Raw genomic sequence first — 72,089 nt, 5'->3', positions numbered from 1 at the left:
TATATGTAAGTGGTGTAAATGCCAAGAACCACATCCTCATAGCATTGGTTTTATAGGAGAAATCTTCCAAAAGTATATTTCGTTGTTTTAGTACTGGTTGAAGTTGCTTTGCTGTCATAGAGATCTGCCTCATACATTGATGTCTTAAGCAGCAGGCCAGTATCCGACTTGGGTGGATAATCTGTTTCTGCTGTGGATTTTCATTCTGTGAGCCTATTGAAATTCCAGTGAGTATTCAGAAGTTATTTTTTATAGGTTTAGTATGAATATTCCCCAGAATGCTTTCCCGTCATATTTCTCAACATTCTGTGGTACCCTAAGATCCTTACATAATTGGTATGAGTCCTGTCCTCCAATTCGATAGATGTTTATGTTGTCTTCAGAATTCCGGGCCCCATTCAGACTGAGTGTCTAAATGCTAATCAAAGCTTGTATGTCCATCTTCTGCCTTTGACAGTCATTTCAGGACAGAGGTGATACTCCTCTCAGAGACTGTACTGCAGGAATCACAGCTGAGTTCATTAATTGAATGTTGCCCAACTTTTTCAGTAGAGTATTCAGTGCCAAATCTGACACAGAGGATTCTTCTAGCATTCCTTCAGTGGTGGGTTTTGGTTTTTTGGTGAAGGCTTCAGAAAAAAAAGCAGTTGTTGTACATTGTTGGACTTGGCCCTTTTTGTAGGGTCATCCCTAAACTTTTTGCCCCCCTCCTGTATTTTTTCTGACCTGTTGCTGGTTGTTTTATGACTCCGGGCACTTTACCACTGCTGATCAGTGCTAAAGTGCATATGCTCTCTTTTGTAAATTGTTGTAATGGATTAGTGACTCCATGATTGGATTATTTGATTTACTTGTCAGACCCTATTACAGTGCACAAAGTGTGCCCAGGGCCTGTAAATAAAATGCTGCTGGTGGGCTTGCAGCACTTGTTGTGCCACCAACAGAAGCAGCATTGTAAAATATGGCTTAGAACCTGCCATTGCAGAGCCTGTGTGCGGTATGGGGTTGCCATGTCGACTTGGCAAGTGCACCCACTTGCCAATCACTAAACCTTCTCTTTTCTACATATTAGTCACTCCTAAGGTACAAGAAAATGTACCCTATGCACACACAAGGAATTACAATACATTTGTATATGAGTAAGATAACAAAGAAAAAAGCAACAAAATAACAGAAATTATTGGGATCTCCAGTATGGGAACAATCCGATGAAATTCTTTATTCAGTAAAACAGCCATGCGAATGCGAATCCTCAGGGCTTAACATGGCTGTGTCTAGCATGGAGGTCGCTCTGCTGGTGATACTTCCGACCCAGCAGGGCCCAAGACCTTCGTGGTAACAACCAGGGATGTGAAATCCACACCCTGTATCAAGGAGTAGGCGTTCCCATGGTAGAATCTCCGAAAACTGTAATTCAATGATGCGGAAAACCATATATATATATTTTCCGCGATTTCCCCAGATATGTCCTGAGGAACTACTGTTCCCAGGAGTTGCTTAGGCAATCAGTAGTGAGGGTAAAATCCTTGGAATTAGTCGCAAACGAACAGACAAAATGAATTTGCGTACTCCTGGGTCGCCATGTTGCTGGTGTGGACGGAAGTATCACCAGCGGAGCGACCTCCATGCTAGACACAGCCATGTTAAGCCCTGAGGATTCGCATAAGCGATGAAACACGTGTCGGCTGGCTGTTTTACTGAATAAAGAATTTCATCGGATTGTTCCCATACTGGAGATCCCAATAATTTCTGTTACTTTGTTGCTTTTTTCTTTGTATTCTTACTCATATACAAACGTATTGTAATTTCTTGTGTGTGCATAGGGTAAATGTTCTTGTTCATTTGGTTGGTGGTTTTGTCCAGTAAACTCAGAGTGGTTTCAAGGATTTGCCACTCACCCAGTTGCACCACTGACACATAGTACACTACTCTACCTATGCGCCCATATTTGGCTGAGCGCCCTTTGCTTATCTGACATCTAACAACCTTTTAGAACTAGCCACTCCTAAGGTACGCCTAAGGTACCCCCAAGAGCAGGGTGCATTGTATGTAAAAGGTAGGACATGCCCTGATGTGTGTGGCATGTCCTGATAGTGAATTACAGCCAATTTAGTTTTTCACTATTGCAAGGCTACCTATTGCCATAGGCCATAATTGGCAGTTTGATTATAACATTTTATAATCCTGACTGACCCAGGGAACCAGGTAGAAATTCGAGTTTAAAATGCCTGAACTCAAAATGTTAAAATAAATCTTTTAGTAGGGGTGATTTTTACATTCTGTGTTTGAAATTACCACTTTTATAAAGCAGGTATTTTCTTGCCTAACCATCCTGTTGTCTCTGCTTGGTTTGTGTATTCATGTCTGGTTTGTGAGTGACAGGGGGCTAGAGAGGGCCTTGGCTCCAGCAGTCTGTTGGGTCAGGGCTGGGCTGAATAGGGCCTGCATTGAATAGAGAATAGGGGTGGAGATTTTCTTTCACTGACCTGAGCCCTCATAGAATAGAGAGTAGGGGAGGATGTTTCCTTTCAGCTACCTGGGCCAGGTCTGCTCTCAAAATGCTGTCTTCACCTCCTGCCTGGAAGCTGCACCCAAGAGGACAAAGCTGGTTTTGACTAGGTACAGGCACTCTCTGCCTTCAGGAAAAAAAGGATTTTGCAGCAGTATTAATACTGGGGCCCAGACCCCAGAACTTTAGATCACTTCAGGGAATCAAGATGAACCCTTTTGCCAAGGAGAAGAACCGGATAAGCTGAAGGAAGATTACTGCCCCAGTGCTGTTGCTGTTTGGGGTTGGCCTGCAGCGGTTACTTTATTGCCAAGGAAAGGAGAAAAGGAACTTTGTGTGAACTTTTACTATCTTGAGGAAGATCTCCAAGGGCTTGTGACTGAGCTTGCCTCCTGTTCTGAAGTCTCAGGGACACAAAGACTGCACCACCAGCTCCCCCTGATTTCCCTTGCTGGGAGTTCTATCTGCAGTGACGTGCCTGCTGTTGTTTGGGCCCTCTGAGAGACTGTGTGTTGCTGGGAGCTGGGAGCGCGATGCAATGAGGAAACGCGTCGCCACTGCAGCAGTTACCGTCGCATCGCCAAAGAAGCATGCCGCCGCCACAGCTGTTCGCCGTCACATCGCAGACAAAATCAGCGGAGAAGTGTGCCGCCGCCACAGAGGTCGCCGTCGCTTCATCTGAGAAGCGTGTTGCAGGGCCTGTTGCAGCTCCAACGTTCATCGATTTCACCGCACGGCCGTCATGCATGCACGCATCGCATCCACATTGTTGCATCGTCTCCAAGACACCATTTTGTCACATCGCACCAGATCGTCGCATCGAGGCGCTATCTTGTCGCATCACAAACGTAACGCAGTAAGAAACCGACGCATCACCACCTCTCTGGTAAGGAACCAAAGCATCACCGCACCTGCGCTGCAGTAAGGAACTAACACATCACCTCCTCCAAGCAAGGAACCAACGCATCACCCTCCCTGCGACCCTTTTTTTTGTATTGCATGACGCATCCAAGGTACTTTGAGAGTAAAGTGTTGCATTTACCATCTACATTGAACTAAGCTTTTTCTACCATTAAAAAGTCATTTTTTTATTAGATTATTGTGGATTTTTGTCGTTTGGTCTTGTGTTAAGTCTAGTAAAGATTACTTATTTTTCTAAACTGGTGTGGTGTCCATTTGTAATGTTGTCACTGTATTACTGTATGTGTTGACAAATGCTTTACACACTGCCTCTGTGATAAGCCTGTCTGCTCGTGCCAAGCTACCAATGGGGTGAGCAGGGGTTATTTTAAAAGTGTAGCCCCTTACCCTGATTAGAAGCAAGGATCCCTATTTGGACAAAGGTGCAAACCATTGCCAAATAGAGACCCCCATTTCTAACATACATGTTTTAATTTTGCCATGTTCATCGGAGGGTTTATGACCTTCTTGTCTCTAGAATTTGAGTGAAAGCTTTCTAACACAATGATAGGTGCTGTTGTATCAAAGAGTAGAACTCATTAATATTGTCCCCTGCTTAACCGTTTTGTCCCTTTACAGGTATTATACTGTTGTAAAAACAATGTTCGAGCCATTGTCTATTCCACTGCTTCTCATCCCTGGGTCGGTCTGTTATGGTGTGTGCAATCACAGTGAGGGGGTTTTAATGCACAAAAATCATTTATTCTGATGGTCAATGCCCATTGGCACAACCATATTGATTGATGCACTCATTAATGTCACAAATGCATTTCCCCTCTGTTGCGTGTGGGAGCCGATGGTTGGCATCTTATGAGGCAGACAGGTAGAGAAATTGAGTTCTGCGCAGCAGATAATCATACATGCCAATCCTCCCGATTTAGGTGGGAGACTACTGATTTCAAGGCTTGTCTCCTGCCACCCGATTCCTGCCTGCAAAAGCCTGATTCCTTGGCAGGCTTCAGACACCGGGGACTAATCTTGTGTGACTTGGAGCTCCTGTAGACCCATGCAAAACATTGTTGCCATGCTCTCTCTGCCTTTCTCTGTGCTCCTGACCATCATTGAAAAAATGTATATTTAAATTTCTGATAACTGATCCTGCAGCAGCAAACTTGTATGTCCCATACATGCTAACAGACCCGACATAGGCCTCAATGGAAGACAATGAAAAAAGAACATTTTCCCGATTCATTTTTTTAAATCTTCCACCTTCCTCTTCCAAAATGTTGCCATGTATGGATAATTAAAGAGGGGGTACTCTTTGTACTTCACAGATGTTTTCTTCAGTGATGTTCTTCACATCTCACATCAATCCAAGATGGCCGCTGGTCTGATTAAAACATTTTCCTCTTTCTCTTTCTTTCCTCTTCACTTATTCCTCATCGAGACTTTCATTGGCAGCACCTTTCAGCCACGGTAATGGGATTACAGCAATGTCGGACTGGGCGTAGCGGGCATTGGGTTTTTTCCTGGGAAGCTAGAAGTGTGGGGGCTGATTTTGCAACAGTGGGGGCCGTTTTTCCTACTGGAGGCCGGTTTTACAGCGGTACTGCTATATCAGCCCCAGTAACAAAAGCAGCAGGGTGGGTAGCTCCATCAAAATTGCCAAGACTGCTTTGGGTTCCCAGTCCGGCCTTGGATTACAGTAGTTCAACTGGGGAGAAAGTCATCCAAGAGTCAAGTTGATTTCAATTTGTCTCTTTACTCCATTCTTATCGTTTTCAGTCTGGGCTGCCAACTATCCTGCCTCCTCAGCCTGTCCTCTGCCTCAGCTGGCCCAAGCCCCTTGGTTGGGAGGTTACTGGGTTAACTGATGTTCTGAGTAGTACAGTGCTGCCCCCAGGCCTCCTGTTGAATGTCTATGAGGCTGTGGTGCCATCAAGCACCGCCTCGTCCTCCTAGTGGAGAAATCTCCCTTCATTCCTTAAACACATCCAGTCCCTGGGTCCCTGGGTGCACTCTTTGGGACGTCAGCTTGTGGAGTCAGAGTGGGTACTACAATGTTTTGCCCCCTCTAGCATGCCATCTGTAGTTTGACACCTGCCAACATCTTCGGAGCTCCATCAGGATGGCACTATGCTCCTTGGAACAAAACCTCGGCTCTCTCGTTCATCCTTTTGAAGATTAAGTATTATTGATTTGGGTAAACAGTAGAAATCTGGTATTTGGAGCCAAAATGCCTCACGGGCTTAATGTCTACTATATAAGTACATGTCTGGTGCTATCATATTGTAAGTCACTGACTATATAGAGAAAGATCAAGTTTATTTTTAAGGTGATTGAACGATGAGGTGATTTGCACTATTGTTATACATTGTGGACACATTCCATTGTTGTTGTTTTCTAGAGAATTAAATGGCCTTGTAAACTATGGGCATGCCACCACCATTTCCCTAATCCATGTTTAACTCTTTGGTCTCTTGCTACTTCTCTGGAAAGGGATTCACTGGTTGCACATCTGTTGAGTGAACAAACGGTAGGGTGAACATACACATGCCAATACGCAGCTATTCATTTTTTCAGCAGTAACATACTTTGCGAAGTTTAATGCATCTCACTTAAAAAAAACAGCTGTCAGAATGCGCAGTAACCTGCGGATAGCGTCCTGCTTACATGTAATGAACTCCAGCAGAGACATAAATGAAAACACTGCCATAAATTTCTCCTTATTGGCTAATGACTCTACATTTTCTCAGGAAAATTGTTCAGAAGGAAATACAGCAGCTGTAATTCTTCTCTGTGACCTGCCTTTCAGACCGTCTGCTTGCGCTTCAGGAGGCAGTGTAATGTCACAGCTCAACTGTCATACGCTATTACAACAGAAGAGCAATGTCATTTTCTTATAATATATGAGAGGTGATGTCTCAACTAGAGTGTAGCAAGTGAATTAGACACATATTCATATTCCGTTATTGCAGGCAGTGGCAGCTCCTCTGCTATGGCGGAGGAGCATCGTCCTACTGCTTTTAAGCAGTGCCAAGTATAAATATAAAATGATAATAACTTGGGACCATATTATCAAGAAAGGACGATACATTATCACCACTTTTATTGGCAGGAAACTGCTGCTAAAGCGGCGATAATGGGCTTGATAATATGCCCTTTTGAATTCCTACAGAAGCCCAGATTAACGCGAGAACCTGAGCTTCTATGAGAATTCACAAGGGCATATTATCAAGCCCATTTTAGCCACTTTAGCGGCAGTTTCCTGCCGATAAAAGCGGCGATAATGTATCACCCTTTCTTGATAATATGGCCCTTAGAGTTATCAGTTTATGCTTCGTATCCTGTTGCTTTGCGGGTGGGCAGGGGCAGCGGTTTACTCACTGCTAAGTGCGCTATGACTATTTGGTCGGCCCTCTCGGGCTACCCAAACCAGTCATGCGCACTTTCCCCGTTCTCCATTCAGGCTAGAATGAATTATAGCCTGCTTGGAGAAGATGCCCACCCCTCCAGCCCCTGGCTGAGTGCTGTGTCACGGCGCTAAGACCAATCACAAATCTGCATTCAGTGTTGTGACTGGCATAGGAGAGGAAGTCTGGCTGCCTGCTTCCTGTTCCTGGAGTTGGAGGCAGGAGGGCAGGAGCAGAGACTATGACCCGGTGGCAAGGTACATTTTTTTTATTCCCCCCTTTTGTGACCCCTCCCACCCGCCCCCCACGACACCCCACCCCGCAACCCCCGTGCCGGCTCAGCCAACCTCGAGCCATGCCAGCCACCACTGATTGAAGGTTTGTCTGTATTATAGACAGCGGTTGAAGTGATGGTGGGGGGTCTGAGGGGCTCGACATGCCCAAACCTTTTAATTTTTTGAAAAGCAGTTCCCCTACCTTTTCTGAAAAGATAACTGTACCAGGATAGTTAATTCCGAGAGCTAAAATGCTTCATCGGGAGTGTAAGGCAGGGAGTCTCCTGTGCTGTGAAACAGAGGGAGAGGCAGACACAGTGGTAGCTCCTCTGCTAAGGGGGAGGGGTGCTGCCCCATTGCTTTTCGAGTAGTGGAAAAAGGAAAAATACAATTATAACTATGTTATTATCATTTTATTTTTCCATAATGCAGCAGGTTGTACAGTGCAGGCAGGGCTAGCCGGTCGTCACAGCCAGCAATGGGAGGAGTAGTGGGCACTTAAGTGCACACGATGGTTTGTCCAGACCTCTTGGGCCAGCCAAACTGTCATGCGCACTGTGCATGTTCTCCACCCAGGCTGCATTACATTTTGGGTGGAGAACATATCCAGGCCCCCAGGCTCGCTCTGAGCTCTGAACCATGATGCTCAAACCAATCACAACATTGCTGTAAGGCAGCGTTGTGAATGGTCAGGGGAGCCTGAGAGCCTGGGTGCTTCCAGGAGCCAGGATCCAAGAGAAAATGGAGGAGAGTCAGTGGCCGGTATTCTGTTGGTACGTTTCTTTTGTTGTTTGTTTTTTTCTAACTCCCCTCTGCTGTAACCACCCCTATACCCTAGCAGACACCACTGGGCAGACAGCTAAACAAGCCCTCTGTTGTGAAGTTAGCACACCAGTAGTTGGGAGTGGGCGGAGCTAGGGGGCCAGAGGAAGAGGAGAGGACACAGGAAGGGGTTAGTTAGAGTAGGGACAGGGCAGGAGTAAGAAGCATTAAATAAAGCTCCAAGTTACACATCAAGAAGTGTCTGTGTTTATTGTAGCAGGACGCTACACCCTCTTGCCTGAAAGAAATAGAAATGTGCACAGCTGGTCAATCTGCAAATGTAAATGGTAGTTACCTAAAGGTGAAAGACCGCATAAAGCTACAGAATATTATATTTCTTAGCCACGTCTTCGACCACGTCCCCACGCTCAATCACCCCACCCCATTGCGTGCAGCGTCATCCTTCCTATACTTTTTAATGCACTTCTACCACTGATTATAGATGAAAACACAAGTAAAGATAATGAGTGGAAATAGAGTTCTCCTTTAAAAAGGATAAAACAAATCTTTTTTTCAGACAGGACAGATGCCTCGCCATGCTGCTTGCTTCAAATTAAAGATTTTCTGCGTTTTTATAAAAATAGATGCCACACTAGCACAGTTTGTATTTTGCAATAGACTATATTGAATTAAATTAGTTTACAACACCTACCTACATTAAAGCGAGACTTCAATGAATACCCTTATTTTCTAGACACCTCACATATACTGTGCCTGCTATGCTTGTGACTGCTATCCATCTTGAAAGACTTTTTATAGGCCCGGGGCCGTCTGGAAATTACTCCGTATCTCTTTTGGCCGCTCGCAGTGGTGCACCTTTCAAAACCTCTCCTCTTTCGTCAAAATCATCAAATTTTCATAACAACAAAATATTGGAAAAAGTTAATCAACACTCCCCCCTATTTATGTTTGCATATAAATGTACAATACAATGGAGACAAACTGCTTCCAGGGTTTATCAAGAGTCAGCCACCTCGAGCAAGGCTTGACTGTGCTTTGATCACACACTTAAGCAGGTTGATAGATCTAAAGGTTGGTTGCAGCAGACGCCTCGTGACCTAGACCACTCCTCCCCACCGCAGCACGCTCCCGCAGGACCCGCAGTCACGCGACCATGGCGCGTCAACAAGATCCGCGCTGCCTCTCTGTCTGCTCCACAGATTGCCAGTTTAGCAGGTATTGATTTTGGTGTTGACATTCCCATCTGCAAGCGCCTGCAGGTCACCGAAGGGCAGGCGGTAATGAGTTGTCACAGGGACTACTTATCAGAATCCGGAAGTAAGGAAGGATGTGGTGTCTGCCACGGTCTTTGATGGTTTGACTGAACTGCTACTGAGTATCTCTGTCTAATGACAGCAGGCAGTGTTTAGGCAGCAGGAAGGTAGCTGTATTTGGTGTCTCTGAAAGGATGCTCACCCTGCATATGAGCAGCAAACGTAACTCACCTGCCATGATCAGGCCATCTTTATCCAGACCTGGTTTTCAGGTCACTGGATGCTGAGGTCTGTAGTTATACGTTACTATTAAAAATATAGTCGTACAAGTCACAGCATACAGAGTGCTGTTGGTTACAAAGGCAGGGCTGGCCGGAGGTGGCTTTTAAAACATGTTTTTTTTCTTAGTAGTGATGAACCTGGGAGAGACTGCTTTTGAAGTGCACACTGCAAGCATATTCTCCCCTGTGCACGTTTTTTTGATTTAGGGTGGGGTTTTGGAGCAAATTGTAAGTGACAAATGGCGAGTACTGGAACCCCAAGGTTCTTGAGAGCAGTGTAAACTCACAATGACTAGCAGTGGTCACTAACGTGAGTTCACGACCTTTCTGCGGAGACTGGTTCTGCTGATTTGCTAACACTAATTTGAAGCTTATTGGGCCAAGACCTTTAAGTCACACACTTTGCTATAATTCGATTGGCACTGTAAATAGTGCGATCATTCAGCTGTAGAACGCACAGCCAACCAGATGCTCAGAATGCAGCCCATAAATAACAACAAAAAGAAAGAACTCACTCAGCTAAACCTCTGTCTCAGTAAAGCGAGGAACAGGATGGTAGAGAGATGGGACGTCAGCGCTAGCCAATTCATGTGCAAATTGCATTAATGACTTTGGAGCCAGTCAATAATGTTAGATATTGGACCTTACCGGCCCATATACACCTCCCCTGCAACTCTCAGCAGTAAGGCTGATAACGACAGCAATGTTGACTAACAATGCTGTCAATAATGTTCCATCGATGAAGCATCAAAGGGTGGAGAGAAGAGGTCTACGCTCCTACTATTGACCTGGGTCAAATAGAGTTCAGTTCTTCTTCGTTGGTCGGCACAATTAGCCCCATGCTGGTCCAGGACTGAAGGAGCAGGTATGGTCACAATCTTTGTATTATGATTAAGGTTTGGCAAATGTAAGTGATCCTGAAGCAATTTAGGTGTATTTGGGCATAAAATGTGAATAAACTATTCATCGTCCACATTTCCCCCTTAGAATTCATTAATAAAGGAAATCGATTTTAAAATACAATTCCATTCTTCAAAGCGTACGTTTGTCTTAACAACAAATACTTTCTGAAACAAATTACATTTGCAAAGTTTAAAGTTTCTTGAAAAAATACGCATAAAATTTGCTACATAAACGAACTGCTTCGTAAAATGAAAAAGTCCACAAACCCGAATTCAACTGGAAAACTTCCCTTAATTGCTGCGCGTCAAACAACAACAAAAAATTGCAACGTGTTTTGAAATTTGCAGCTCTAAAAAAACAGATATCCACGTTATCCTAGTTCTGATGTCCTCAGTTCTGTGCCCTGGAATCAAAGATCCTTAATGTCCGTAATAGATTTGGAAGAAATCATTTCTGGACGTAAGACAATTTGTCAAAAATAATTACCAAAATGCACATATTTTTTAAAGTTGAGTATGCCTGGTGTTTTGTGTTAAGGGGTGGGCGTGCTATTTATATAATGCATCCGTAGATGAATGAGCCTTTACGGTACCACAGCTCTTCAGTAAGGCGTAGGCATGCTTTGGGCTTGAGGATGAGCTAGATTCCGGGAAACGAGAAGCAGAAAAGAGACACAATTAAGTACCTGGAGTGTATTTGAAAAGATGCGCCTCTGAATATCTGATGGTCTGCTAGGCAACAGCTATATAATGGAAGCTCTTTTTTTCCCAGTAGCAGGGCCTTCAATCTGCATCTCTCCACACACCGTATCTTCATCTTTCTACACACTCTACCCAGAAGCAGACAGCCCTTTAGGTAAAGTAGAAATCAGCCAGTTAGCTACAAGGACATTTCCCAGTTTCCTACAGACCATCAAACTCTGACTATTACAACTTCAGGAGCAGATGAACGAATATATTCTAAGCTCGCCCCAACATGAAAGTTTTTTCTGGTGGGCTGTGTTTAGGCAGCTCGGCTCACAAAAGCCCTAAAGAGACTTGTGAACAATTCAGGGGCTTTAGAACTGGATTTTAGACCTAGGGCCATATGTATGAACACATTTTCCCATAGACACAGAATGGGTAAAACCCTTTGATACATCTGACCCTATACATTCTGAGGATTCAGAGTTACCTGATTGCGCCAGGATGAGACAACAATAAGCCTGACTGCATTCATGGCCCCAGGGTAGGGGGTTTCAAAATTCTTGATAAATTCAGTTACATTTGTCAAGTAGAAATAAGCTGTGGAGGCAACACCTGATTACATTACCTGATATGGAAATTACACACCCTGTCTGCCCACGGCAGCTTCAGAGAAGGTGATTTTTCCACTACCTAAAGAATAGTTGGAGAGTTGGTCTCATACAGGGATCCTTATTTGCTCATGCTAGCGGCAGTGAGCGGATCTAATGGAGCAAGGTACTCGATTCAGCATGATCAGAATGCATGCAAATCATTTCCATGGAAATTTACTATCCATACATTTCCCCTAAACAGCAACAGAACAGTGGACCCGCCCGCTTCACACTTGGCTTGGACAGCCTGTGTAACAGTAAAAAATTAAATGGCAATAAAATCATTTAATTTCCATTTTATTTTTCACATTTGCTATGTGCCTCTTGCAGCGGGTGGGGGGCTAATCTTATTTACCCTAATGAAGAAACCGCCACTGATGGAGGCAAGACCCAAGGAGGCTGGGGAGGCAGAACAGGAGGAATGGTCAGTCAGACAAGAGGAAGGAGGCAGACCAAAAGGAGGACAGGCAGAGCAAGGTGGCTCACCACTTCCAAGTTAGCTTAAGTAGTCAGTTCAATGGAATAACTTATTTCGTAGTAGGGCTCACTTTGTTGAAAGGTTTGTTCACTGTTAGTGTCCCTTTTCACTTTACTTGCAATTCCCTGCCTTCTTTCTGGTTCCTTTCCCTTTTTACTTTGTTATCCAAGTTTCCTTTCATTACAATTTACTTGTGTATTCATCCAAGTCTGTTTGCTCCAGAGTCTGGCGACGGTTTTTATAACATTTCAGGAACGTGAAATGCTCTGTTATTGGAGTATGAGATAAGCGTGCATTTTTACAGAGTAATTCCAAACAAGCTTGAATATTTGTAACAATATCCTAATATATGTTTTCTGAAATTTTTGCTAAATAGTTGCACTTGGTAGAAGCCATGGTAAAGCTCTGAGGGGATTAATTGTGTACTAATATAAGGACACAACAGTGGGGCCAACTCCAGTGTGTGTGTCTATCCCTCTCTTTCCTCCCCAATGCCCTTCTTTCCTGAGACGAGTGCGACTATGGTAGGTATACCCTTCTGAGTGTACACTTCCCCTTCAGTCGAAGGGTATTGTTTTAGCATTGGTGATCTGTGCCCCATTCTAGCGTCACAACTGTCGCTGAAGCCTGTTCCATGCCATTAAGTGGTATGGATGGATTTCGCTCATTACTTCATACATTACCTCACGCATGATTATCTGCAAAGTGGGATACAATAGTTTATTACTAACTTAATCTATACATTTAACTTATGAAGCTTACCACTATGATGGGGGCACAGATACCGATATTGAGCCTTTGTCACCGCCTATCCCCAGCAAATAGGAAGCCTGTTGACTTTAACTCAAGGGGAAATATGACCATGTCTCTGCCCCGCGGCATAGGAAGGGGGTGTGGTGAGTACAGGCCGCCCCTGGTGTCATCACCGAGGGGAGTGATAAAATGGCAAAAATATGTAGGTATTGAAACTTTTGAGTTCAAAACGCAACGAAATGCAGCTGAACTCGGAGGGATGGGGGAAGGGGGGGGGGGAGGGGGTGAAGGCTGACAAGAAATGCTCCAAACCCGGTACCACCTGAACTTGTTACGCCACTGTCTCTGCCTACAGCCCCATCACATAAATTAGGAGGACTCAAAGTATACATTGACGTGAACATTAAAACTCCTTCTGAAGGCCACAAACATTTATTGTGGATGGCACCCCATAAGAAAAATGCCTACCAAAACTTGTTTCTGTTTCCTTTATCAACGAGTTATCAATGTAACAGAAGCGCTACGAAGTGCACACTGAAGTACCAAGGGTAATAGTAATGGGGGCTGAGGAGTTGCCTTGCACCATGGTTGAACTCCACATCTCTCATCGGTGATTGGCATCTATAAAAGCCGGAGGAGAACTTTATTATCTGTTATTTATCTGCTATATTCCCGCCCGTAATAACCCTCATCTGAGTCACAGCTGCGCACAGCTCCATGAATTATAGATGTCGGTGAAGCCGTGCTGCAGAGGGAGGAATGAGCGAATTCCCTCTCATTCTGTGGCAGACAGACTGGCGCCCACGAGTGAGGGTCTCGAACAGGCAATGGAGGGCGGCGGACGGGATGAAAGAAAGTGACTGTGAAAGGGACAGAGTGAAACATGAGGAGCGAGGAGAGTGTAGGCTAAAGGAGAGAGAAGCGGGGTGGAAAAGAGTGACGAAATGCGCATTGAAAGAGGGGAAGATAGAGGAGACAGATGGGGGCAGTAAAAGGACTATCAGGTACATGCATCAATCTCGGCATTTGCGATTCCTTAATTGCGATTTTTAAGGAATCGCAATTAAGGAATCGCAAATGCCTATGCATCAAGAAATCGCTAAATAAATTGTGATTCCTTAGAATTCCTTATTTGCGATTAGCATTTTGCGAATCGCAATTAAGGAATCCCTTCCCATTCATTCCTATGGGCCTAGAGGCCCATAAGAATGAATGGGAAGACAATCTCAATTTGCGATTCGCAATTAGCTAATCGCAAATTGAGATAGCGATTTCAAGGGTGCAGGGGTGTCCAAAGGACACCCTGTTGCACCCCTGAAATCAAACAATGCACATATGTTGTGTACACACATGCCCTAAGGGCATGTGTGTGCACAACATGAAAGTTAAAAATATGAACAAAATTGCATATTTCTAACTTTTCGCAAAATTACCATGAGGTCCAACCTCATGGTAATTTTTTCTCTCTAATTGCGAAATCGCAATTTTTTTAAGTTTCATGCACTGCTTTTACGGAATCGCAAAATTGCGATTCCTTAAAAGCAATCGCACTTTAAAAAAATCGCTAAAATAGCGATTTCTTCACTTTTAGGTTGATGCATCCCAAATAGTGATTTGGGAATCGCAAACGGCCGAATTTTGCGATTCGCATCATTTGCGATTCCTAAATCGCTTGATGCATGTGCCTGTCGAGAGAGGTTAGCAACGACTGATCGAGAAGGGAACTTGAGGCCTGTGAAGCGAGAAGCCGGGAGGGAAAGAGTTAAAGGGAAATGTAAGTGGCGATAAAAAGAAAGTGAGGGCGATGGAAGGTGACAGAGATGAGAGACAAAAGTGAAGAGGCGGTGAAAGGAAAGGAGGAAAGTGTGTAAACACAAGGGCAGAGAGAAGAGAGAAAGGGCAGTGCATGGAGAGTGAAAACGAGGGGCATGAGAGAGGGCATTGTGAGGAGTGAGCTCAAAGAGGGTAAGTAGAGTAACCGGTGAGAAGAGAGATACAGGAAATTGGAGAAAATACAGAAGGGACGGATGTAATTCTTTATAGCGAAGGAGATAGGCTTACCTGCCGCTCCGCTCCCACTGACGTTGCCGGCCGCCTTGCTGCTCCTCTCGTTGGGCCGGAATGGAATGGGCCTTCGAAGCACAGGCTCCCCACCCAATGTAGATGCTGCTCTCATGCTTTGAGAGCAGTGTCAGGATTGGTCTGAGTGTTGGTCTGAGCTGCCTCGTTTGCCAGTCAGACAGTGCATTGGAGCCTGTGGCTTTTCTCCTACACAGCTGGGTTGGAGAAACATAAGAGCACCTGTCTGTTTGAGCAGTCTAAGAAGCTACTCCTCCTTCCTGCCATGCCCGGCCCACCCTACCCAATTTTATTTGCACAGCTCAGACAGGATAAATAAAATGACAATAACATTGTGTTATTATCATTTTAATGATCATCTGCTGGCGCTGGGCTGTGGGGCGATGCTCCACCGCCATGAAAGCCCTCTTCATCCATTGGTGCGTTGTTGTGTCATTCAAATTTTTATTTCACCACCTACATCTTACTGCATGGGGCAACGAATAAGCCCACTTGAGTCATTGGCAATCTTTATTGTGAGTGACAACATTCTACTCTTTCTGAAGAAGCACACCCCCACAAAAAGAAGTTCCCTTCCATGCAGGGACTACTATGATAATGTGTGCTGTTGAGACAAATTTGTTTAGTCATTTTTTTTTTTTTTTTTTGGTGAGGGCCTGGCAACCCACCCAATAGTAAAGTTTTACAAAATGATAACAGAACAAAACTAGGACTGAAAATGCCGAATGGACCTACAGACACCAGGTCTATTGGCTTTGCCAATGCTTGTTTTACATAGTATTTAAGGTTCCTGAGTTGTTGCTAAACCAACATGTATTCACACATAGGACCCGAGAGATAGTCTTCTCAAACAGAGAGATCTATCATTAATGAAGAACCAGAATAAGACATACTTTGTCTTCACGCTTGCTTATATTTGGACTTCATTTATTTGAATTTGTGTTTTTGCGTGTATTTTGAAGCACTCAAGTCAATAGATATTTTGGGTTACCCACTGGTTTTGGTTGGAGGACAGTGATGTGGGCACTTCACCTGTTCTGCTGTTTTGAGTGAAGTTGTAATGCATTGGAAACATATGGTTTTTACCCATGGTCGGATTGGGACACAAAATAGACCCAGGCACCAAATTAAAACTGGCCCCACTAGGGAATCAGATACGTAAGATAACTAAAAAAAGTTTCCCACATTTGCAAATCAGGGTAGATTTGAACTTACAAAGACAAGCTGTATAGGTGTTTTGCAAGGTATGGTAGACTGCAAGGATGTGTGTCTACTGCAGGCAATATTTGTGGCACTATCATGGAAACCAACAATAAAAAGCAGGCCACTTGATCATAAAACAGGCCGACAAACAGGCAAATAGTGGCCAACACACAGATCTGTCAGAGCAGCCCTGTAGGCCGGTCCAACACTGGTTTTACAGTGTGCACTAAAATTGGGTGGGGTAAAACCTCATCCTGTTTCCACATACCTGTAATGCGTACAGGGGTATTTACTGGGGGCATTTTAATAGCAAGCAGTTATTCTGATAACTCTAGGCTTATGCCAAGGGGCTGGTGATATTTTTCTCTACAGGCAATGTGAGGAATTTCTGTGAAAATTCCATGTTATATGCAAGCTACACTTTTGCGGTTGTGTGCATGAAAATTACGAGTGAGTTATGCCCTCCTTGGGTACAGCTCTCATGTGAGATACCTGCTCAATATATTGAAGAGTCGCCTTCATGAACATTGGGCCTCATTTACAATATTTTGAAACACGGCAGCACAGCAAGCATAACTGCTGTGCTGCCATGCCTCAAAATAAAAGGGCAGGAATGTTCTGTATCTAGAAAATACGGTGCATTCCTGTTCTTCTTCCCTGCCACAAACAGCAGTTGTGCGGTGGTACAGACACCAAAAACAATCTTTAAAGGCATTTTCTGCAGCACGCATAGAAAGAGGAAAAAAAGGAGGAGAAATATAAGTATTTCTCCTTGTTGTGCCATTTCGATTCTTCTGACGCATTCCCGGGTTTACAAAATGTTGTAAATCTGGTAATGAGTCAAGTTTCATGGATATTGCGTGGGAACACACACAGCAACACCCACGGAAGGCCCCTTTTATGCGGAGCGGAATGCGTGAAACAGAAACATATTTACAAGGCCATGAACATTCATGCAATGGCCTTGTCCATTGTGCTATCAGTGCATCTTTAAAAGTGGCACAGCTGTGGTGCAATTATTTACTTATTTATTAAGGAGTTTTATATAGCACTATCCTGACCAGAGGGTATCGGAGCGCTTCACAGTTTTTGAGCTGTCTGACTCTATAACAACGGTACTGTCATGATCCAAGGAAAAGACTCCTGTCTCTCGCTCTTTGACCACCTCTTCCCCTCCCTTCTCCCCTCCTCTGCGACCGGGTTTTTCCCTGACTCTTCTTCTAGCTCCACCCATTACTCTCGTTCTCCTCCCCTGACCCCCCTACACTCCAATTGGCTGCACCCTCGAGAAGCACAGGTCGGCCCTCTTCCTTCCCCCTCCCCTGTGCCCTCCTCTCCTATTCCTCCCCCCTCACAGTATGCTCCCCCTTCATCACTTCTACCTTATCTCCAGCTAATACGCTCCTTGTCCAATCTGCACCCTCTTAGTACTCCAATCTCTTCTCCTCCCCCATATTCCTACCTGCCAACCCCCTTTTAGGCCACCTCTCCTCCAACCTTCTCCCCCAGTTAACTCTCCCTATGTTCCCCTTATTCCTCCTTCCCCCCTCTTCTCTAACCCCTCCTCCCCTCGATATTCACCCCGATTTCTCCACAAACCCATTGCTTCTCTCACCCCCCTCCCACTCCTTCAGCAATGCTGTGCTACCCCCATTCCCCCCTTGATAACCCTCTCCATTTCCCTCCCTCGGGCCCAGCAGAACCACTTCCTTTCTTCAACTTCCCTTTCTCCCAACCCCCCTCACTCTGCCATATGCCCGTTTCCTCACAGCCACCTCTTCTAGTTGACAGGACCTCTTCAACCACACCCCCTCTTTTCCTCCCAAACCTCCTACATTCCCATGACTCCACATAGTCCTCCCCTCTCCTTCTACCCTGCCGCCGTGATCCGCACCCATCTCCCCCTAAATATGTCCTTAGTTCCTTTCCTTCTTGCAACACCAACAAAGTCAACTCTCCCATCACCTCTGATTCACCAACTCCCACTCTCAACCTCCACCTTTCCCCACTTTTGAACCCTATACCCCAACTCTCCTCCTAGACCCCCTCCTCTCCCTGCCTTCCAGCACCAATTCCACCCCTCCTGTTTCCATCGAGCCACATGACATTCTGTGCTCTGCCTTACTCTCTCTGGAAAATAAGCTAGGCTCTCTTACCACCTCCATCTCTCAGCTTGTAGCTGCCATTTCACTTTTAAGCTCCAAGATTTCCACCTTTCCATACACCTATACTCCATTGGAAAACCCTCACCTTCCCACGAGATGCAGCTCGCCCCCTCACCCCACTATAGTCAAGCTCAACCTGTCATGTGTAAATGTCGTTAACTCACACAAGCCCTTGAACGCCACCCTTCTTCAACCTGCATCTCCTAGTAACTCTACTATCTACACTATTCTGACCATCTCCTCTGTCTGAACCAAGCATCCACCTAAACCCCCCTGAGCACCCCCGTACATGTACACTATCCCGATCACCCTTCAGAGCCCAAGTGCCCCCGTCACCAAAACAGTCTTGACAGTGCTGCGCTGTCTGCTCCACAACTGCAGATCTGAAGTAAAACACAAATTTGAAATCTCCGATACCATCACCCTTCACAATATTGACATGCTCTTCCTCACAGAGACTTGGTTCAACGATACCTCTCACTCTCTGTTTGATCTCCTATTACCCACAGGCTATTCTATATTTAGGAATGACAGAATTGATAATGTCGAGGGAGGTGTTGCAGTCATCTTTAGAAACTCCCTTCAACTTAAGGCTTCTCCTATCAGCTCCTTCCACACTTTTGAATGCCTTTCTCTTGAGCTTCAATTACACCACCGCTCACCCCTCAGATTCCATGTCATTTACCGCCCGCCTTGTAGTGGTCCTTCGTTTATGGAGGAACTCACAGATTTCATCAGTGACCAATTCTCGCAAAGTGACAATCAGACCTTCGTGGGTGACTTCAATCTCCACTGGGGCTCACAGCAAGATTCATGTAGACTGGTCTGACCACCTCCTCATCCCATTCTCTCTTCACCTATCTCACTCTATAACTCTTGGCCAACCTAAGAGGGCTACCTCCTGGTTCCGTGATGCTAAAAAGATTGATGTCGGTTCCCTCTGTGAATCAGCTTTGTTATCACTTCCAAGGCTAGACCCAAACCTTTATGTTGATGAACTCACCTCCCAGACCTCACAGTCCTTGCAGTCGAAATCAATAATGCTGCTCCTCTCCAAAGCAAAAAGATAAGCCCCACTCCCTCAGCTCCTTGGCTCAACAAATCCCTCTATGGAGAAAGGAAGCAGCTAAGATTCCTGGAGAAACAATGGAGGCAAGCGCCCTCCACCGATAATTTTGGCACGCTTTGTTCAGCATGATCCAAGTACCTCAAGCACATCCTCCTTGGGAAAGCGTCACACTTCAGAACCCTCCTTGACTCAGCCAAAAATAGACCCGAAAAACTATTCGATCTCATCAAGCCTCCTAACTGCTCTCCCCCAAACTCCAAGTTGGAGGATTCTACAAAGAAAGCAGCGGATTTCGCTATATTCTTTGACGAAAAAGTGAAATCCCTTGTGGATCAGGTCGCTCATCCTACCCCTCCAGAGGAGCGCAAATCCTTAGCCATTTGACAAAGCTTTGACCCCATCTCTGAAGATGCCCTTCTCAATTACATCCTCAAAACAAAGCCCACCAACCATTCTCTGGACCCCATCCCCAGTGCCATTGCCATTGACTTCTATACCCATTCTCTTTCCTATTGGACCAATCTGGTTAATCTCTCCCTCTGTCAAGGCTCCCTTCCTGTCTCCTTCAAAACTGGGCAGGTCACCCCTCTGCTTAAAAAACCCACTGCTGATGCGAAGGACCTCAACAACTTCAGCCCCATCACTAACCTACCCTTTCTTGCGAAGGGCACAGAAAGATCTGTAGCGAAACAACTCTCTCGTCATATCAAGGACAATGATCTTCTTGACAATTGTCAGTCCGGCTTCATCCAAAACTGCAGCACTGAAACAGCCCTACTGCAAGTGGTTGATGACGCGCTGAAGATACTCGATTCAGGAGGGGACCTGTCTTCTAATTGTCCTTGACCTTTCTGCAGCCTTTGACACTGTCCATCACAACACTCTCCTCAACACTCTGCAACAGAGAATGGGCATGGAGGGCACTGTGCTCAAATGGTTTGCTTCCTTCCTCTCTGATAGATCCCAAATGATCAAAATAGAGAACAGTCTTTCATCGCCTTTGGCAGTAGGTCAAGGTGTTCCTCAAGGCTCTATACTTGCACCCACATTGTTCAATCTCTATTTAGAACCACTGGGAAATCTCCTATGTAAATCCGGGATTCACTATCATCTCTATGCAGATGACACTCAAATCTACCTCAAGGTTGCCTCCACTCACGATCTCGCCATCCTAAGCTCTACTCTCGACTCCATTCAAAACTGGATGTCAACTCATCAACTCATCAACTGATTCTGAATCCCTCCAAAACTGAATTCCTCCTCCTCTCCTCCTCACTCTCTCCTCCCCCGGTTCAATCATGGATGGATCAGATGAATCTACTCAACAGTAAACCCATCAGCGCAAAAACCCTTGGTGTCATACTCGACAAAAAACTCAATCTAATCTCCCACATCAATTCCATTGCAAAGTCTGCTCGATACCAACTGCGCCTTCTTTGGGGAATTCATCGCTTTTTCCCGGAGCAAGACCTTAAAACCCTGGTGCAATCGTTGGTCCTCTCCAGACTGGACTACTGCAATTCTCTTCTTACTGGCCTCCCCAGATCACACCTGTCCCCCTTTAAATCTGTTCTCCATTCAGCAGCACAATTCATCTATGGGGTCAAAAGAAGCGACTACATCACACCAATGTTATCCTCCCTCCGCTGGCTTCCCATCGAGGCTAGAGCTATCTACAAGACTGCCTGTATCAACCACAAAGCCTTGCACTCCTGGTAAACAGCCATCACAACGCAACTATTACAACGCACTACCATTACAACAAAACATTTACAACGCAACATCCATTACAACGCATGCTATTACAACGCATGCCATAACATCCCAGATGCTATTACAACACATGCCATTCCAACGTAAGTATTGGTAAGTATTTTAATTAATCTATATTATTTTAATTAATTAAAATAATTATTTAAATGATTTATAATTTAAAAAAAATAATTTTAATATAAATTATTTTAATTTAGTAATTTTAACCCCTAATCTATCCAAACCTTACCCTACCATTACACTCCCCTGGAGTTAGAATAGTAATTTAAACCCCTACATTATCCAACACTTACCCTACTATTACACCCCCCTGGAGTTAGAATAGTAATTTTAACCCCTACACTATCCAACACTTACCCTACTATTACACCACCCTGGAGTTAGAATAGTAATGTTAAACCCTACACTATCCAACACTTACCCTACAATTACACCCCCCTGGAGTTAGAATAGTAATGTTAACCCCTACACTATCCACCACTTACACTACTATTATACCCCCCGGAGGTATAATAGTAATTTTAACCAATACACTATCCAATACTTACCCTACTATTACCCCCTCCCCCCCTGGAGTTAGAATAGTAATTTTAACCCCTACACTATTCAACACTTACCTTACTATTACACCCCCTAGGAGTTAGAATAGAAATAAAAAATATATTAAATACATGTAATAATTAAATTAAGTTATTAAAAAATTAAAAAAGAATAACATTAAATAATGATTTATATATTAAAAAAAAATATTAAAACTATTTTAAAAATAAATTAATATTAATAACATTATTTAATATATTAAATAAAAGTAATAATTAATTTAAATGGAATGTTTATTTTCCACACTGGCACAAGCCAACTTGAGGTTGACGATCGCGAACAAGGAAAAATCTTGCCGGGAGGTTAATTTTCCTCACTTGCGGTCGCCAACTTGACATTGACGATCGAGAGCAAGGAAAAAAACTCAGCTACGTGAAGGTGAGTTTTTGGGAACTCCGCAAGCTCTGTGTAATGCGGAGTGCGGGAAACTCCGCGAGCGGAGCGTAGTTCACCACCCAGGGTTACCTACAATGAGAGAATAAGATAGCTACAAAAAAAAGTCATACTGGAAGTAGCTAATGCTTATGCCGGATTAAATAAAACAAGCATCATGAAACATAAACACAGAAACTAAATAATTGACGTGTTGTAATCAATAGATTTCCAGTACTGAGGAGTAGATTAAGATAAAATGGTTTATTAAGTAGCTTCAATGAAGCCCCACCAGGAGCAGCCTCCCTTCTGATCAGCCCCTACTCCAAATGACACTAATAAACATCCAACATTCCACTGCGTCACCACACACCACCATTCCACACCACAGTCACACTGGCTGAGCAGCAGGTATAATAACATGCATTTCACTAACATTTTAGTTGAAATGTAATGTTACTTACCCATGGGCTGCACGTGCCCGGTGTTCTTCTGCAGTCTGTCTGTGGCTCTGCGAGTGAGTCTAAAAGCTAACTCTCCTAACCAACCCAGATGCTGCTTTCATGCTACCATTAACAAGGAAACAGCCTTTACAATGAGGATTTTACCACTTTGTGACTTTACCATGAATTATTTAGCACACAAGTTTTTACCACATGTATGTTTTTTCCAATGCATGCCTTTACACACATTTAAGGCAAGCTAGGGTGTGGGGGTCTCCCAACCAATACATTGTTTTTATATATGTAAACAATGTGTGGTAATGGCATAGTTTGTAAAAGCATAAGCATTTAAAAAATGTGGGGTAAAAAATGCATGGTTAAGGCATGCAGTGTATTTCCCTGCATTGTTCCCTCATACAACCCTATTAACCAGCATAAGAGAAATACCATGATTGGATTGAGACGGCTGGCTGGATGCTCCTTCAGGCCCTGGAGGCCTGTGCTTGCTCTCTATGCAGCTGTCTAACACATCTCGAGTTGGAGACCTTTAAAGTGCCCATGTCAGGCTGGCCATTGCAAGATTGCCGGGCAAACGGACATGTGCACTTTGGAGTGTCTGGCCACTTCTCCGTCATGCTGCCAATCAGCAACAGTGGACCCGCCTGCTTCACACTTGGCTTGGACAGCCTGTGTAACAGTAAAAAAATGAAATGGCAATAAAATCATTTAATTTAAATTTTTCACATGTGCTATGTGCGGCTCACAGAGGGTGGGGGTCTACGCTCATCCACCCTAATGAAGAAACCGCCACTGGAGGAAGCAGGAGTCAGACCCAAGGAGGCTGGGGAGGCAGAACAGTAGGAAGGGTCAGGCCAGAGGCAGACCAAAAGGAGAACAGGCAGAGCTGGGCGGGTCACCACTTCAAAGTTAGCTTAAGTAGTCAGTTCAATTGAATAACTTATTTTGTAGTAGGGCTCACTTTGTTGAAAGGTTTGCTCACTGTTAGTCTCCCTTTTCACTTTACTTGCAAATTCCTGCCTTCTTTCTGGTTCCTTTCCCTTTTTACTTTGTTATCCAAGTTTCCTTTCATTACAATTTACTTGTGTATTCATCCAAGTCTGTTTGCTCCAGAGTCTGGCGAGGGTTTTTATAACATTTCAGGACCGTGAAATGCCCTGTTATTGGAGTATGAGGTAAGCGTGCATTTTTACAGAGTAATTCCAAACAAGCTTGAATATTTGTAACAATATCCTATTATATGTTTTCTGAAATTTGTGCTTAATAGTTGCACTTGATAGAAGCCATGGTAAAGCTCTGAGGGGATTAAATGTGTACTAATATAAGGACACAACAGTGGGACCAACTCCGGTGTGTGTGTCTATCCCTCTCTTTCCTCCCCAATGCCCATCTTTCCTGAGACGAGTGCGACTATGGCAGTTACCCTTCTGTGTGTACACTTCCCCTTCAGTCAAAGGGTATTGTTTTTAGAATTGGTGATCTGTGCCCCATTCGAGCTTCACAAATGTCGGTTGAAGCCTGTTCCATGCCATTAAGTGGTATGGATGGAGTCATATAATACTATGACTCGAAGTCATAAAATCTCACCGAAGTCATACAATTACTATGACTCGCAGTCGTAAATCTCACCAATCCTGAATATGACATACTACATGGCCATACTCAACATTAAGCACAACGTGAGTCGATAACTCTATCCGCCCACATCCTACCAACAGTGTACTTCACTTTGCACAATACGCATGCGCAAGACAACCGCGCATGCGCAGAAACCACGCTAGTCTACGGCGCTGTAGTGACCGTATTTTTGGCTCTATTTCTGAGTGATGGTGACTTTAAGCTTGCTACCATCCTGGATCTTTATTCTTGGCTTGTGTTGGTCCTTTTCAGGCCTTTTTCCAGACCTAGAAGCATAAACTAGAGGATAGCTGCTTAATATGATGATAGATCCCTTATTATTGACTCTAATCCATCTATTGCCTATTGGCTTTGACATAATTATGTGTCCTTTCACCATCCTACCTATAGTAGAGGGTGGATCCTGTAGTCCTGACTTTATATTACATATTAGTATGGTTTGTGTAGGTACTCTGACAGAGCTAAGTGTTATTTCATCCTTCTCAGGCCTACAAGGCCCAGAACTAGAGAGACTCCATTTTGCTTTCTGTCCCTGCAGACTGAGATGCTTGCAGGGTAAAGGTGATATTTTAGTTATGAGGTGTTCTTCACGCTTTGCAAACTGGAGAGAACTGGCCAGAGCTGAATCTAATCAGGAAGTGTCTCTGGGCTCAAGTCTCTAGACGAAACAAGCAGCTGGTCACTGTGGGAGCGTCTAGAGCAAGGAGCCTGGTACATGGAATCGGTGGGAGGAGGCTGCTGGCTGGAACTTTCCATGAGGAGAGAGCATTCCATATTAGCGAAGTGCAGAAGAGGAGGAGTGTCAGTTTGTGAGTGAGTTAGTTGGAGCCAGGGAGAGAAGTCAGACAGTCGATGCTTGGAACAGAGAGAAGTCAGTCAGTCAGTTTGTCAGTGAGTTGGAACCAGAGAGAGAAGTCAGAAGCAGGTGTGAGCAGATGGTGTTTTGAACAGAGAGAAGTGAGATGATGTTTGGAACTGAAGGAAGCAGTCAGAAGCAGTTACTTATCAGAAGGAGTTGTGATCAGCTGGAGTCTGAAGTAAAGCCTTTTGGAAGAGACTGAAGTTATATCGTGGATTAGTCTGTGGGAGCAGCTAGAGTGAATTGGAGCTGAGATAATCAGACAGAGTGAAGAAGCTAGTGGAGCGAACGGTTATCAGAGCGGCAGAAACTATTAGACTGAAGCTGGAAGGTGGAGAGAGTTTGTGGGGGAGAGGAATCCAGTGCAGATTGATCAGCGCAGATGCGTGTCCAAGAGTGCAGGGGAGGATCTGAGACGAGCTAAGGCACAGACGAGAGAGGAACCCAGATGACAGCTAGAGCAAGACTTCATACTAATCAGGTGATACCTGTTCTGTAATATAGTTTGCTTTACATTTAAACATTAACCGTGTCCTTACTGTATTGCTAATTCTTTGTCTTTCAGCGGTGTGCACTATAATCCATTCCCTCTTTAGCTATTTATAGTCAATTACATGTGGATGTGTTATAGTAATAAAGCTTTACAGAGACCCCGCAGATCTGTGTATGTGTCTATTCCCATTTTCCTTTGCAGGCTATATGTTATAGTATAGTGTTATATTGTTATTGTTATTGTGATAAATAAAGTACCCCAGTTCTTAGTGAACCGGCATGTGCCTCTTGTTCTTGTATAATAAAGGTAACCTTTTCTTCTAGTCAGGTACTATGACATGAACAGATGCTACCCCTGATCAGGCAAATGGTAACTGAATAATGAGGGAGAGAGGAGCCCTTGAAATAGAGAATAAGTTGTACACAGTGTAATTTGGCCATTCTTGTACCACATAAAATATATGTGACATTCCCAGTAGGTAGAGAAACTTCCCAACAGAGAGAGAGCTGAAGGTATTCATAGGAAAGTGATCGTCGTTGTGTAAGGCGGCGTTAATGAGAGCACCAGGGGGGAAACTGGTGTGTAATGAGATCGCCTATAGGGAAAGTGGCGTTAATGAGAGCACTGATGGTGGTCAGTGTGTATACCCACAAGATTGTGGCTTGTGTATGTATGAAATATAGAGAGCACCAGGGGGGACACTGGTGTTTATACCCACAAGATTGTGGCTTGTCCAATGAGAGCACTGGTTGCGGTCAGTGTGTAATGGTAAGTAATCAGATCTGCCCCAGGGTAGATTAGTCTGGGCCCATGTGGTCGCGAGACTATGAGGTATGAGTGTGGTGTAGGGCATGTACGTCCTTAGTAATCAGTGAGTATTCCTAGTAATCTCTATAGATTTAGTGGTGTTTCTGATGATATGAGCTTGTATAGTTCTAATTCCCCATCCTCAGGTAGGTACCCAGGTGCCTGGATAGATGGGTCCTGAGAAGGGAGGTGGTTGCGTTTCGGCTGGGTTGGTGGTGTCTTGGTGAGCTGATCCTATCTGGTCTGAAAATCCGGTCGTTACAGGCGCATGCGCTGAAGCCCAACCATGACAGCGCGAACAGCGCGCGCGTACCCCTCCCTCTCTTTCCACCAAATGCAGGTGAAACCAATTAAGCAAACACTACAAATAGAGACTGGGCGGCCCTCCACTCTCACAACGGACGCCGCGGAAGGACGAATAGGTCCAAGGAGGAACTAGACTGCAATACTTGTGAGTAAAATAGAACCACTACAGCTACAAAAGGGGTAAGCCATTACTTTCTCTCCTTACAGGTTGGACATATTGTGACCAAGTTATTATCCCAACAGGGTCTCTTTCTCTGCCAGGCGACCCATGAAGCTTTTTACAAGACAAAACAGAGTGAGGACTTAGTACTATACTTACCTGTACCTCACCTTGTAAATACACTCTCTAGCCCACCACCACCACTAACGGTTTCATTAAATATCCTCACCAGCTTCGTGCCCATGGCATGAACCCACAATAGCCGATTATAGGTCGCACACCACCTTATAAGCCGGCAATTGTTATGGTATATCAAATACCAATCTAATATGACTCTACCATGTACGTCTTGTCTTTGTCCTATGTGTTATCTGTAGTCAAGCTTGAGGGAATCCCCCTCTAACAGTTATAGCGCCTTAGTGTGCGCTTCACTTAGCCAAAAGACAACACAACCACTTAAATTTAATTTTATTATTTAATCTGCACCTTTTCACATATTATAACGGTCCTGAGGAAAGCCAGCTTATAATCTACAAGGCACTGGCTGAAACATTTAGACCACACTAGACGCTGGAGGTCATAACTAGCACTCCAAACAACGTCTACCTGCCTTTTATCTGCTAACAGAGGCCCAGTTCATTAAAATAGTTCACCCTCGGGTACTGGGACCTACTGTATAGCTTTTAAACTTCACTCTCTCACCCTACTCACTGCACACTCAGCAACATACCAGCTCCGCAGTCACCTGGCGTTGAAGCACACCCGGGGCACATTCGGTGCCACTGTGGTGGGTCCGTGATGAAGCATGCCACCGACTAGGTCGGTGGGTGAGGGCTTTATAAGGAAAACAATGTTTTTCCTTATTTGACGTACTAATCTGAGTCTCCAACTTCCCTTAAACCTAGCTAGTCCTTATTGATATATATATATATAACCCAGGGGATATGGTCTAGCTTATCTAGTCCTCTCTCTCCCGTTGATCAAAGCATGGATGGATTTTGCTCATTACTTCATACATTACATCACACATGCTTATCTGCAAAGTAGGATACAATAGTTTGTTACTAACTTAATCAATACATTTAACTTGTGAAGCTTACCACTATGATGGGGGCACAGATACCGATATTGAGCCTTTGTCACCACCTATCACCAGCAAATAGGAAGCCTGTTGACTTTAACTCAAGGGGAAATATGACCTCCATGTCTCTGCCGAGCGGCATAGGAAGGGGGGTGTGGTGAGTGCAGGCCACCCCTGGTGTCCTCACCGAGGGGGGTGATAAAATGCCAAATATATGTAGGTATTGAAACGTTTTAGTTCAAAACGCAACGAAATGCAGCTGAACTCGGAGAGGTGGGGATGGGGGGATGACAAGAAATGTTCCACACCCGGTAGTACCACCTGAACTTGTTACGCCACTGTCCCTGCCCACGGAACCATCACACAATTTAGGAGGACTCAAAGTATACATTGACACGTGAACATTAAAAATCCTTCTGGAGGCCACAAACATTTATTGTGGATGGCACCCCAAACGAAAAATACCTACTAAAACTTGTTTCGCTTTATTTGTCAATGAGTTATCAATGGAACAGAAGCTCTACGAAGGGCACACTGGTGTACCAAGGGTAATAGTAACGGGGGCTGAGGAGTGCAGCCGGTTTTGTCCTGTGCAGTTGCCTGGAACAATGGTTGGACTCCACGTCTCTCATCGGTGATTGGCATCTAGAGGAGAACTTTATTATCTGTTACATTCCCGCCCGTAATAACCCTCATCTGAGTCACAGCTGCGCACAGCTCCATGAATTATAGATGTCGGTGAAGCCGTGCTGCAGACGTAGGAATGAGCGGATTCCCTCTCATTCTGTGGCAGACAGACTGGCGCCCACGAGTGAGGGTCTCGAACAGGCAATGGAGGGCGGCGGGATGAAATAAAGTGACTGTGAAAGGTACAGAGTGAAACATGAGGAGCGAGTAGAGTGTAAGCTAAAGCAGCGAGAAGCGGGGTGGAAAAGAGTGACGAAATTCGCATTGAAAGAGGGTAAGATAGAGCAGACAGAAGGGGGCAGTGAAAGGACATAGAGAGGTTAGCAACGACGGATCGAGAAGGGAACTTGAGGCCTGTGGAGCGAGAAGCCGGGAGGGAAAGAGTTAAAGGGAAATGTAAGGGGACAGAGAGACAAAAGTGAAGAGGCGGTGAAAGGAAAGGAAGAAAGTGTGTAAACACAAGGGCAGAGAGAAGAGAGAAAGGGCAGTGCATGGAGAGTGAAAACGAGGGGCACGAAAGAGGGCAGTGTGAGAAGTGAGCTCAAAGAGGGTAAGTAGAGTAACCGGTGAGAGAGATACAGGAAATTAGAGAAAATACAGAATGGACGGATGTAATGCTTTATAGCGAAGGAGATAGGCTTACCTGCCGATCAGCTCCCACTGAAGTGGCCGGCTGCATTGCTGCTCCTCTCGTTGGGCCGGAATGGAATGGGCCTTCACGGCACGGGCTCCCCACCCAATCTAGATGCTGCTCTCATATTTTGAGAGCAGCGTCAGGATTGGTCTGAGGGTTGGTCTGAGCTACCTCGTTTGCCAATCAGACAGTGCATTGGAGCCTGTGGATTTTCTCCTACACAGCTGGGTTGAAGAAACATAAGTGCACTTGTCTGTTCGAGCAGTCTAAGAAGCTACTCCTCCTTCCTGCCATGCCCGGCCCACCCCACCCAATTTTCTTTGCACGGCTCAGACAGGATAAATAAAATGACAATAACATTGTGTTATTATCATTTTATTGATCATCTGCTGGAGCTGGGCTGTGGGGCGATGCGCCACCGCCATGAAAGCCCTCTTCATTCATTGGTGCGTTGTTGTGTCATTCACATTTTTATTTCACCACCTACATCTTACTGCATGGGGCAACGAATAAGCCCATTTGAGTCATTGGCAATCTTTATTGTGAGTGACAACATTCTACTCTTTATGAAGAAGCACGCCCCCATAAAAAGAAGTTCCCTTCCATGCAGGGACTACTTTGATAATGTGTGCTGTTGAGACTAATTTGTTTAGCCATTTTTTAGGTCTCGCCTGTCGATGCGCATGCGCATCGAGCAAGCGAGACTATAGGGGCTCATCGACTCTTTATCTAACTTGCAAGGAATCGTGGCGATTCCTTGCAGTGCCCGTGACTTTTAAGCTCAATGCGCATGCGCATTGAGCTTAAAAGCGCGTGCACATGGCCCCAGCCGCCTGCCTTGCCTACTCTCCCGCCCCCTCACTTCTTGATTGCACGGCCGCTAGGCCGTGCCTCCCCTACTCCTCCTCCTACTCTCCTCCCCTCCCGTCTGTTCCCGCAATCCTCCCACACCCCCGCTCCGCCCCCTCACTCTCTCTGCCCGCCCGCTCTCCACTCCATCAGGCAGCCAGCCGCACTCCTCCCACACCCCCGCTCCGCCAATAAAAACATGTTAAAAGACACTTTGAAACCATTTTCCTTGCAACGTTGGAAGTGGGTCGATATTGGTGATCTTTTTCTCAAACCAAAATTCAGAGGGACATGAAATTCCTACTTTTAACGTGAAAGCGCGTAAACTTCAGTTTGCGGGTGCTAACCGCATTAGTTCAAATTACACGAAGGTCGAAAGGGGAAAAGGTTGCACATCCCTACTTGCTGAGCAGTCTTGTGAGCGGTCTTCCTCGCAGTCAAAGTCCTCCAGTAAGTCCAATGCAAAGCCCTCCCCTTCCCGCCGTGTCGCATTTCTCCTCCCCCCTCCCCTCTCCTCCGTCCGTTCACTTCATGAATTAGCATTCAAACACACAAACTTCCAGGAACTTTTTAAATAAGCAACGAGTATATTGTTCCTGACGTTTACATTTCATTATGAATTTAAATCACAGTATCTAGCGGATAGTCCAGGCACTTTTTAAACTGCTCAAACCACCGAATTTCATAAGCATTTCGCCTTGTTGTGGAGATCTGGGCACCCTCTAGCTGGATTCTTTTTACATTCAGACCATTGCATTGAGTTGTTTAATTGTGTCTCGGCTGTATGCAGTTTTCTTATATGGACCGCTTTTTAGCGTAGATTACGGTCTAGTTACCCATTCAATATGGCGCATAAGCTTAGTCCTCTTTTCATGCGCATGCAGGAAGCGCATTCAGGAGGTACAGGCTAATTAAATTCAGTCACCCGCTGATTTTCGTTTCCGTGCTTTTCGCGTTTTTCGTGTTCAGGAGACAACACCACAGGCTGCTTTCGACTGGTGAGTAGAGGATTCTAGAAGTGCTTACTCTTGACTGGGAACTCGGGCAGGCATCTCCAAGTTTTAGTGCGGGTAAACTTATCGCATTTACGGTCTTTTTACAGAGCGTGTTACTCAATGAATAAAGATCGTGTTGAAAGGAACCCCACGCTACCTTTCATCTTTGGTGAGTCGGTTTTACGATTTTTGGTAACTCTAATTGAGAAACGCATTCGAGAACAGATGTTGATATCACCAAGTCTTACAGCAGACACACTCACAGTATTACGGTCTTTTTACGGAACTGGTTTAAGAATGAACATACAGCGTTTTTAAAGGGATTCGCCTGTGCCCTACACCTTCGATGAGTTGTGTACTGAAATTTCACGTAGATGCAAGTGAGAAACGCGTTGTGTACAACATGCAACAGCATTTTACATTTAGAGTGCTCTGTTCTATGATTGCAGATTTGAACAAACTTTTCGCCTTCATACTATTTTGAACAGTATCGTGACATCAGAATTTTGAAGTTCCTTCATTCTTGGTATCATGACTGAGTCGCATGTAGACGCATACATAAAAGATTGACATTGAGCAGTGTGCTGCAAGGCAGCACATGGTTTCATGCTGTTGGTTATGTGGGCTGGAAGTGTTACTGCACGTCTTCTCCCACAATGGGCGTGTTTTGTGTGCTCATGGTCTTATATGTATGTGCGCCTAATACCATAGCAGCCTGTCGTCGTTCTTTTCTCGTACCTTTTGTGTTACAAGTGTTACGTTGGGTCATTATCTTAAATGTTCCAGAGTGTTTGTTGGTGGAGCCTGTTTCCGGTGTGGCTGTTGTTGTGAACCTGCACCTTATATTTAATTGAAAAGCATTGTTTTGTATCCTGGTACTAGTATACGATTCAACTTAACATAATTTCCGCAGCTTCACAAATGATTTCTCCTTTTCCGAGGGACCCTTTGGATAACATCCTCAACTCCCCTGGGTTAATCTGGTGCAACGGCCATAATTTCATAAAAGGTTCAACAGTTTCTATGACCAAGCTTCTTTAATATCTTGGGTTCAGTACATTTAAACATCTGGAAGAATGCATTGCAGGTGGAGTTTTGCATGTACTGTGGTGCCTTGGCAAGTAGTTGCGATACATTTTTAGTTGTTAGTGTGTGTTCTGAAAATGGGTCACCCTCAACCCCTCACTCACCCTCACCCTCACTCACCCTCAACCCCTCACCCACCCTCAACCCCTCACCCTCAATCCCTCACCCTCACTCACCCACACTCACCCACACTCACCCACACTCACCCTCACTCACACTCACCCACCCTCACTCACCCTCACCCTCACTCACCTTCACCCTCACTCACCCTCAACCCCTCACCCTCACTCACCCCCACTCACCCTCAACCCCTCACCCTCAACCCCTCACCCTCCCTCACCCTCATTCACCCTCAACCCCTCACCCTCACTCACCCTCAACCCCTCACCCTCACTCACCCCCAACCCCTCACCCTCACTCACCCTCAACCCCTCACCCACACTCACCCACACTCACCCTCACTCACACTCACACTCACCCACCCTCACTCACCCTCACTCACCCTCACTCACCCTCACTCACCCTCACCCTCACTCACCCTCACTCACCCTCACCCTCACTCACCCTCAACCCCTCACCCTCACTCACCCTCAACCCCTCACCCACCCTCAACCCCTCACCCTCAACCCCTCACCCACCCTCACTCACCCTCACCCTCAGCCTCACCCTCACTCACCCTCAACCCCTCACCCTCACTCACCCTCACTCACCCTCAACCTCATGCTAAAGATTTACAAAAAAACCCATTAACAATTCTAAAAGCACTAACTCTAATGCTGCGAGACCTATTGCATTTCTAATGCTTGTTTTTTTTAAAGATTATAGCTTAACCATGAACATGTTTAAAACAAAGATGATAGTTTTTCAAGTCTCCTCGAATGTTCTCATGAATATTAAAAAGTGTTCACCTGGAGAATATAAAAATCTGTAATTGGATTTTTTTTGTCCCCATATTTTCCACGGATTCCTCAGATGGCCTCTTTTGATATAAATCAAATAAAGTTATTGCTTGAATAAACTCTTTTACATTAAATATGTGGTTTTCTTTTCTCTACATTTTGAATGTTTTTAATCGTGCTGTTCCACTCTATCCATACTATTCATTCATTTATTAAAGGATAAGTAATAACCAAAATGAGAAATTGAAGGCCAAACTTTTAATGTGCTTGCTTAGATTGTCAAGCCACCCCAGAGAAATTTTGCATTTAAAATTGGTGAAATAGACCTTGGTGAACTGTAACCATACCACCGTTATTTATTTCTTCAACTTGTGCAAGGCTAAAAATGATGGGATGGTGTCATTTTGTTCATTATTGTGGGGGGGTTATTCTTTGTAATCTTGAAGCTGTCTGGTTAAAAAAAAATATTTGTGAATGTGAACTTGACACAACCTGTTCTCAAGAACATATATCTAAAAGTGAGTTATAAGAATAGTTAAATGTAAAATAAAATGACACTTTAAAACAATCTGAATACAGTTTCTCCTTCAGGAATAAGCTAGGACTTTTTTTATCCCAGTATAACCAAATTCAAGCCCTGACCGGTATTTAGCAGTGGCTATGCCTCAGAAATTCACAGTCCGAATGTAGGCTTCCCTTTTCACTATTGTCATTAAAAACTCCTGTGATAAGGAGCCCGGCCATGCTGAAGTCAATATGTTGTCTACATGGGGCAGGCAAATAGTCATTAAAACGTTTTCTGTTTATATGTCCTGGATTAATTTATAATGTGGGTAAGATTCTTAGTCCATGTTAAACAAGCATAGCATTCATACATTACCAGAGGCTTGTCTATTTTTAGGTCTCCGCCTAGCGAAGGCTGCGCTTGCGCAGTCTTGCTGGGGAGATCTTATGTTTTACAGAGTGGGGCTTGAACCCGCCGAGCTTCTCTTTTGGCTGGCTTCCTAAACGGAGGCCAGCCATTGGAGGAGAGAAGCGTCACTCCGTTCAAGCCCGGATTCGGGAGGGGTGGGTGGTTTTTAGGTTCTTTCTCTCCTCTTCCCATTGGCTGGAATTTTATATTCCAGCCAATGGGAAGAGGAGAGCATGAAAACCACGGCCCGAATCACAAAATGACGATGCGTTTCTCCGAGACAATTCTGTCTCTCCTCTGAGAAAGATGGTGGTGTTCGACTGCCCTCCTGACGGCTTGTTTTCTCGGTGACGGGACTGTGGGGTCTGAAAAGCAGCAAAACAACTCTTTAGCCTCCCAGCACTTCAGATGGTTAGTGTACTGTTGGAAAAACTGAGAACTTCGGAGCATCCTAGTGCTTAAAGTGCCTTGAGGATGAGTGCTCCCTAGGGAGAGCCTGGGAACACTTTAGCCTTGGACTCTGCCACCAGAACCATCTGCCTAAACAGGCTGAGAGACGCCGTGAGCACCAGAGCCTTCAGCGCTTTAAAGGTACAAGGATGCAGGGTAGACAGGGTGGAACTGAGAGATGCAGCCCACGTGCAGGTCACACTTCCGAGGTTTTGCACGCACTAGTGTGTGCGGCTCACTTCCCATGTGTTGCACGCAGTTCGCTCTGCACACTTGATTCTTCTAAGATGTAGTGTAGGCTGCAATGTCCATGCTGGATACTTCTTCACTTCGGTAATGTTACACGCGTTGTGCTGCTCGCGCCGGGTGGTTCCGCGCGTCAGGGATGTTGTGTGCACTCTGCACTGGATGCTTCAGTGTTGAGCACAGCGACCTGCCCTGCACACGGCTTACAACACGCATTGGTTGCGACCCTGGAAGGGAAAGGACAGGACCGGACTTGCCCTGCGCTCTGCGTTTCTCACAAGGAGGTTCCGCCTTGTCCCTGGTTCTTTACTCCCTCCTCCTCTGGGGTCTCGCAGCTTTCCGCCTGCACCGGAGCTGGACAGGGGTGCGCTGGAGGTGGCGCTGGGATGTACAGACTGCCTGTCCCGCCCTCCCAGATGGGATCAGCCTGACATATCACACGGGGCGGGGCCGGAAACCTCAGTCAAGGAGCTGACACTGGGCGCGCACACAGCCCGCCCCTTTTACGAGAACCTTTCCTCTCACTACCACCACCTTCTGCACCACTCTCCTCTCTCCAGCAACCCTCCTCTTGCCAGCACTCTTTTCCAGGGACCCCTTCCCCCCACATCTACGGTCACTTCCGCGGAGCGCCTCTTTTAGCACCCATTTCTAACACCTTCCTGCACCAGAAAGTCTAACCAAGCACCTCTCCTCCTAGCAAAACTCCTGTACCTCCAGATACCCACTCTTTTTTTCACCTGTACCCCTTCTTCTCCAGCCAAAGGGACTTACCACTAACCCCTATCCCACAGAGCCAGCCCACTCACCAGCACTCCCCTTCCCGGAGTATTGCTTTCCTCAGCACCCCTCCTGCTCATCACCCCTCCTCCACCAGCAGCTCCCCCTCAGTAGCACTATTCCTCCACAAACACCCCTACTCTCACCAGCAACTTTTGTCAATTAACACTCCTGGTCTCACCGGCACCCCATTCTGACCAGCACCGCACCCCCACACTCCTTGGTCTTTAGTGCAGGGCTCGAAAATTCCACTCGACCACTCGCTTAGTCGAGCTAAATTTAACAAGGTCGAGCTGTTTTTAGGTCCTACTCGCCACTTTTGTCCTCTGTCTGTGAAAACGGAACAAATGTGACAAGATTTCAAGATTTAAAGGCATTTTTATTGTTCACAAAGTTAATGAGTAATAAAGATGTCTTTAAATCTTGTTATCTTGTCACATCTGCTCCGCTTTCAGATACGGAGGTCAAGTAGGTTGCAGTTGGGGAGAGGACATTTTTTAAGGTACTAGTCCTGCAGGACTAGTACAATTTTGGGGATTTTTCGAGCCCTGTAGTGGGAACACCCCGCTGTCTGCCACTGCCTCCTGGACTGGGGGTTTGTCTTAGCACCCTCACCGTGGGTCTGCGACGTATTTAAACAATGTTTAACCCCTTCCCCCCTGTCTCCTGTTCGCATTTCTCTCCCCTCTTAAACTATTTTTTCTGTTTCCCCTTTCGTAGTTCGCTCACCTCTTCTCTACCTCTCGCCCATGAGCCTGTACACCCCACTCTTCCATCCTGCCCGCTTTCAATTACGCTTTACTCATCGCATATCTGCGTTGCCCTCACTCAAGCTCCCTCGTTTGTTCTCTCTACCCCATGCCCTTCCTCCCCCCCCATATTTCCCCATCCCTCTAAGTTCCTTTTCCACCCAATCCCTCATTGTTCCGTTACACTATGCTGAAGGAAGCACCCCGGCCTGTCCACCGGTGAAGCCCCTGCGCAACCTAGCTCCCTGAAGCCTGCTAGTGCTATCTCAAGGGAAAAGGGGACTCATTTCGCACACATCTTCCCTACTCTATCCCTTCTGGATGGTTTTGATCTAGCTGAACACAAGCTGTGCACCCTCCACGCCTGTCACAGAAGAGGGCGTCTGCCACCGGCATTTCATCCTGAACACACCGGGTTTCAGGGAGCGAGGATGCGGGCTGCCTCTGGCCGGGGCTGTGAGGGACCCAACGCCACCCCGGCACGAGGCAGAGCACCGAGTCCCACAGACAGCAGGCGCTGTGCGGATACCTCTCGAGGGGGATGGAGTCGAGGTGAACCCCGTCTTGTCTCTGTGATCAGAGCTCACGCTGCGGGCTCACTAGTCACTCTTCCCGACCCCTACCTTTCCTCCCCGTCCAGCACCGGGAGAGACCTGGCAGTTGCAGGGCTTTCCTCTGATCCCAGCGCTGCTGGCCACAGCCCCCTCAGCGGGTGCCCCACACACCCAGGGCGGTGCAGGTTAGAGATGGTGGTGGGGAAAGCAGACGTGTACACGGCAGCGGGGAACCCAAGTGTGTGTGTGTGAGGTGGTGGGGGGGGAGGGCTCTCATTATAGGAGCATAGAGCCCCTCTGCCGCAGTGCTCACTTTTCTTGCCTCTGTTCCCTGGGGCGTTACTGGGCAGAGATGGGCGTGTGGCATCTGGACTGAGGGAAGCAACGGGGGGTGAGCTCTGGAAGTTGGTGGGGGCCTCAATCCATTTGTAAATAAGGAGAGTTCCCCACGGTGAGGGTGTGTGTGTCTCTGTAGGTGTGTGTGTGTGTGTCTCTGTAGGTGTGTGTGTGTGTGTCTCTGTAGGTGTGTGTGTGTGTCTCTCTGTAGGTGTGTGTGTGTGTCTCTGTAGGTGTGTGTGTGTGTGTGTGTCTCTGTAGGTGTGTGTGGGTGTCTCTGTAGGTGTGTGTGTGTGTGGCTGTGTGTGTGGCTGTGTGTGGGTGGCTCTGTGTGTGTGGCTCTGTGTGGCATTTGCGAGAGATTCAGCTATTGGCATTGTAAATGACAATGCCATTTATTTATCGGTTTTCAAAAACCAACACATAAATAACATTTTTGTCATTTATAATGCAATAGCTCTAACGTTTGCAAATGCGAGACCGTTGCATTGTAAATGCTTGTTTACTCCTGGAGGACTTTCTTATTGGCATTGTAAACATTTGAAATACTTTGTTTCAAAAGCTTTTATATCGTAAATAGATACGAGTCAATGAAATTTGTGAATTATATTAAGTCTTCCAACATCTTTTAATGGTAAATCAAAGTTTTTAATTTGGTTATATTTTTTTGTAGTTCATCTGCTTTGTAAATGTGAGTTAAGGTAATGTTCCACCAAATACCCTAATAAAATTACTTGTGTTGATAATCACATCTTTGGTCAGCCCACAGGCAATTGGCTCATCTCATTCGTTCGAATGTTTTTGCCAGTCTGCCTCCCCCCGTGTATTTGTTTATTTATATGTATTTCTAGTCTTTCCCTCCCTGTTTGCTTTCCATTGCTCTCTCCCCCACCTTACTCATCCGTTCTCCACCTACCAGCACATTCGCCCCGCTTACTGCGACCATTGTTGTTTTCTTTGCGAACCTTCATTGAGACGGGACATCGAGTTTAAAGGAGAAATTGCATAGTTACAATAGTCTAATTACTCTCTCCATTGGCTTTCAGTTTACGTATTAATGTAATGGCAAAATGACTACTAGAGGTTTATCTTGTATTTAGAAGAGATTGTCAGGCGGCCACTGTAAGTGGATGGAGTTATATTGAGAGATGGACTGCTTAGTGTTGGACCCGGCCCTTTGGGCACCGTTCACCCCTAGACTTTTTGCTTTTTCCTAGCCTGTTACTGGAACCTGGTGTTGGTGATTCTAGGCCTCTGCGCACTTTTTCACTGTGGTACAGTGTAAAGTGCTGGAGCTCTCCGTATGAAGGGTGAGTGACCTGCCCTCCCATAGGAATGAATGGGGAATATGTATGCCCATGGTAGTTCCTGATGTATGGGGAGTGCAGGGTCGAGTTTGGTATGTATAAACTCGTGAGAATGAATGCTGCAAAATGATGTATGCGGCATGACTGTGTCTAGTCTAGAAGTACTACTTTTGGAAGTTGGTATATTTGTGTAAGTTGGTTCTGGCGTGTGATTGGCTGGTGAGTCTGCCCAGGAGTGCCTGGATCTGCTGGTGGATTGACTGTCCGGTTTGAGTAGGAAAGGGTCTGCAGGGTCTGCAAGGCCCCGGAGGAGGGGGTCTGAGTCAGCCGTAGATGCAAGGCCCCTCTGCTGTCAGGGATGGGAGGAAAGAGCGTCTGGTGGTGCCGGGCCGTGCCTGCCGCCCACCCTGCTGGCTCTCCATCCTGACGGCCCACTGTCACCTCTGGCCCTGAAGCTGTCAGGAAGACGAAAACCAGAAACATTCCAGTACTCAGGGCCCCTTGCACGAAGTACTTCAAAGGCATTTCTGTGTATAAGAAGGGGCTGTGTCTCCTTCCAACTTGTTCTTGCTCTTGTGGCTGACTTGAATCTACCAGGGGTGGGCGCTGCCCAGCCCCTGGATTCCTGGATTCCTGGACTCCTGGGGGACCCCTCTGCCCTGCCTGGGCTGAATGGGGGACTTGGCTTTGCCCCTGGGGAAGCTCTGGGACCGTGGCAGCATGGAGAAGCTGCCTTTTCCTGTGGAGAGCGCTGGAGTTGGTTTCTAGGGCCTGGAGGCGCTGTGCTTCGCCTTGAGCGCCTGGGAGCGCTCTGCCTGCTGTCTAGCGCTTTGGAGCGCTTCATTTCCCCCAAGCGCTTGAGAGCGCTGTCCCTGGACTTTCTAGTGCTTATGAGCGCTTTTGTGCTCGCTTATAGCGCTGGAGGCGCTGAGGATTCCTGGCCGTGCTTACTTAATCAATTACGAGTGCCCACCTCGATCTGCCGCGGAGAAAAACAAACCACGAAGAGGCCGCGACCGGATTGGCCGAGACCCGAGGAGAGCCGTGCTCTGATTGGTCCTTGGACGGGGGCCTGGTCCAGGAGCCGCGCTGTGGTTGGCTGACTCCTGGAAGCTGCATGCATGACGCGGTGGGAAGCCGAAGAGGAGGAAGGACGCATGGTGGCCGGGAGAGGGCTGTTCCCGCTTCCCCCTGCCTGGGGGAAGCTCTGGATTGTCGTTGCCGGTCTCCCGTGTGCAGAGGGAGACCGGAGATTCCCCCGCCGCCAGTGGAAGCCGCCACATTGAAGCCGGCGGGAGGAGCCGCCGTCTGGAGGAGCAGGCGGGGCTCCGGCGGCAGAAGCAGAGAGCCCTCGCGTGCAGCCGCCGCCCCAGGAGACCGGTGAGTGGGGTTCGGGCGTTTGACCGGCCGTGAGACGCTGGTGAATGTAGGGCGGCCCCAGATGGCAGTGGGCCGCCCCCACGTCGCGCAGAGCCTGTAGAGGCTCCCACAACCTGGGGGCAGTATTTGTGACAGAGTCCCCCGTGAGGGACTCCAACGAAGCGAGGAGGCTTTGGGCGGCCCCGCTGGGCAGAGGGCCGCCCCGACGATCGCGGGGCATATTACTTGGAGCCCTGTGAGGGGCTCGTGGCCGCATGTTGTTTAGTGAGCCTGTTGAGGCTCAGAAGGGCATTTTCTTGATTCGAGTCCCCCGTGAGGGACTCCAACTGCCTAAGTCGTGTTCAGAGCCTGTTAAGGCTCTTGGGGGCCATGTTAGTTAAGCGGGGGCGTCGGGGCAGATTGTCGGTGCTCGTCCCCTCCTGCCTGGGAGAAGCTCATCCAGAGTCCGGCGAGGCTCATGGGGGCACCATTGTTTTAAGAGCCTCTGTGGCTCCAACGTCTGGGGCATGTGCTATGCCCAGAGCCTGTGTGGCTCCAGCAGTGGCGCAGTTGGCGCCTAAGGGCCAGTGAGGGCCCTGGCGCAGTTTTGTTCTTCCCCAGTTGCCCAGCACTTAGTGGGCATCTGCCACGTTTAGGCTTTTTTGTACTTTGAGACTGGCACCCTAACATTGAGACTCAGGGCATCTGAGCCCCAACAAGGCCGTTAGCCTAGGGACTGCCACAGGTAGTGGCTTATGTGAGTTTGTGCGCAATCATATGGTTATTGCACCTCTGAATGTGATCTCTTGCATCCTGTGTTATTCCTGCACCTCTGAAGGTTTTTAGGCCTCATGTGATATTTGCGCTATGGTATTACTCTCGACACCTCTGAATGTTTTATGCATTATGTGTCTTTCTTTTCATGCGCTGCACCTCTGAATGTTTAGTCATCATGTGTCTTCTTGCGCTGCACCCCTGAATGTATTTTGATTGCATCATGTGCTCTGTCCTTAACACCGCTGAATGTGTAGGTCTATACATCAAGTGTTTTCTTTCTTTACCACTCCTCTGAATGTATATTCATGCATCATGGGTAATGTGTTCTGATTTATACCCCTAAGTGGATTTTATCCTTAGGTGGTTGTTCTTTCTAGTACAGGTGGTCCTAGTGAGGTCCTGGTTACCTGCGTGACATGCTCCTAAGGTGTTTAGGGTTGCGTAGTGTGTACTTACCTGTTCCCAGTAGTTACTGGATGTGATTCATAACTGTTACTTTGTGCTACAGTGATTTTATATACTTATTCTAATTTCTAAGTGCTATTTCTAAAGGTGCTGATTATGACAGTGGCCTATTTGGCCCTGTCTTGTAAATAATCCCTTATGAATGTTGCCGTGCCAATGGGCACAATGTACATGTGTGATGTTTATCTGATATGTGTTTTTACAATACAAAAGTTATTTTTATAATAACCTTGTGTGGAGTCTCTTTTGTGGTGTACCTAGTATGTTGTTGCTATTGTGTGCTGACTCAGATGCTTTACACATTGCCTCCGAGTTTAGCCTAGACTGCTCGTGCCAAGCTACCAAGGGGGTGAGCAGGGGTTATCTTGGCGTGTGACTTCCTTGCCCTGACTAGATTGGTGGTTCCTGCCTGGCTATGGCGTCAGCCTTAGCCTACCAGAAATAGCCAGTTCTAACACTTAGGTTTTCTGAATAATTTCTAGTAATTACTGTGCCAGTGCAAGGGATTTCATACACGCCTATGCAGCCAGCTCTGTGCTCGACACATTTGAGCTTGTTTTGAATTGAGGCTCTGTTTGCCTAGACATACAGCTCCAGTATCTGTGAGGGGCTTAGACTCCAGTTGTGCTGAGCAAAGCCTCTTCACCAACCTATGGGTTCAGAAGGTCCATTGTTCAGGGTCCAAGGATGCATTTAAGTTAAGTAGGTGCAATCTAGACTTAAAAGTAAATAGTCGCTGCTGTGGATTTAGAGGGGTTTTCAGTAAAGTCTGATATTATTCAATGTATGTCTGCCGTTTCAGTATTAGCTGCAGAGAGATGACCCACTTGCAAAGATCTGTTTTTGTGGGGTTCAACTTGTGTGTGCATATTGTTCGTTTTTCTTATTTTGATATAGGTAGAGCAATCTGCTGGCTTCAGGTTGGTACAGTAGACTTTTATTTAGTTTCTAATGTTGTCAACTAGACAGACTAATACCGTCTATGGAATACAAACAGACATTCTTTGATTTTCTTTCTGAGGGCAACCATAGGGGTTGCAGCATCTCCATTAAGCCTGAATAACATTTTCATTTTATTCAGCGAAATTCACAAGTTTTCTGAACTTTCCATTGCACGCCTTTTGTGCTTGTTTTTGCCCAGAGGAGGCTGCAGAAAATATCTTCCTAAATAAAGTATCTGCTGTAAGCAGCCTCATGCTGGGGTCTAGCATGGCTGTTTTATGCAAACTGTCACACAGAGACACCCAGCCAACCACATTTTGCATTAAGTGTTAATTGACTTTTACAAATAGTTCTGCTGATTTGAGGGCCCTATTCCTCAGGATTCCATCTCCTGTCTGTCGTGAATCTTCGTAATTCACCCTTGCTGGGGTTTCTTGACTCCTTGTTGCCTACCCACCTCTCCTTTAGCCATTCTTGACTGTAAACTCATTTTGAACTTTTGCATACACATATGAGCCGACCTGTTTGCTGTTGATGGTGTTTTCCATGACCTTGGGATGTTTTGGACTCTTTCTGTGTGTTTTTCCACTGTATGTCAATAGAGCCCAACTTCAAACTCTAGCCTTTGGAAATAGGGGTGGTCTACGAAGTATCCAGACTTGTTTGTATGGAGAATAGACATGTAATTACAGCATCTTGGTTTAAATGGTATGTTTGTCTAGGATTTCAAGGTACATGTGGTATGTCATAGATCACATTATCAATTTGGGGCCGCATTTTGAGTTTGATGGGCAGCCTGTCATCCCACATCACCTCCACCAACCTGACTAAACTAATGCCCACTGTAATCTCCTGCAGAGAGATTTGTGCCTTCATGGTTGGCGCCACCACAACTGCACTCTTCAAAGCACTGAAAGCTTGTATGCCATTCTGGCTGTCTTATATATTTCCCCTGTTTACTTTTAGACAACTACTTTTCTCTTTGGCCAAACTCTCCATGAGAGTTCTTGTGTTTACCAGCTCTCTCCCTCGTGAGCTTCTCCCCCTGGCAGATTCCGCTGTGCTGCATGTTTCTCCCACTCCTTGTGTGGTGTTTGCTGCTTTTCCCCTTCTCTTGCACACCCATGGATTCAGAATTTTTCAGGTGTGGTAAATAGCATCTATTCTTACTTTTGGGGCACTACGTGGATTTTGGTGCATTCTGTACCAAAAGATGCATGTCCCAGTAATTACCATACTTTTTATTTGAATAATTCAAGCAGGCTTTTCTCTCTGGTAATTAACGGTGCTGCTAACTGTATCTCACCTGGTAATTACTTAGTGCAATAACGCACAATTGGTAACTCTGACCCCTACCCAACGTAGGGGCGGGGCTTATGTTTGGAATTTGTCTGGCTTCAATAATTCTAAAAGCGAGTTTGAAGCTGAAATACTTCTGTAAAAGGGTAGCTATCTTAAGTGAAAAAGCCTGGTGTGCCCTATTTTTTCAGTAAAGCTTTATTTAAAATCAAAATTGTGAAATCCAGTGGGGCTGGCCATTTTATAAGTCGTAGTGTTTATGGATTGGCAAGAGTGTGTGGTTGGCTGAGTTTGAGAGTGAATCAAAAGCTTGGAAAAATGGACAATGAATGGATAGAAAAAATAAGGGACAGTTCAGGTTGAAATGCTTTAAGGCTAGCCCATAAAATTACCGTTACATGTTGATCAACAGCACAGGGTATATACATAGTAAATGATATTGAAGTGCTTTTAAATTTAGAAATTTGTAAAATGCCATTTTAAAATAGTTTCAAAAGGTGCACAAAAATTAAGAAAGGGAAAGAAACAGACCTGGACAATAAGTGAACTTTTTTTACGATAGATATGCATCAGCTAAACGTGGTTTCTACGTTTTAGTCGGAGAGCAACTTCTTTATATGGAGTTCTCTACAACACTGTAGATATGCTTACCTCAAATGTCTGTTTTTCTGGTACGATATGTACGCATAGAGTAAGCTTAGTGGCATCAGCACCAAGCTAGAAAAGTGACATCGGCCTTTCCCATTTTTGGGAGCAAGGGCTCACCAAGTGCTAACATGTTGTATACTTAACAACCCTCAAATGCACAAGGCACACAACCCCCACTGCACACAGCTTTCAGTAGTGTGCAGCAGAGGTTGTGTCTAACCTGCCTCATGGGCTGGACCCAGCCTGAAGCCAGGCCCTGCACCCAAATCACTGTGGACATCCAGCCCCCGCTGTGCATGTTGTTTGGTCAACTGCAGGAGAGCTTGGACTGTTGACTATGCCCAAAAGTTGACCTATAGTACTTAGCCAGGCCATTTTTTTTCTTTCAGTATTTTGGATTTCAGATTCACAAATCTTAAATAGGATTTGTGAACCCGGCACAAGTCTCAGTCTGAAGCTTGTGTCAAGATTGCACGTCGTATTTCTTACTTGTTAATCCCAGACATCGGTAATGGAACCCGGGGACCATGTACCCAGTATGGTATCATTGATTTCAACCTCCATTTTAGGTCTTATGGAGTTGTGAGCTAGAAATCAGACTTGTAAATACAGTAAACATTTTTTAATTAAAATGTTAACCTACAAGGTAGAGGGTTTTGAGGGCCTCCCTCAGATTAGCCTGGGGGTTAGGTGGTGCCTGCCCTGCACCCGTATAGTCCATATTTTTCTAAACTGCAGGACACGTCCTGTGCCTTTAATGCCTGTAGTGGTAGCTACATCAAATTATTTTTCTTCTGGCAGCCAATCCAATGTCTCAGATGTGTTTTGCCAACTCTGGTACTACGGATACGAAAGGTATGACCAAAGAAGGGGCTTTTAAAAAAAATCTGGCCTCATGAATTACCTTTAGCATGTGCTTGGCAGCTGTTTTAAATGCTAATGTCTTACTTCAACCCGACAAAAACCTGCTTTGTGAGTGCTACTTTCATGCTAAGTTTGGTGTAAATCTATTCAGCGGTCATGTTCAGGGTGAAGATATGAACAAACTTCCTTATGGGGACTTAATTGGAAAGTTTTTTTTTAGGTCTCGCTATTCGATGCGCTTGCGCATCGAGCTTGCGAGACTATAGGGCTTTAAACAAAGCTTACCTTACTGTGGCGATTTGGTGCTGTGCCCGTGGCTTTTAGGTCAATGCGCAAGCGCATTGACCTAAAATGCGCGTGCACAGCACCAAATCGCCAGCCATCTGTTCCCCAGCTTGGATCTCCTGGCTGCTCCTCCCCTAATTATCCGCACATCAAAGGCTGCTCCCGCCCCCTGCTTCACACTTCAAACGAATGCTACCGAGAGCATTTCCCGCCCGGCCGCTTTTAATTTCATTTCGCAAGCAGTTCCCCCTCCTCCCTCTCCTGACTTTCTCCTGCCTGCCACACCAATCCAAACTGAGGCGCTGCTGCTCCAGTCCCTGTATTACTCCCACTCATCTATGATTAGGAATAAAAGACTGTCGGTTAAAAACAGTTTCAAGATAAAAATGGTTTCCCATTACTTTTGCAGAATGTTCTGCATTTCCTTAACCGCCTCCAACTCTCCGACTTTCACATGCACATACCACTTTGCTGATACTGACCGAGACATGCGCTTTATAAGCAGGAAATAGAATTCTACAGGAAACAATACTACCGAAGACCATTCGAGGGTGTGAGCTCAATGCCACCGAAGAGTACGTACAATTATTATACTTAAAGTTCAGTCAACTACCCTTGATGCACGGACAACCTTTGAAGAAAGTGCAAAGCATGTACCCTCACCCTCACCCTCACCCTCACTCACCCTCTCACCCTCACTCACCCTCAACCCCTCACCCTCACTCACCCTCAACCCCTCACCCACCCTCAACCCCTCACCCTCAACCCCTCACCCTCACTCACCCTCACCCACCCTCACCCTCAACCCCTCACCCTCACTCACCCCCTCACCCTCACCCACCCTCACCCTCACTCACCCTCAACCCCTCACCCTCACTCACCCTCACCCTCACTCACCCTCACCCTCACTCACCCTCAACCCCACTCACCCTCACTCACCCTCACTCACCCTCAACCCCTCACCCTCACTCACCCTCACTCACCCTCACTCACCCTCACTCACCCTCACTCACCCTCACTCACCCTCACTCACCCTCACGCACCCTCACGCACCCTCACTCACCCTCAACCCCTCAGCCTCACCCTCACTCACCCTCACCCTCACTCACGCACCCTCACGCACCCTCACTCACCCTCAACCCCTCACCCTCACTCACCCTCAACCCCTCACCCTCACTCACCCTCACCCTCACTCACCCTCAACCCCTCACCCTCACTCACCCTCACCCTCACTCACCCTCAACCCCTCACCCTCACTCACCCTCACTCACCCTCACCCTCACTCACCCTCACTCACCCTCACCCTCACTCACCCTCACCCTCACTCACCCTCAACCCCTCACCCTCATTCACCCTCACTCACCCTCACTCACCCTCATTCACCCTCAACCCCTCACCCTCACTCACCCTCATTCACCCTCAACCCCTCACCCTCACTCACCCTCACTCACCCTCATTCACCCTCAACCCCTCACCCTCACTCACCCTCACCCTCACTCACCCTCAACCCCTCACCCTCACTCACCCTCAACCCCTCACCCTCACTCACCCTCAACCTCTCACCCTCACTCACCCTCAACCCCTCACCCTCACTCACCCTCAACCCCTCACCCTCACTCACCCTCAACCCCTCACCCTCAACCCCTCACCCTCAACCCCTCACCCTCACTCACCCTCACAACACATATTGTGTTACAATAGGTGTCACATTTGCGAAAGATAAAACTATTGGCATTGTAAATAACAAAGCTATTAATTCGCTATTTTCAAAACAAGCACATAAATAAAAAATGTGTCCTTTACAATACCAATAGCTCAAACTTTCCTAATGCGAGACCTATTGCATTGCTGTGCTTCTCTCCCCTGCTGCACTCTCCTGCTCTCTAGAGATGTGGCCTAACGACCAGAGCTGCCATCTAAGTCACGTAAATACAAAACATGTTGCATTCCAAATGCTATAGGTGTCACATTCGCGAAAGTTATAACTATTGGCATTGTAAATGACAAAGCCATCAATTTAGCAATTTTAAAAACCAACAAATAAATAAAATATGTCATTTACAAGACCAATAACTCCAACTTTTCTAATGCGAGACCTATTGCATTTCCAATGCTTGTTTTGGGGTGAGGGCCTGGCAACTCATCCAATAGTAAAGTTTTACAAAATGATAACAGAACAAAACTAGGACTGAAAATGCAGAATGGACTTACAAACACCAGGTCTATTGGGTTTGCCAATGCTTGTTTTACATAGTATTTAAGGTACCTGAGTTGTTGCTAAACCAACATGTATTCACACATAGGACACGAGAGATAGTCTTCTCAAACAGAGAGATTTATCAATTATGAAGAACCAGAATAAGACATATTTTGTCTTCACGTTTGCTTAAATTTGGACTTCATTTATTTGAATTTGTGTTTTTGCTTGTATTTTGAAGCACTCAAGTCAATAGATATTTTGAGTTACCCACTGGTTTTGGGTGGAGGAGAGTGATGTGGGCACTTCACCTGTTCTGCTGTTTTGAGTGAAGTTGTAATTCATTGGAAACATATGGTTTTTACCCATGGTCGGACTGGGACACAAAATAGACCCAGGCACCAAATTAAAACTGGCCCCATTAGGGAATCAGATAAGTAAGATAACTAAAAAAAGTTTCTCACATTTGCAAATCAGGGTAGATTTGAACTTACAAAGACACGCTGTATAGGTGTTTTGCAAGGTATGGGAGACTGCAAGGATGTGTGTCTACCTCAGGCAATATTTGTGGCACTATCATGGAAACCAACAATAAAAAGCAGGCCACTTGATCATAAAACAGGCCGACAAACAGGCAAATAGTGGCCAACACACAGATCTGTCAGAGCAGCCCTGTAGGCCAGTCCAACACTGGTTTTACAGTGTCCACTAAAATTGGGTGTGGTAAAACCTCATCCTGTTTCCACACACCTGTAATGCGTACAGGGGTATTTACTGGGGGCATTTTAATAGCAAGCAGTTATTCTGATAACTCTAGGCTTATGCCAAGGGGCTGGTGATATTTTTCTCTACAAGCAATGTGAGGAATTTCTGTGAAAATTCCACATTATATGCAAGCTACACTTTTGCGGTTGTGTGCATGAAAATTACGAGTGAGTTATGCCCTCCTTGTGTACAGCTCTCATGTGAGATACCTGCTCAATATATTGAAGTCGCCTTCATGAACATTGGGCCTCATTTACAATATTTTTAAACACAGCAGCGCAGCAAGCATAACTGCTGTGCTGCCATGCCTCAAAATAAAAGGGCAGGAATGTGCTGTATCTAGAAAATACGGTGCATTCCTGTTCTTCTTCCCTGCCACAAACAGCAGCTATGCGGTGGTACAGACACCAAAATGCAGGAAGGGACACCTTCCTGTACAAAAACAATCTTTAAAGGCATTTTGTGCAGCACGCATAGAAAGAGGAAAAAAAGAGGAGAAATAAAAGTATTTCTCCTTGTTGTGCCATTTCGATTCTTCTGACGCATTCCCGGGTTTACAAAATGTTGTAAATCTGGGAATGAGTCAAGTTTCATGGATATTGCGTGGGAACACACACAGCAACAACCACGGAATGCGCCTTTCATGCGGAGCGGAACGCGTGATACGGAAACATATTTACAAGGGCATGAACATTCACGCAGGGTGACTTTACATGGCCTTGTCCATTGTGCTGCCAGTGAATCGTTAAAAGTGGCACAGCTGTGGTGCAATTATTTATTTATTTATTAAGGAGTTTTATATAGCACTAGCCTGACCCGAGGGTATCTGAGCGCTTCACAGTTTTTGAGCAAGATTCATACAATAAACAGTATTCTACATATAGGTTTGGCAGTCCAAGTGTGCTCAGGAGCATTGAGGTAGTGTGTGATTCCTGAGAAAACCTCATAGAGTGCACAATGTCTTGAGGTTGATACAATAAAGCAGGATTCTATATATAAGTTCGGAAGACCAAGTGTGCTGAGCGGCATTGAGGTAGTCTGTGAGTACTGAGATAACCTAGTAGAGTGCACATTGTCTTGGGGTTGAATCAATTAAGTTGGGGGAATTGGGGGACGAATAGCAGGGAGGAGGTGAGTCTTAGAGCTACAATGTCAGGAAGAGACAACGAGCAGGGATTAGTGTATAGATGGTGACTATCCATTCGGGAGGGAGCATTTGAGAAAAAGGGCTTTAAGTTTTTTTTTTAACTTTGTAAAGGACGAGATAGTCCTGATACCGACTGGGATGGTGCTCCAGATTTTGGGAGCGTTTCCGGCGAAAGAACGTGGGGCAGTTTTTTGTTTGCGTGGTTTCATGGGAATGAGTAGTAGGGTGCTGGAGCTCCTGAGGTTCCTTGTCTGACCAGCCCTCTTGAGTTTGGAAGCCAAATACTCATGTTTTCCTGTGTGCAAGGCTTTGTGTGTGAGGCAGGCAGTTCTGTAACTGGCATGCAGTTCGATTGGAAGCCATTTTAGTTCTCTGAGTGCCAGTGAGATGTGATCATATTTCCTGATTCCAGTGACCATTCTAGCTGCTGCGTTGAGAGTCGTTTTGAGGAGTGCTAGGTGTGATTTTGTTGTACCAGTGAGGGTGGCATTCCCATAGTCGAGTCTGGATAGCACCAGTGATTGGGTGGCTTGTTTGAGGTCGTTGGTTGGGATGAATGGTTTTAATTTGTTTAGTAGCTTCAGGTTGACGAAGGCGCTCTTTGCAGAGTTCTTGATGTGGTTGGCTATGTCGAATTTTGGCCATTCTGAAATATGAGAGCTCTCCTCTTTGTTGGAGATGAGGAGTATTTCAGTTTTATCTTGGTTGAGTTTTAAGTGGTTAAGCGACAGCCAATGTTGGAATTCTTTTAGAGTGACATTAAGTCTGTGAATATCATCAATGGAGGAGGTTTCTAGATAGATTTGGGTGTCAATAAGCCCCATTGTATTCGTACTCTGCGCTTCGGCGACAAAAATCTGTGTGATATTATGTACTTGAACTAGTCTTCTGTTAAGAGAAGACAAAACTATGTGAAATACCCAAAGCTCTGTAATCAGGATTTGCTCAAGATTATTATTGAGCAAAATAAAACATCCCCATGCCTTCTCATAATTAGGCCACAAGGGACGAAGGGAGGAAGTTTTATAATTCCACTCGGACACAGAACCTATTTGAATGTAACATGGTCTTTGGAAGGTCTTTTAGTGCTTAATAGATTTTGTCGCAACCGCTGGTTGTCTTTGGACACTGCAGCATTATTATTTGCTTGCTCATTTGTGCTAGATTTAAGGAAGAAGTTCTTAAACTGAAAAACATATTTTTCGCAAGCAAAGAGACATTTAAGATATAAACGTGAAGAAAGTAGCAATCAATTGTACCAGGATTTACTACCAGGACGTTCAAGCATTTAACAGCAGGGATGAGGAAGCAGTCATTTTGCTGGCTTTGTCTCCAACTCTCATTACACCAAAATGACACTCCTTTTTGCTGTCTTGTTGGGAGGGGCGAGAGCATGGGCGGACTGGAATTGCAAACCAGTCCTGGTAATAACGCCTGACTGTCCCCAGTGGGGAAGGGGTGGGGGGTTGCTAACAGGACCACTGCTGCTGTGCTTTTGTTACAAGGGGCCAATTTTGCAGCCCTGCTGAAAAACAGCTCCCAGTAACAAAAACGGCTCCCACCGGTCAAAACCGGCCCCCACCTGTGCCTTCTACGGCCAGTCCGGCCCTGGGTGCTTGGACGTAGGAGGGAGCCAGGGTTTTCAGGGTATAATTAAGTCTGCATATATGACTCCCTGTCTCTTTCCTCAAATCACTCAGCTGCATCACGCTCCTTCTTTTCTTATACTTGTTGCACATACAATTAGTACCCATAGGTCGAAAAGCTCTCTGCAGGTGGATTTTCACATGAAAAAATACAACTTTCATGCTTTTTAGGTATCTTTAGCTGTCTGTTGTCGAAGTCCTGTTATCAATAATACATTAAAATATATATATTAAGTGGGCTTTGGGTCAGCCCTAGCTCTTTGTTGTATGGCTTTCTAATCTATCTCACTTACCTGTTTCCTATTTCATTGCTTTCTTACTTATTCTTTATTTGTCCCGCATCAGGACCCATTCTTCGTTATTATCCTCAGATGGATGAATTGAGACCTTCCATTGCTTACATTCAGGGAACTACAGCTTATTTCTGTTTGAGCATGTCATAGAAGTGCATGTGTTATCTTGCCTCTGGCCCACTTTCTTCTGTACTGCTTCCAGCTTCACACCCTAACCTGCTGCGCTCTCCCTTTTCCTCTCTCACCCTCAACTCATCTGTTGCTAACCCGCCCCAAACAGGTTACCTGGTCCTACTGCGCCTTTAAACAATACTCCCCTCCACACGTCCTCCCTTCCATTAGCTTCAGAGCTCTAAATGGATGTAAAAGGTCACAGTTTATTAACCTTAAGTCATACATCATGAGATGGTCATAAATCATCATGACAATAATCAACCATTGATATACACTGTAAATCCTTCAAGAACATCATAAATCATTAAGGCGTAAATCATGAAATGGTCGTAAATCTCCATGACAGTAATCAGTCACTGATACACACTGTAAATCCTTCAACATCCTCATAAATGAATCAACAGCCATCTTTCACAGCACCATCTGACACATGTTCTTATCCATGTGGTGTGTGAAAACCCCTCGGGTTGTGAGCAGCAGCTTCAAGGCTTCCTTGCTTTCTCCGCCCATCCATGTCCCACTCGGTTTTATTTAATCACCCCCATTGCACCGTGCCCCAGCGTGCTTGTTGTCAGCATGTAATTGCTCCCTATACCTTTTGCACTCCTCCATTTCTCCCCAGCCTTCCTCATCCTTTTCTTCTGTATTTCTGTCACAATTCAAGAGACCTTGGCAGCGGTAATTTGCTACCAGCTGCTCATTTTTGTAAATGCACTTTAGTGCACATTTGTTTTATATATACAATGGCAATATGAGTGTCCACCATTGTAAAACTGGAAATTACAACAACAAAAAAACACAAAATGGCCATCACATCATGACTTATGCGTGTGCACGCATGGTTACACTTGTGCTTGAATACTTCTTTGCACTGGGGCTTCAATTGCATGATGACACAGACACCCATAGGCATGATGATGCATGCAACCATTTACACCATAGCAATTGTTTTTTAAAACTTTTTTTCTTGCTAATGTTCAACAGCATCAGCAAAATACACTGGAAAAACCAGTAGGTTTGCATTAAGCAAGCCAATAGGCAGGACTAATGCTTGGTAAATTATGTGAGAAAAATAAAGTTGCCAAATTTTAAGGAAAACTGCTTAATAATTAACTTTATAAGAAAACTATTGTTATGTTGGAGGGAAAAACTAAGCAAGCGCCAACACATCGGAAAAGTGGGAAACTCTGTGAACTATGGATAGCCCAATAATTAAAATAATTAAGATCTACGTGACACTTTGTTTATACAATAAAAAACTTTGCAAATCCCTACGAAGGGATAGCCTCGGAGGATGATCTGATAGGTTAATCTCACAAGCTCTGTTTCCAGGCGATACAATAGGGTTGCCAGTTGGGTAAGTTTGTAGCTTTGTGTGGATGGCACTATTGCCACAAAATATTGTGTAAAAAATTCCATGTGACACAAATATTGTCTCAAAAGTACTGTGATGTTTTTTTAAATTAAAGTTGTATATTGTATAACTTTTTAATATAGTTTTGCTTAATATGTTTTTGAAATAGTTCGTACATTTTAGTTGTTTTAGTATTATAAGGTCTTATTATTGTAATCATATTTTGCAATTATTTATATGAAATTTAATTTTCATATGTCATTAAAAAAAATATTTAGTAGAGAATTTAATATTTGTATTAACTTTATTTGTTTTAATTTTTAGTACGGGATCAATGTGTCATTTTTAAAGTTTATTTAGATTTTTAGTGTCGATTTTTAGGGTTGAATTGTGGAAAGCATTTTAAATGAAAATATTTAAACTTTTAAATTAAATAATTTTCTTTTATTTGTGATATATATTTAACATTTTCTATGTTATAATATTTGTTTTATACTTCATGAAAAAACTTATTATTTTAAACAAATTTTAAAATTGCAATTTTATTTTGTCTATATATAAATGCTTTAAATAAAAAATGTAAACCCTTGCCCTACTTTTGGTTTCTTTTGGAGTGAGAAGAGAAAATCTAACCCCTACAACATTGATCACTTTCATTACTGTTGCTCAGATAGATGTGGGAGTGTAAATATTACCCCTTCATAATCCAACACTTCCCTACAGGTCCTAAGATTGGAGATAGAATTGTAAGTCTTAGGCCTCCATCGTCCAACACTTCCTCTACTGGTGGTAAGATTGGAGCGGGGATAGTAAATCACACCCCTCCAAAGTCCGACTCTTTTCCTACTTTTGCTTATAATAGAGTGATACAAGTAAATTTGACTCCTCCAGTGTCCAACACTTTCTCTACAGTTGCTCATATAAGAGTGGGAACAACAAATCTGACTTTCCAAAGTCCAACATGCTCCCAAATTTTGCCTACATATGAGTGGAAATATTTAAATTTGACCCCTCCAAAGTTCTACACTTTCCCTACTGACCTTCATATTGCAGTGGAGAACGTAATTCTGACTTATCATATGCCCAACACTTTCCCTACTTTTGCTTATGTAGAAGTAGGAATAGTAAATGTGACCCCCCAGTCCAAAACTTTTCCTACCATTGCTAAGATTGCAGAGGGAATAGTCAATCGTATCCTTGCAAAGTTGAGCAATCTAGCTTAATTAGAAGTGGCAATATTTACTTTTTTCTATTTTTCAATTAGTTATACAATTAAATACTTCTTTTTTTATAGAAAGTGTGTTTCAGTTGCATATACTTCTTTTAATCTGTTGTTGTTAATAATAAAACTTTTAATGAAATGGATTGTATCCAGTTTTCATTTTTAAAGGTATATAATACATTTTTTGTAACATTTTTAAAAAGAAATGTATTTTTAATTGTATTAATATTTTATACTTTAATATGTAAATTAAATTACATGTAATCCGATATATAGTAAAATCAATATGTTTACCTGTTGTTCCACTATATTCTGGTCCGTATTATTTTTTTCTATATATAATTTTGTAGCTTGCATATAAAGTACAGGGGCAAATTTAGTTAGCTTTTTTACGGTGCACTTACAAGGCGATGCAAAAAGCTAGTTTGAGGTTTACAAAACCATGTAGGGCCTGCTTTCTGAGGCTGTGTGTGGCTTTGTGTTACACTTCTTAGTGCCAGGCATTCTATAGGTGGAGCAGGTCAGTTCCTGTGCATTCACTCATGGATCTCACGCAGTACCAGATTTACTCAGCTTTGTAAAGTTCTAATTACGTGAAATAGGTACACCGTACACAGAAAGGGGTAACAAGGAGCAATACGTTTATTTCTCCTCTATATGTCCTCCATCTATTCATGGTGAATTCTACAGCACACACAGAAAGGGGAAGATGCGTCTCTGGGTTTTAAAAACATTCTTTGTATTTGTTTTTAATTTTTTACAGAGGCAACAAAACAAAATTCACCACCATATCTCCAATAGTATTTGCCAAGATTTCGAAGCAGACTTTTACAATTATTTTCAGGGTTTTGCTATTGCTATATAGGTGGACAGAGAAAGAGACAATGGGGCAGATTTATGAGGCCAATGCGCCTCTTTGCGCCGCAATTGCGTCACTTTATTTGACGCAACTGCGGCGCAAACAATGCGCCACAGTTGCAGATGCGTCACGTTGTAAAGCACTGCACCACAGAGAGGCGTTCCTGCGCAGGGGGGGCGTTCCTGCGCAGGAACGCCTCCTGAAAGTGGCTCAGTGAAATCTATGAGATTTCACTCAGTCACTTTCAGGGCAATGCTGCATCAAAACCCTGCGCCTGCTTGAAGCAGGCGTAGGTCTTGACGCAGCATTGTGCAGATGGTGTACCCCCGAGCCTTGCTGGAGCAGCGTCGCACTTGCGACGCAACTCCAGCAATACGCCACATTTCCGGCACAGATGCGTCACGCATCTGTGCCGTTTTTGCACCATGGTGCGCAGCATTATAAATGCGGCGCACCATGGGTGGCGGAGCTGTGGCGCACGTTAACTGGCGCATCCCTGGGGATGCGCCAGTTAACATAAATCTGCCCCCTGGTCTCTTAACCATTCTTTCCCTTCTATCCCTGTAGCTGTGCCTTCCACCTTCTCCAGCTATCCAAATCTGCCCATACTGTGTTGGGGTAGACCCCGGTGCCATGGTGTCCCAGTCCAGTTTGTGATAGGCCTGGCACCGCCCCTACACTTTCTGGAATTTCCTCTGACAATCTCTTACCTTGTACACTACCCTTTCTACTTCCATGCAGCCCATCATGTCGAACTCTTGCTTGCTTTTTTGAGGGGTATGGGGGGGCTACGGCTTCCTCATGTGCTGGCTAGGACTCTTTTTGCTACACAGAAGCCCAGGGCACAGAATATGAGGTGCCTTCTGGGGAGGTTTACATCGCCTAGAATTCCCAGCAGGAGGAACAGTGTAGGGAGAGGATGTTAACCTCTAGAACATTAACATGCTCAGCAATTACCTCCCCCCAGTATGTCTCTATGTGTGAACACGCCCAAATAGTGTGGAAAAAAGTGCCCACACTGAAAACAGTTGGGAGGTTTTGCACTACCCACTGTAAACAGACATGATCTAGTGTAATATTGATTAGGTATTTCTGGCGTACACTCTTCGAGCGCAAATGCCTAGTAGCGGATTGAGTTGGTGGTGCAGCTGTTAATGGTTTTGCATGGGATTCCAAAGTCGGGCCCTTTGTAAGAAAGTTGCATAAATGCCTTTATTTGGGTAGTGTTCTGCATGTGCTGTTATTAGCTATGCACTGTGTTATCAGTTAGTAAAGGAAGGGTAATGTATCAAATGTATCTGGCAGGTATGAGGGTACAGTTCCATGAGATGCTGTGTACCATACTTACCATGGGCATGTTGGGAGACTGGTGCTCTTGGAGACTCTGTGCACTTTGGAGAGAGTGAGAGCTGCCAGTCCCATAGAAGATTATATGCACCCAGGTTAGTGCTGTGGGACAGCGACTTGTGTTAGAGCATACGCTGTACCATGGTGAAGGGGGTGGGGTCAGGGATCTGTGCCACAGAAAACTCGACCATGCTAAGAGGAGGTGTGTGAGGTGCTATTACCATAGAAGTTTATTTGCACATTGTGAGAAGGGGAGAATTTGGGATCAGTGCCTTAAACATTCCAGTTTCCCATGTTAGGAACAGGTTTTATGAGTGGGGCAGGTTGAATTTTATATTACGCTGGTGTAATGTTCATAAATTGGAGAATTTCACATTACACTTGTTATGCAAAATTCCCAAAGTTATGCCATTGTGCCACTTTGCATAATTACGCACCACTCGTTGTAAAAATGTACAGCGAAATGCGCCATTTGCAGTTAACATTTACCACAAACGCACGCAAACATCGGTACTTGAGTGACTGTTGTTTGCGTTGGTTTGTTTATACATGTCCTTGCACCAAAAATTGACACAAGGATGCATTTCACGCTGAAATATAGCATAAAATGATGGATTTGCATTTTGTGTAATTACGCATCATTTCACATCATTTTGCAGAAAGTTTGTGCTATTATAAAAAAACTAATTACTTACATTTCACACACTCTTACTTACTAGGTGCTCGTGGTATAGAAATCTGCACTGTAATCATACGAGGAAGTACCAGAGAGCAATACCATATAAAACTAAGCAGTCAGTGGCAGCTGGTAGGGAACGGTGATGGGGGGCAGGGGCGGGCAGGGGCGGGCAATGGCGTTTAGAAGAATAGAGGGGGAAAAAATACGTACTTGCTCGTCGCTGGTCACCAGCTGCTGCCTCTTTTCTGTCCTCGCTGTTCTCCTGGAAGCACACAGGCTTCCAGACTCCCCTGGCCAATCACGATGCTGCGGTCTCAACCATGACAGCAGCATTGTGATTGGTCTGAGCGCCGTGTTTTGGGACTCCGACAGGAAGTGGGAGCCTGTGCATGTTCTCCTTCCAGGCTGTGCAATACATGCTAAGTGCGCATGACGGTTTGGGTGGCCCAAGACAGCCGGCCAAACAGTCATGAGCAGTGAGGGTTTTTTTACAGTACAACCTTAGCTATAAATCAACAGATCTTGGGAGCTATACTTCAAACAAGGTGTGATGCCAGGAATGTGGGTAGCATTTTTGCAGAAAAGATGATCCTTGAAGAGGTGGGTCCTTCATTCCTCCCCAAGGTTGACTAATGAAGGTGCTACCCAGACCTTTGTCTGTATGCTCCTGCTGATCGTTGGCGTGTAGCAGGAGGATTTTTTTCTGGTCTTCTACTTCTGCACTTTTTGGCGTCGTGACCGCTTATATCACAGCTTTGCGTGTTGATTTCCCACTTGGAAACAATGGCTACTGTGGGGCGCGGCAGCCCACACACCAAAGTGCTCCAGGGTATGCCAACATTTTGCAGAGAGTAGGAAGCCACTGGCCTCCAAAATCTGCTTTTGTGATGAAGATCATTCTGTTGTTGTTGTGCTCCCAGTCACAGGCACACAGAGTCAATGCAAACTAACCTAATTAGTAATCGTTAAAGAAAGGCACAATTGCAGAAGAGCAGTGTCTCAGCAATTTCCTCAAAAGGTAGGAACTGAAATACTGTTCCTGCTCAGACCTGCTCTTGGTTTCCTATAATTGACTAATGAGGTAATTCGTCTTTTTACTGACCATGTCCCAGTTCTTCCTTCCTTATTCTCTTTCTTTCTTGAGTAGAGTTCCACTGGTTCATGTTCCTCCCTACTTTAAACCCCTTTCCCTTTCCACTTCTGGTCCAGTGTCTTTATTTACGTGCTTTTGCCAGCTAATTGTAATATACAAGAAATATCTGTCATCATTTCTCAGAGGTTGCTGCTGAGGTTCCTACTGAGGATCAAGATGATCCGCAGTAGTGTATTCTGGATCAATTACTTCACTTGGGAATCCCAGCAGTAGAGATCGGGGAGAGGGGAGGGGACGGGGAGGTGATGAAGGATTATCAAAAACATAAGATTTTTTTTTGCTATAAGAACTACTTACTGTCCTTATCTCATTTCAGCTCCTTGACAGTCTCACTGGTATATGTCTTGCAAACTCTGGAGTGACGAGTGGACCTCTTATTATCCATTTTGATGTTTTTGTAAGCTGTGGTGCTTTAAGGGTCATACCGGTGGTTTCTCAAATTAACTCCTGATGTACATCTGTCTCCATCTTCCAGAACCAGAAAATTAGGGGAACTTGGAAAGTAGGCAACAGGCCAGAGCTTCAAAGAAGCAAGCATGTTTAGGGTGTTGTACTGTAGTAGAGCATTTGTATAGCACACCATATCACTATCAAGGCCCCAAAGTTCTTTCAGGTTGTTCAATATTAGGCCTGGGCGTGAAATTCCCACTGCTCGTGGAGTTTGCCGAGTTTTTCCCACTCTGTGCTCCGCGTAGCATGTGGAGTTCCAAAAACTCTGCTCTGCGGAGTGAAGTTTTTTCCTTGCTCACGCTCACCAACGTTAAGTTGTTGAACGCGAACGAGGAAAATCTTACTCGATGGCCACCACCGCTCGTGTTGAGAAATCTTCCGTTTGCGTTGAGGAATCTGCCACTTCAGTAGAGCACCTACTGGAGCGGCAGAAAGTAGTAGCGCCCTCTTTTGCTGCACATGGTGCTGTTTGCGCTGATTTTTCAGTGTGGGATAAATACCGTGCACATTTATTCAGCGCTAATGGCACGACCTAACACACTCCACTGCTTGCGGAACTCTGCGTAGCGAGTGGAGTTTTTTGGTAACCTCCATGAACTCTTCCCCGGCCAAGTTGAGATTTAGTGTACAGTCAGTCTGGTGTCACAGAGAAACTAGGTTGTCGAGCAGTAAGCAGATTTACATATGGTATCAGTTCATCCCTATACCCTTCTTAGTTCTGGTGATACATTACTTCAAACCTTGGCCCGGATGCCACATATTCACCTGTGGATCATGCAAGCTGCAACGCCATAGACTTTAACTCCTTATAAAAGGGCCAGCCACCTAGCACTTTCACCGAAGTGAAAAACCTTAGGTGTTTGTGGACCCCTGTCTTTCTCTTCCATCGCTGATTAACAAAGTGACTAGAGTCTCATTTTACAATGATAAGAATTTTTCGACACATTTACCCTGAACTTGGCTGTGACATAGGACAAAGGAATCTCTAGATCCAATGATATTAAGAGTAAGCCTCGGGGAAATTCGCGCAATTTCCACTGCAGAAACTATGTGAAATGTCCGAAAATTATGCAAAATTATTTGTTATGCAAAATTCCGATCGAGAATCTTGTGCTATGTTTTATTACAAAATGCAACCTTGTGTGCATTTTTCAGTCAAGGACGTATTTTGCCGTACAAAAAATCTCAGTTATGTGGCATGCAGTGGTAGCGCAATCGTGGGCATATTGTAACGTGAAATGCTGGAAATTACACCACATTATGCCAATGTAAACAGAATTTCGCCTGGGCTCAATGAAGACTGAACATGATTGTACCAACTAACAACTAATCGATTGCCTAACTGAAAAAAAAACCATTAGTACACTGCAAATGAACAAGTCCTTAACATAAACTAATGGAAACATATTATGAACTCTAATCACTGTACTTGTCAGAAGGATATTTTTTAAAGAGCTAAACGACAGGTTTACATTTCATATAATGACGTGCAATTTTTCACAATTCTGGCCGAATTTGGTGTAGTTATGTTACTTTCACACATTCCTAGCTTATAAATGCTGCTTATAAACCTATCCTCACACTTCTTTAGTTTTTGCCACAATACAGTATGGGATCTTATGCAACCATATAAGCTTTGGAGCGTATTCTCTGTGCATCACGCACAACACCAATGCTCAACTCTAATAGATGCCACTGCTAAGAACACTCTTCCTTCATCCATGCACTACGAAGTCAGAACCACTGACTCCTGCTCTTCAAAGCGCTTTGGGACTTTGACAAGAGGTATGAAAGTGCTGAAGAAATTATACAATAAATATAAATACAATGTAGTCTTCCAAAAAAAGTTTGGCTGTTAAATGAAGGGACTGCTTTCTCATGTGTATATACATTGGAGAGATTCTGCCACAGCACACCAGTGAAGCAAGAACTTTTGACAAAATAACTCGTTATTTGTAGACCGCACATTCACCTCATAGATGTTAACATGGTGGCTCCATTATAAGATAACCAATGTTTATTATTATGTAAGTCAAGGGACCTAGCTTTATCGACCCCAGAAGATAGAAAGGATAAGTAGATCCTCCAAGATTCCAGCCTGTAACCATGGTGTAAGCAGCCGTGGTCAGTGCAGGTAACAGTGGTGAGGCGGTGGGGCCGTGTAAGGGAGGATTCCGAGGGATGATACCTGCAGGAAATTACATATTTATTACAGTTTTCCTTGGTATCGTCCCTAGGAATCCCCCCTTACACGGCCCCACTGCTGTTACCTGCACAGACTGCGGCTGGGTGCAAGAGATCCCTATATTCGATGCATGACTCCAGAGCTACCGGAGGGTGCTAAGTAGCGGATTGCTTTGTTTGCCTGCTCTTGTACTGTTCTCGCAGAATGTCACAGTAATGAAAAAACGATGTTTCATTCTCTAAAGCATGGGTACTCACAAACTTTCTCTCGGGGGCCAAATTTACAGTGTGGTTTGTGTCTGAGGGCCGCACCAGTGGGGGCGGGGCCAGTGGGGGAGGGGGCGGGGCTAGACCAACCAAAAAAAACTGACCATGAGGTTGATCACTGGTCCCTGCAGCGGACACCTTCGTCCACTGAGCCACCAGACCCGGCATACCCACCTCTCTCTCTATCTCTCTTTCTCTCTCTCCCTCCCTCCCTCTCTCACTCTCCCTTACTCTGTCCCCCTCCCTCTGTCTCCCTCACTCTGTCTCCCTTTCCCTCTCTCACTCCCTCACTCTGTCTCCCTTTCCCTCTCTCACTCTGTCACTCCCTTTCCCTCCCTCCCTTTCCCTCTCTCACTCCCTCACTCTGTCTCCCTTTCCCTCTCTCACTCCCTCGCCCCTTTCCCTCTCTTCCTTTTCCTCCCTCCCTTTCCCTCTCTCACTCCCTCACTCTGTCTCCCTTTCCCTCTCTCACTCCCTCACTCTGTCTCCCTTTCCTCTCTCACTCCCTCACTCTGTCACTCCCTTTCCCTCCCTCTCCCTCTCTCACTCCCTCTGTCTCCCTTTCTCACTCTGTCTCCCTTTCCCTCTTTCACTCCCTCACCCCCTTTCCTTCCCTCCCTTTCCCTCTCTCACTCCCTCACTCTGTCTCCCTTTCCCTCTCTCACTCCCTCGCCCCTTTCCCTCTCTTCCTTTTCCTCCCTCCCTTTCCCTCTCTCACTCCCTCACTCTGTCTCCCTTTCCCTCTCTCACTCCCTCACTCTGTCTCCCTTTCCCTCTCTCACTCCCTCACTCTGTCACTCCCTTTCCCTCCCTCTCCCTCTCTCACTCCCTCTGTCTCCCTTTCTCACTCTGTCTCCCTTTCCCTCTTTCACTCCCTCACCCCCTTTCCTTCCCTCCCTTTCCCTCTCTCACTCCCTCACTCTGTCTCCCTTTCCCTCCCTCACTCCCTCACTGTCACTCTCTTTCCCTCCCTCACCCTCCCTTTCCCTTCCTCCCTTTCCCTTTCCCTTTCCCTCCTTCCCTCTCACTCCCTCACCCAGTCTCCCTTTCCCTCCCTCACTTTGTCTCAACTTCAGGGATTCCGCACTCCTTGATTTGTTCCATAATTTGCCTGCAGTAAGAAGAATTCACATTTATTACCAGTGTATTAGTATTAGGCAGAAACTATTCTTGAATCAAAGCTAATAGGGTCTTGAATGCAGTAGACTCAAGTGCAAGGGACTCTGCAGTAAAGCACATGGCACCCTCCTAAACTTCACATGGTTAAATATGAGTAAAGATAAGCATTTTAAAATTTGTAATGCTCCATGATAACTTTATCCGCCTACTCGAACAGGGGCCACCCACATTTAACCAACAACCCAGTTTCTCATAATCCATCATTCCATCTTTAGCCATTCCATTCATTCATCCACTCTGCCACTAATCCATCTACCTACTCATCCATCCTTCTGTCTGTCCATCTATCCATCCATCCACTCTGCCATCCATCTTTCATTCATTCATCTATCCACTCTTCCATCCACCCATCCATCCATCTACTTTTCTATCCACCCAACCCTCCACTCTGCCATCTAGTCACTCATCCTTTCACCAACTCATCCACCACCTTGCTATGCCATCCCATCTCATGTCCATCCACATATTAATCCCTTCATTCTCTCATCTTTCACCTGTCCATCCATCTATTCATCCACCCCTTTACTCTGCCATCCTTCCACCTGTTCATTCATTTATCCATTAACTCACCTATACATTCACCCATCCAACCCTTTACTCTCCCCTCCTTTCACCTGTCCGTCCACCTATCCATTTACCTATCTAGTCACTCATTCATCCATCCATCTGCCATTCTTTCACATATCCATCCACCTATCAATTCACTCAACCTTTCACCCATACATCTACCCAGTCATTCATCCATTTATTCATCCACCTTTCAATATTCCTTCCTTCTTGCATTTACTCATCTTTCTTGTTTCCTTACTCCTGCTTGCGTTATTTATGAGCATTTGTCTGCTGAGTTTCAGGCAGAAGAAACCCCCCAAAAATCCCACTCCCAGTGTAACTGCAAAAGCGGGGGTTCACAAAGCTCCTGCAGGTGATATGTTTAAATGTTTGTCGGGCGCATGGTAGCATTAGATGTCTTGGGGCAATCTATACAACTGATGATTAATATCATTAAGAGATCTCCTGCTCATTAATGGCAAACAAAGGTAGGACGCAAGGCAATAGCACACATAATATTCAGACAAAATTTGAAGGAAGTATAAGGCAGTGCGACATGGTGTGAATTTATATTTCTCCATAAGCGGGAGGATGTACTTTTTGTGATACACCGTATAAGATTTACAAAAAAAGATGAGGTGCAAATTAGATTGTTGTGAAGTTCCATCGCCCGGGTGGAGACAGCTTCAGAGCACACACACACAGCCGCACCGAGCGCATTAACAGGTCTTTAAAATACCATTAATATGTTAATGAGGCTGTGTTGTTCACCTCTTAGGCCCCTGCAGCTCCACTCTAAGTATGGCAGGAATCGCCGGGCCAGCCCCCACAGAGCAGCAGTCTCCAAGTCGCGCTGCTGCAACTTGTGTTGGCAGACACTCTTTAAAAAAAAAAAAAAATTAAACATCGGTACGATATGTGAAAGGTCCGCGGGCCGCCAGGGAAGGCTTGCCGGGCCTCTGTTGGCCCGCGGGCCGTACTATGAGTACCCGTGCTCTAAAGTGTATCAGGGCCTGGGAGATCGTTGGTGTTTGAAGCAGTGGCAGCTAATTGTCAATTTCATGTATCTTTAACTCTAATAGGCTGTTACTCTATAAAGCCTATACTTTCTGATTAGTAGTAATTGACTTACAAATGTCATACCACTTGTGATAAAAGGAATGCCCTGTTACTTACCGCTAATCTGCATTACTCCTGGTCCCATTGTCCTTGTCACATTAATGACATGCGGAGATAACCATCACCCAGACAGAAAAGAAGAATAGAGGAATTCTGGGACTCCCTACCCACCCCTTCCCACTGGGAGTACTTAATGAGCACTGACCCAGCATTCTTCCTGAACTACCAAACCAGCAACATGAAGTCTGGCCATCCAGGAGGGAGGGAGGGGAGTCATGAATAGGACGAGGACAACGGACAAGGAGTAATGAAGATTACAGGTATGTATTAGGGCATTACCCCCAGGTCCCTCGAGTCCTCGTCCCATTCATGATATATGGAGCATACCGAAGCCAGAATCCCGGCCTTCTGAACCACCAAAGAACACCCAGGACACCGCACCAAAATCAGCATCTCATGCAAAGCAACGGGAGAACCACAGGGAAAAAAAAGGGAGGAGCACACAGATCGCAACGCTCCCAACCAAAAAAGGGCCTCACCACACAGAACAAGCAGGAGACAAGTCAGGCGAATCAAAAAGCAGACCTGCAAACCCAAGGCACTGCCGCAACACCAAAGCGATGGTCAACCAATGCCACACAGCCTAGAGGGCAGCCAAACCACACCAGAAAACCCCAGAAACAACACAGGAGGAGAAGCCCCCACTAAGTAAGCATCAGAGACAGCCATCAACAGAAGAACAACGATGAGGCCACAGACGGAAGAACACCCAAAGAGGTCACACACACCAGCAAGCCAGGGACAGACCAATGGGGAGACAACCAAGGCCCGGAAGAACCAGGACCCAACACCTCTCAAAGAAACACCAGCCCCAAGGACACACAGAAAGGAGTAGCAACCACAGGCATCCCATCATTGAAAAAAGCCAAGCAGGGCACCCTGGTCCCTAGAGCTCTCAACCCCCAAAACCGCTGAGCGCAAGAGAGCCAGCCCAGAAAACCACCATGAAGGTGACCAGGCATGGAAACCAAAACCAAGGCTACAAAGGAGGCACACCACAGAGACACCAAGCCATCTCAGGGCCAAAGGAGGCATCCCATCATAGAAAAAAGCCAAGCAGGGCACCCTGGTCCCCAGAGCTCTCAACCCCCAAAATCGCTGAGCGCAAGGGAGCTAGCCCAGAAAACCACCGTGAGGGTGACCAGGCAAGGAAACCAAAAACAAGGCTACAAAGGAGGCACACCACAGAGACACCAAGCCCAAAGTCCAAACCTCAGAAGGGAAATGGTGGCCAAAGCAACCACACCACCAGAACCAGAGGCTCCAGAAGGACTAGAACAGACCGGGCACCCCGCAGAGCACGGAAGGCCAGAAAGGGCTCCCACATGGCCACAAGGCCACCAATGGCCAGTGCCTCTCACAACAGAAAGACACTTCAGCAGAACCGGCAGAGAGTGATCAAAAGCAGACAAGCTAAAGACGCCCAACAATGGCGAAATCACACATAACCAAACCAAAGAGAGGGGAACCAGAGGAACAACCAAACTTTACCTGCCCTAACCAGGAAATGAAGAGGATCAAGGCCAACAGCGGGACCAACCCCACCACAACCGTGGAAACCCGCAGCAGCCCATTCCAACAAAAGGGAGAAAGGGCTGCCACCAGGGCCAAGGCACACCCCCATAGGACCAGCTAAGTACAGGACTACACACCCACAGGCCAAATACTCGCACCCGAACCCCAGACAGAAAACTGGGGAGCAAGAGCATGAGGAGGACAAACCAAGCCTGAAAAGACCAAACCAGGAAGGAAGGAAGCACCGGCCAAGGAGCACGCCCCCCAACCGGACGGGTACAGCCACCAGAGAGCTCAGACGAAACAACCGCCACTGAAAATCCCAGAGGGGGACCAGGCCCCATGTCAAGAACATCCAGCACCAACCACCAGCGCCGACACAAACAACCGCCAAAGCCCCCAGACCAGGAGCAGAAGCTGGAGCCATGGCACAGGGACAGACCAACAGGCCAAGACCAAGGCACACACAAAGAATACAGTGGAAACTGGGACACAACTACCGGAACCCTGCCCAAGGAAGCCACAACCGAAACCACGGCCAGAAGGAAGCAGGCCCAATGAGCACAAGAACTCCAGGAGCCTGAAGACCAACTGGAAAGACCAGGCAGTCCGAAACTCACACGCAAAAAAATACAGTGGGAGAACCAGAGGCCAGAACCCAGCGAAGCACAATACCCCACCAGGAAAAGAGGCCAACAACAGGGACCCAACTGAGCCAAGGAAAGGACACAAAAAAACAATGAGAGAGATAGGGAAGTACAGGAACACTCTCTTAATCCCCAGTAATATGTCAATAAACAAAAGAAGAGAGGTTAATGTCTCTTATAAGCCACTTGGATGGAGCAAACAGATTCAAGATATTCGCACCCTATTTGGGTTTGAAAGAAAGCCCTCACACACCGACCTAGTCAGTGTCATGCTTCATCATCGGGCCCCACCGAAGAGACCTAATGCCTCTTCGGTGTGCTACGACGCCAGAAGACTGCGGAGCTGGTATTGTGTAAAGGGTGTGTTGTGAGGATAAATTAAGCTTAAAAGTGTCTAAAGGGTATCTGAAAAAAGTTTATTAATGATCCCTAGGACACGAATACAAGAGTTCTATGTGTCTGAATTGTAAAGCCAAAGGTAATGGTTGGTTTAATTCAGATTTAATATGTCAACATGTTTCAGCCTTAGTGTTGGTTTATTTTACCTAGGCATTCGTCAGGACAATGATAAACCCCGGCGGTATGGACTCTCTAATCGTCCACCCTGACCTGGGGACGTGAAAGTGAAAAATAATAAAAAGGGTGTTTAAAGTGCATAAAAATAGGAAGAGCAAATGCTCATTCCAAAAAATCACTCCTAGTTTTGGAGTGTCTCGGCACTTTAAGGATTGGCGCTATCTGCACCATGGGTCTCAGGAGGGGGGTTGGAGTGTCTCTGGCACATCGCCCTCAGCACTCGCAGCCCGCTTGTACACCTCGTACTACCTCTACCGGACCCCGACGTCGGGTGGACGATTAGAGAGTCCATACCGCCGGGGTTTATCATTGTCCTGACGAATGCCTAGGTAAAATAAACCAACACTAAGGCTGAAACATGTTGACATATTAAATCTGAATTAAACCAACCATTACCTTTGGCTTTACAATTCAGACACATAGAACTCTTGTATTCGTGTCCTAGGGATCATTAATAAACTTTTTTCAGATACCCTTTAGACACTTTTAAGCTTAATTTATCCTCACAACACACCCTTTACACAATACCAGCTCCGCAGTCTTCTGGCGTCGTAGCACACCGAAGAGGCATTAGGTCTCTTCGGTGGGGCCCGATGATGAAGCATGACACTGACTAGGTCGGTGTGTGAGGGCTTTCTTTCAAACCCAAATAGGGTGCGAATATCTTGAATCTGTTTGCTCCATCCAAGTGGCTTATAAGAGACATTAACCTCTCTTCTTTTGTTTATTGCCAAGGAAAGGACAGACACCCCAATGGGCAGACACCCCAAGACCCAAAACTGGACTGAACTGGACCAGGACCCAAAAACCAGAGAGGACCAAGGACAGAGCGAGGCAAACACCTGAGGCCATGAGATCAGGGGAACCCAAAGACCAAACAGGAATTCCAGGGAAGACCCTGCCTCAAATAACACACACCGAGGATGACACCTCCAACCAGAACCCCAGTCGGGCAACCCAAGGCGGACAAAACCACTCTGGAGAAGACAAACCCACCTGCCACCAGAGACGCAAAACACACCGAACAACACAAACAGAGACCAGCCACCGAACACCCCAGAACCAATATACGGGACAAGGGCAACAGAACACCGGGACAGACAGCCCAAACCGGGAAGGAGGAAACCCCCAACCAAACAACCAGCTGACCAACCGGCCAAGAGGGCAAAGGACGACACCCAGGAACCACCCAAAGCGAGTCCCAACACCAGCAACAAACAAAGACAAAGCCCAGGACTTCTCCAGGGAAACAGCAGATGCAGACAGCCACAAGCTCCAGAGCCTCAGGCCAAAACACTGGCAGGAAAACAAAAACCTCCATGCCACGACCACAGGCACCGGAAGCCAGAAAGCACACCAGATAAGAGAGGTGGCCAACAGCCCAACACTGCTGATGGCCACAGAGGAAGCAGACAAGCCAAAGGACGGAAAAACTGACCAGTCAGCAGAGACAGGAGGAGGAACCCCCTACCAGCCACAAGAAAAACAGGTACTAAACCAGAAGGCAGAAGCAGCCCAGGAGTACAAGCAACAGCATGCAACACCCAGGCCAGAGACGCGAGGCCAGAAAAACAAGGCCCACTTGAAGGGGCACAGCCAGCACCCCCCAACCGATCAGGAGAGCCACCACCAACCACGCTAGGACACCAGGACCCGACAAAGAAGGCACTGGTGCAGTCCAAAAGGCGGCAGCAGAAGAACCGCCACCAAAACACCAGGCACAACCGCCCCCAGAATGGGAGCAAGAAGGCCACACACACAGCACCCCCACTGCCCCGGAAAGAGTGACACAAGGAACCAAACCACCAACCCCAGAACCACTCCACCCTGTGGGCAGAGAGAATGCCTATCGGAACCAGCCACCACCAAGGCCACAGCGGCAACACACTGCTAAAAGAGGCCAGAAAGTCAGGGAAGAAGTGAACAATCCTGCACGGGGATTTGATTTGATTTGACTTGATTTGATTTGGGATTTATAAAGTGCACAAATGCCCATGGGCGTCTTAGCGCTATGTGACAAGAAGACCTGCTAGCTTACTTTGTGGTTTAAAGATTTGCAGTGAACAACCAAGTCTTTTTCTCTTTTCTGAAAGAGTGCAAGGAGGGGCTGTTTTTGATTGATGCTGCCCCCATGACGCTGCCCAACCTTGGAGAGAGCAGACATGGATGACAGGCCAGTCAGGAAGGATGGGGATGCTGGCCCGGACCCCAAGAATGCCCGGCACAGACGCCGGAACCCATTGGGACCCATTGGGACCCATAGCACCCATTCCCTCGCAGGACGCCAAGAAGAGGAAGCAAACCAGAACAGCCCTTGGGCAGACACCCAAGAGGCAAACCCCAAATGATCCCAAAGGCAAGGACAGGACCCCCACGCCCCATTAGAGGCCAGCCCCCTGAACTAACAGGCACTCAAATCAGGAGACACGCAAAGCCACAACAAGACAGGGAGGCCACAGAAAACATAGCCCTAAGCCCCCCAAAAACACACTGGAAGGGTTGCCCAAGGAAGACCAAAGCCATACAATCCACCAATCGAACAGAGGCCGGAAGAGGCATAGCACACAACCGGACCCACACTGATACAACCACAGCAGGGGAAAAAAAAACACTGGAAGAACACCATGCCACCAGCTCCACCAGTGGCAGCATACAGATGCCACCAAATAAGCCCCGACTCCAAGAAGAGACAGGACAACCAGCAACCAACCATCCAACACCCCGCCATGCTGGAATGCGAGCCAGGACAGAAAAACAGGCCCGCGGACACAACAAGAAGCGAGGCAAAGGAGCGAGAAAATATGGTGTATGCGCCGTACATACTGCAGGCTGTAAGGAAGCCAAACTGCTGAGTGCACATGTAGTGGACAGAAGTCTGATTACAACATAGCCACAAAAGGGCAGCTGCAAAGCAAGTCCAGAGATGAGGCTGTGCAAAGTTCCGGGAAGAACAACGGCACATTGAAGAAATGCACCAATTAAACAGGAAAACCACTAAGCTGTACTCATCCCCGGGGCCGGAAAACTCCTGACCGCACCGTCTGTCCCATCAATACCCCGACCAGCCAGCCTGGTGCACTATCAGCCACAGTGCCTGGGCAGCGGCAATCGACCACACTGGCAGCCAGGCACTCCAGAGGCACTTCCAGCACAGCCGCCGAGCTGCCATCCAACCTCAGCAGCACATCTTCCACCCGTCCCAGCCACCAGGAAGACGCGCCTGGAACCCAGATCCACTCTGAAGCACTGACGCACCAGCAGCAAAGGGTCAGCCAGTAACACCCATGCCTCCCATCAAGCCCAGCAGACCGGGAGGCACACAAACAAAACCCCGTCCAGAACAGTCTAGCAGCCAGACAGGCACTCCACCAAAAACCTCCACTGCAGTCCAGCAGGACCCAGCACCTTGTCCCCATTCAGTCTGCAAACAGAAAAAAAGAACAGTAATAATTCTGGGTAAGTGTTGGTTAAGTACTACCAGTGGAAAGGGGTGAGGTAGGGATCCCAGCATTCATCTGTTCATTTTTCTCTCTGGGCGATGGTTATCTCCATATGTCATGAATGGAACGAGGACTGAAGGTACCGGGGGTGAATGCCCTTTTTAAGTCGAGCCCTGAGCCAGCGCACAAGCGCCGCTCTGAAGTTGATCTGTGGTAGTTGACTGCGTGAGGGAACCCCCGTTCACTCCCCCGCCCACTTTTTCATTGGCTTGTGTCTTTGTCCTTTCTAAATGCTGCCTTCCTATTGGTTTATAGGCTGCTTGTCCCTCCTTATTTAGGCCATGTCGTCATTTGTATCCTTCCATGGCTACTGGCCCTTTTACTTCGTGTTTCCTGAGCACTATTTTCTTCCCATGCCCCTCCCGCTGTCCGTGCCTTCTCTCCTGCCCCCCACTCGTGTTGTTTGTGTTTCTGACCCCCCTGCCACCCGCACTCCCGTTTGCAATGCAATAGGACTCGCGTAAATGCGGGTCCTATTGCATTGCAAATGCTTCTTTAACTTACTGTTGCCTGGGGTGCTTTCTATTCCTGACTCTGCACTCCACTCCACGTGTCATCTTTTCCTTCTTGCATGCTTTACCATCTCTAACACCACACTGCGACCAATGACTATTCCCTTCTCAACCATGCCCATTGCTTACCCTGAACTGCCACCAAAATTACACTACACTCAAATTACCAGCTGCCATGATCACCTTCTTGTACACACCCTTGTGCGACCATGCTGCTCTGTTATAAGATGCACTAGGGTTTCAAGGTGGTGTGTCCTGGACACACCACCTTGAAACCCTAGTGCAACGTAAGACGCCCCGAAGATTTAGATACACGAAACCAACAGCGATCAAAGGTTAAAGCAAAGACATACAACCACAGTGAACTCGTCGATTGACTTTAATGGAGTAGTGATCTTAGACGCTGACCAAGCATTCTCACGAGTGATAGCCCCTGAGGAAGGCACACTGGTGGTGCCGAAATGCATTGGGCATATGATCAAGATGTGTATTGAATCAGAAATGTGGTTGTGAATATTTAGCAGTAAATGTGATAAGTTTAGCAAATGTGTATATAACAATCATGATGTAAAATGTTTGTTGAAAAACATGTGACGTATAACATGAATTACACAGAAAAAAATAAAAAATAAATCAATGACAAGGATTGGATACATTGGTTGTTTATATTGATTAAAACATTAGGTGTGGTACATCACCAAAAGAACAGTGCGAGACTGGACTGACACCACTGTTGGTCTACATAGACATGCGCCGTTAAGCCACTCACTGTAAATATTTTGCACCTTATGCACAGTGCGCCACCAACGCTGTCCACCCTTCACTTGCGTCGCCACTTTCACTGTTGTGCACGTTTTTTGCACCAAGTTCAATGTGGTTGTCATTACTACAAACTATGCAGTGCTGTTCTTAACTGTATACGTCCGACCTTGTAAACTAATGTAACCATATAAAGATGAATAACTATCTTTTGACTAAAAAACGAGTATTCTCCTTCTTGTCCACCTTAGTAATGCTATGCGCATGCTATTTATAATTGTCTTTCGACTCCCACCTTTCAGGACACTGTGTTCTATTTGCATCTTACCTACCCAGTCCTGACTTGGTCTATGGGTTATGCTCCTGTTAATCTTACAAGCTCTGTTATAAGGGCACATCTTTTCCACTCCAGGACTTTTACTATGCAAATGAGCATTCAGCAGTGTGAGCAAAGACATGACTCCAAGTCCCAGAATGCATTGAGGTGCTAAGTGAAAGCCTAGGGTTAGAAAAGGGGCTTCTTCGTGACATGGGTTACTTTGGTAGCCGTAGCCCTACCATTTTCATACATTTTCTCCAATACTGCTCGTATTTTGGCCTGCCCATCTTCGATCAAACCTCTTTCTGATCCTGCACTAGCTCCAACATAACATTTCCAAGGCAGCCCTCCAAACACTGCCCCGTTTACCAGGTTCATTCATGCATGATGTGCTGTCCTATCCAGATGTTTCTTTGACTTCTGGGATTTGTAGTCCTGTTTTATATTGGAATAAAGAAGGCTACCAGTCCCAGAATCCAAAGAAAAGCCCTGAGCTGGAGCAGCATATCACGCCTGGACCTCGGAAACTTGCCACGTTTTACT

The sequence above is a fragment of the Lissotriton vulgaris genome, chromosome 2_1 (genome assembly GCF_964263255.1).
Source record: "Lissotriton vulgaris chromosome 2_1, aLisVul1.2, whole genome shotgun sequence".
In the NCBI taxonomy this organism is placed as follows: Eukaryota; Metazoa; Chordata; class Amphibia; order Caudata; family Salamandridae; genus Lissotriton; species Lissotriton vulgaris.
This window is presented reverse-complemented; position numbering follows the sequence as displayed.